The sequence below is a fragment of the Triticum dicoccoides genome, chromosome 7A (assembly GCF_002162155.2).
Source record: "Triticum dicoccoides isolate Atlit2015 ecotype Zavitan chromosome 7A, WEW_v2.0, whole genome shotgun sequence".
Lineage (NCBI taxonomy): Eukaryota > Viridiplantae > Streptophyta > Magnoliopsida > Poales > Poaceae > Triticum > Triticum dicoccoides.
In genome coordinates, this window is record NC_041392.1 from 584,824,828 (window position 1) to 584,896,916 (window position 72,089).

Genomic DNA, 72,089 nt, shown 5'->3' on the forward strand with positions numbered 1-72,089 from the left:
CATACTTCCCTAGCTCCAAAAATTATGAAAGAAAATTCACACTGTAGTAAATTTATCAGAGCTTAATATGCAAAAGGTTTCAACATTTTATCACATTCTGAATTTTCTAGGGAATATTGCAACAGCGGTAAACTTTCTGTTTTCAAACAACAACATGACGACTTATAAAATAGGCATAGTAAAGGCTATTGTTGGTGTCAAAACCGGCGGATCTCGGGTAGAGGGTCCCGAACTATGCGTCTAGGCCAGATGGTAACAGGAGGCAAGGGACACGAAGTTTTACCCAGGTTCGGGCCCTCTCGATGGAGGTAAAATCCTACGTCCTGCTTGATTAATATTAATGATATGGGTAGTACAAGAGTAGATCTACCACGAGATCGGAGAGGCTAAACCCTAGAAGCTAGCCTATGGTATGATTGTTGTTGTGTATGTTGTCCTACGGACAAAAACCCTCCAGTTTATGTAGACACCGGAGAGGGTTAGGGCTACACAAAGTCGGTTACAATGGTAGGAGATCTACATATCCGTATCGCCAAGCTTGCCTTCCACGCCAAGGAAAGTCCCTTCCGGACACGGGATGAAGTCTTCAATCTTGTATCTTCATAGTCCAGGAGTCCGGCTGAAGGTATAGTCCGGCTATCCGGACACCCCGTAATCCAGGACTCCCTCAGTAGCCCCTGAACCAGGCTTCAATGACGACGAGTCCAGCGCGCAGATTGTCTTCGGCATTGCAAGGCGGGTCCCTCCTCCAAGTACTTCATAGAAGATTTTGAACATAAAGATAGTGTCCGGCTCTGCAAAATATGTTCCCACATATTGCCATAGAGAGAATAATATTTACACAAATCTAATCTGCTGATGTATTCCGTAGTGTGAAACACCACGGCCAAGCCTTTATCCGAGTCGTTTAATTATCCCACCTCAGCATGTCATGCAAGGCGGTTTCCTTGGCACGTCTTGTTAAAGCAGAGATCGTGTCCCCTTATTTCGGGATTCTCATCAATACGGGCGTGGGTAACCCAACCGCTTCTAGGACTCCTAGATTATAGGCAAGTCCAAACGGACACGGAGAGGACGCTTGATATTCACCCTCTTTATAAAGGGGACAAGGCTCTTATTTTTCCCTCCCGTGCTCAATCGAACCCTTCCCCCACCTCAAGCTCAAACGCCTGAAGTTCAGGTCAGGTGCTCCGAACCTTCAGTCATGTCCGGATCTAGCCTTCAAGGCCGATGGGTGCCTTCCTCCGTCACGGAAGAAGACATCAAAAAGTTGAGGAAGGCCAGGTATCTGACCGCTGAGATTTTGCATCGGCTACCTCCTCGAGGGCAGGCCGTCCCCACCCCTGAACCCAACGAGAACATCGTGTTCGTCTCCCACTTCCTCCGAGGTCTAGGCCTTGCTCTGGATCCTTTCATTAGGGGTTTGATGTTTTATTACGGGCTAGACTTCCATGATCTAGCTCCGGACTCCTTTCTTCATATCACGACATTTATTGTCGTGTGCGAGGCCTTCCTCCGGGTTACCCCTCACTTTGGCCTATGGCTCAAGACCTTTGAAGTAAAGCCGAAGATGATCGAGGGGCAACATGCAGCGTGTGGAGGTGCCTCAATACGCAAGATGACGGGAGCTCCGTGGCCCAAAGGTTCCATCCCAGAGGTGTCTGAATTGTGGCCACGGGAGTGGTTCTACATCACAGCTCCTAGAAGTGCCAAGTGGGCGGCCGCCCCTGTTTTTCGCTCGGGCCCTCCACCACAACTGATTTCATGGATCAGCAGAGGTCTGAGCTGGGCTCTAGCCAAGGACGTGCCTATACTGCAAAGCCGCATTCGAGATCTCTTCAATGGAGATTTCAGTTTGGTTGCGGTAATACAAGTTATGCGGGTTCGTCAAGTCCAGCCTTGCAAATGCTGGCCTCTTCGCCTGTGGGAGTTCAATCCCGAGGGACCACGTGTCATTCAAAATTTTCTCGGTCTGACGCATGAGGAGATGTACAAGTCATTCTTCGGACCTCAGGTGGAGTGTCCGGAAATCACCGAGGACGTGGGCCTGAGTAGTAACCGCGCCGCCGAATAGGTAAGGCATCTTCCGGCCGAACATACTATCTCTCCTTTGTTACAAAGTTATTTTTGAGAGTTTGCTTTTTGACCAGGACTGGCTAACAAAGGCGAAGTTAATTCGGTGTTCGGCCCCCTCCCTGAGGGTTTGGAAAATCCATTATTGGAAAAGATGCTCCAGACCGCACCTTGCCCGGAGCCCTTGAAGGAAGATACTGTGGAGGATAATCCGGGCAGACACGGGCCCCCAATGCTGCCCATTCTAACCGAGGGAGCGAGCGTCTCCATGAAGGAAGACGACCAGAAGAGGAAAAGGACTGCGCGTGGGGATTCGGAAGCCGAAGCTTCCAAACGGGGGAAGAAGTCTCCCATAGAGGGTCCTACCTTGGGGGGCGCTGTTGCCGCACAAAGTCCGCGGGGGGATCAATTCTCCCGTGAGTCGTAAGTGACTCGAAATACTTTAATAGTACAGATATGCCATCTTTTTCTTCTGAGAGAATAACCACCGCATATATTTTTGCAGTTCGGGCCTTAGCCCCTCTCAAATGAGCTCGTCTTCGGGGGATCTTCTTCCAGAGATGATGGAGAGCGAAACGCCTCCTCCAGACTCCTCCGCTCCGGAAGCGGGCGACCCTGAAGTGTCGTCACGGAGGGCCTCTCCGAGTCCGGCGAGGCCAGAAGATAATCCCATTGACCCCCGAAGCTCCCAGTGTCCGGCTCCCGAAGAGAGCAGACAAAAGAGTCCGACACCGTCTAGTGTGCGATCGGATGTTCTGAGGGAACTGGTGGGGCGAGCGGCCATCTCATATGAACACCGTGTGTTGATGAATACGGTGATGGAGAGAATCTCGTCCACCGAAAGCGGATTGCATGAAGCTTTTATGAGTCTACTGACAGGCTTTGAGGTACGTAAAAGAATGTATGATAGTCCTGCACATGCTAGGTGTGCCCTGTGTAGATAGTAGCCCCTGAGACTCTGGTTGTCGTCAGAAACAACGACGAACAGAGGATCATATTCCTAGGTAATAACCATACTGCCTCTATGTGCAGGTGATGGAAGCTCTGGTGGCTAGCCGGACTAGCGAGTTTGCCCATTTAAAACGGCAGTTGGATGCGGCAGATGCCGACATCGAGCTTGTTAACAAAAGGCTTGACGAGGCACAGGGTAAGTGTTATTATCTGGTAAACGCCACATAGGAAGAGTAGCATGATGCTAGTATCTTTAATATGTTGTGACTGCAGATGGAGCTGCCACTGTTGAGGCCTTGCGGGCAGAACTTGCCTGAGCCAAGGAACAAGCGAGGTTGGGTAATGCGGCTGCTTTGAAGGCGGCCGAAGAGTTGCAAGCCGAGAAGGCCGCGCATGGCGAGAGCCGAGACAAGATGGCCAAGATGGCCATAGAATTAAAAGCCGCCGCCGACCGTTGCCGGGTTCTTAAAAAGGAAAACCAAGCGAAGGCATCGGACCTTGAGAGGGCTGCTGCGATGAGAAAAGACCTCCGCTCTGCTATGAGGGAAAAGAAGGAGGAGCTGCGGGAAGCCGGGGATATTGTGGCTGGGAAATCCTTTATGTTGCGGAGGAAGTTCAGAGATCCACGGTATGCCCCTCTGGATCGGCTGTGGAGTTCGGAGGATGTGTATATGGATTTGGCGGCGAGTGCTGCCGATGCGGCCAAGTACTTCCAGGGTCAGATGGACCGTGAAGCAGACCAGCTGTTTTGGAGACAATTCCATTCTCCCGAGTGTCCGCTTTCATTGAATGACCAATTAGCCGAATGGGCCGAACTAAATAGGTTGTTCGGACTCTCCATGAGGTCCGTTGTGGATCAGCTATGGCCGGAAAGGTCAAAACCGAACAGCTATTTCAGCTTGGTGCAGCAGTTCCTTGACGTGGTGCCGCACATTAATGCGATGAAGGGGTCGGTGTGCGTAGAGGGCGCACGGATGGCCTTTTCCCGTGTTAAAGCATACTGGGCGGAGATGGATGCTACCACTGTTGCAGCGCGGGATTCGGCCATAGGTCGAAGGGCTGCTGAGCACTACTTTGAAGTTCTTGAGGGTGCTCGTTTGATAGAGACCCAGTGCTCAAAAAATATTGTGTTTGAGTGATATGTAATTTCATTGTAAGCGAAATGCTTTTAATAGGCTATTTTTATACTTTTGCCTGAAAGTAATATGATGCCTCCTGGGCGGCCGTTTATGTATACATGTGTATAATCCTGAAAGATTGCAGTCGTTGGCTTCAACCCCCACACATATAACGCGGAGGTGCTCGCAAAAACACGCGTTCACACTTAACCCAACGTCTTGGTCCTATTAAGGAGGTGATAACGGAGCGAGCGAGGCAACCGGACTATAATGCTTTAGCACTTTCACTTAGCCATAGGAGTTTGACAGTGGGGCTACTAGATAGCCCCTGGTGGCTCCGCACTCTCCCGATCTCGGGGTGCGTACATGCCTGGCCAGAAAACGGCCCTTCGTTAAGGTGGAGGAATTCTAACATTCCCACAGGTCATCGAGTGGTTGACCAGTCTCACGCTAGATCATGACAGTTAGTTTTCGGCTTTCTCTACTAAGGTGCTCGTCCGGATGAACCAGGGCACAATCGCAGTAGTTCTCCTGGTACTACCTTAGCTGGTAAAGCGGAACGTAAGGCACCAAAACACAAGAGCCGGGCAAACCCAACATTTGACCAAAGACAATGATTCGGAGTTGATGCATATAGGGCCAAACTCGTGACGCCGAACACTCCCTAAGGTATTCGGTCTCTGTGGTATAAACTGGGCCTAAATAATGGCCTTTGTAAGAAGCCCCTTGTGTCCAGGTACGTGCATTGTTCTGGCGTGGCCACATGCCAAGACGTCAGCATCCTTCTCAACGGTGGATATGTATCAACAAGAGACAGTAAAAAAGGTTTACGCAGGGTCTTAATCTAAAAAGAATCCTTGGAGCGGGTCCCTGCTGCACGTCTGCGCCTGTGTCTCCGTTGTGCCGTATCCTGGACGGGTGTAGCACGATGATCGTCTGTAAAAGAGAGGAATTTAGGTGAAAAAGTTGTCGTGCAAAAAGATAGTTTGTTAAAGAAACCATGTATAATTCAAGATGAGAAGAAATTGCCACTTGTCTACACGTGTTGAGCCCCTTCTATTGACAAATAGGGGTGTGACCATTTATTCGGTATAAGTAGCGGCGCCGGACTCGATTAGTTGTGTCTGAGGTCTTGACGACCTATTGGATGCTTTAGCTGGTCCGGGCGCCTTTAGTGTGCGGCTGCCAAGGCAGCCTCACTCTCTTCAGCGCGCAGAGATCGCTTGATACTTCCGTGCACTATAATGATGCCACGTGAACCGGGCATCTTGAGTGTGAGGGAGGTGTAGTGTGGTATTGCATTAAAGCGAGCGAAAGCTTCGTGTCCGAGTAGTGCTTGATAGCCACTTTGAAATGGAGTGATGTGGAAAGTTAAATGCTCGTGGCGGAAGTTATCGGGGGAGCCGAATATAACTTGTAGTAGGAGGGAGCCCGTACAATGAGCCCCTGGGCCTAGCGTTACTCCTTTAAAGGTAGTATTGCTATGGCGAATTTGTGTTGGGTCTAACCCCATCCCGTGGATTGTATCCTGATATATTAGGTTTAGGCTACTGCCGCCGTCCATCAAGACTCGTGTGAAGTGATATCCGCCAATTACTGGGTCTAATACCAGGGCAGCCCATCCTGCGTGTCGGATACTTGCTGAGTAATCGCGATGGTCGAAAGTGATCGGTTGAGACGACCAGTGGCAGGACTTCGCGGTGAAAGGCACTTGGGTATATTTTCCTGGGAGTGCCGCATTGTTTTTTCCCTTGATCACGTGTAACACGTTTACTATTTTGACTTCTGGTGGAAATTTCTTTTGTTCCCCCGTGTCTTGCTTGGGGGGCTCGTCCTCGTCTTCACTTGGTGTATCCTCCCCCTTGTGTACGGCGTTGAGCTTGCCGGACTGCTTGAAGACCCAACATTCTCTGTTGGTATGATTAGCAGGTTTACCAGGGATACTATGGATCTAACATACTTGGTCCAGAATTTTGTTGAGGCTGGACAGTTCATCCCTGGTGCCTTTAGGGGCGGCTTTTGACCTGGTCGAGAGCTTTTGAATTCGGCATTTACTACCGTGCCCTTCGTGCTATCTTCTTTATTCCGGCGTTTCTTATTGCTGTTGCACCGTGATTTCCCGTTTCCATCTCTAACGATGTACTGGGGTCGCTGGTGCTGCATCTGGCTAGCCAGCTGTCCTCTCCCGTGCAAAAGCGGGTCATGAGGTTTGTTAATGAGGCCATCATTCTCGGCTTATTTTGGCCGAGGTATCTGGCGAGCCATTCGTCACGGACGCTATGCTTGAAAGCTACCAAGGCTTCGGCGTCCGGACAGTCGACAATCTGGTTCTTTTTAGTAGAAACCTGTTCCAAAGCTTTCGGGCTGACTCTCCGGGCTGTTGAGTTATATGACTTAAATCGTCTGCATCCAGAGGTCGCACATAAGTCCCTTGAAAATTTGCCGAAAGGCGTCTTCGAGCTCTTCCCAACTTCCAATGGAGCTTTCACGGAGGCCTTTGAGCCAGTGACGAGCTGGCCCTTTGAGCTTGAGGGATAAGTACTTGATGGCGTGGAGATCATCTCCTCGAGCCATATGGATATGAAGGATGTAGTCCTCAATCCAGACCCCAGGGTCTGTTGTTCCGTCGTATGCCTCTATGTTTACGGGCTTGAATCCCTCTGGAAATTCATGGTCCAACACCTCATCGGTGAAACATAGGGGGTGTGCGGCACCCCTGTAGCTGGGTGTACCGCGTTGTTTGGATGTTTGTTGTGTTGCATTGTATGATGGGGCGTGCTTGCGTGATCCATAGAAGGATCTTGTTGCGCCGTCCTTTGGGTGCGAGCCCTCGCATGGGTCGCGTATTGTATTGTGAGCGGCGTTGTATGCCGCTCTGTTTTGGTAGAGGGGTCGTCTATCCGACCAGGTGGCTGCTTTGATATTTGGTTGTGGGGGGTCTGAGGCCTCCTCATCGAATTCGGGTAGCAGCTTCCGCTTTGGGTAGCTCTTGGAGGGGCGATTGTCGCCGTACCTTGCTACAGTGTTGAGTATTTTACTCCATCTGATTTGGAGTGTGTCTTGCGCGGCCTTGAGCCTTTGCTTCTGCTTTTTCAGACTCCTCGCGGTGGCAACAAGCCTTTTATAGGTAGTCTGCTGCTCCGGGTGTCTGCCCGGCGTTATGTCATCCGGACCATTATCCTTGATAGGATTTGTTTGTTCGGTTTGATTATCCAGATTACCGTTGTCCGGCAGCGGTTCGCCCTGCTCCAGCGCTGGGTCTGTGTGATTGCTATTTCTGTCGAGGCGGGATTTGGGGCGGCGCTTGTGTTGCTTCTTTGACTGCTTTTCGAGGGAACAAGCCTTCGGTGCGTCCTTCCGCTCCTCGTCATCATCTTTTGGTGCGTCCACCATGTATACGTCATATGACGAGGTGGCGTTCCAGGGCCCAATAGGCGCTGGTTCTTTATCGTCTCCTTCATCGGCGTCTATATCATCGATGTCTTCGGAGTCGAAGTCGAGCATGTCGGTTAAATCATTGACAGTGGCTACAAAGTGGGTGGTGGGTGGGCTTTGAATTTCTTCATCGTCCGTATCCCAACCTTGCTGACCGTAGTTCAGCCAGGGCTCTCCTGATAAAGATAGAGACTTTAGTGTCTTCAGAATATTGCTGAAAGGCAAGTGTTGAAGGATGTCCGCGGCAGTGAACTCCATGATCGGCGCCCAATCGGATTCGATCGGCAGGGGCGCGGAGGGTTCGGAGTCCGGAGAGGAGTCCGGCTCCTTGGAGTCATGAGTCTCGCAGGATGCGGGGCTGGTGTTCGGCTCGATCACCGTTGGGATCGCAGCCCCCAAGGCGGCATCCAACCACCCATCCTCGATCGGCGCAGTTGGCTCCGAATTAAGGGTCGAAGCCGATGCGGGTGCGGCCTCCAGGGCACTGTTCAGCGGTAGAGCTAGATCATGCTCGTCGTGACAGTGCGGCGCGCTCGGCAGTGGCTTGAATCCGTCGAAGATCAAGTCCCCGCAGATGTCAGCCATGTAGTTTAAGCTTCCAAATCTCACCTGACGACCAGGGGCATAGCTTTCAATCGGCTCTAGATGGCCAAGTGAATTGGCCCGCAGTGCGAAGCCGCCGAAGACGAAGATCTGTCCAGGGAGGAAGGTCTCACCCTGGACTGCATCACCATTGATGATCGTAGGAGCCATCAAGCCTGACGGCGATGACACAGAGGAACACTCAATGAAAGCACCAATGTTGGTGTCAAAACCGGCGGATCTCGGGTAGGGGGTCCCGAACTGTGCGTCTAGGCCAGAAGGTAATAGGAGGCAAGGGACACGAAGTTTTACCCAGGTTCGGGCCCTCTCGATGGAGGTAAAACCCTACGTCCTGCTTGATTAATATTGATGATATGGGTAGTACAAGAGTAGATCTACCACGAGATCGAGGAGGCTAAACCCTAGAAGCTAGCCTATGGTATGATTGTTGATGTGTATGTTGTCCTATGGACTAAAACCCTCCGGTTTATATAGACACCGGATAGGGTTAGGGTTACATAGAGTCGGTTACAATGGTAGGAGATCTACATATCCGTATCGCCAAGCTTGCCTTCCACGCCAAGGAAAGTCCCTCCCGGACACGGGACGAAGTCTTCAATCTTGTATCTTCATAGTCCAGGAGTCTGGCTAAAGGTATAGTCCGGCTATCCGAACACCCCCTAATCCAGGACTCCCTCAGTCACGGATGACATGAATGTGGAACTTACAAAACCCTTTGCTGCGTCAGAGGTCAGGACAACTTTGTTCCAAATGGCTCCCTCCAAAGCACCGGGGGTGGATGGTTTTACTGTGGGGTTTTATCAGCAACATTGGGCTCTCCCGATAAAGAGAGAGACTTCAGTGACTTCAGGATATCGCCGAAAGGCGAGTGCTGAAAGATGTCCACGGCAGTGAACTCCATGATCGGCGCCCAATCGGATTCGATCGGCAGGGGCGCGGAGGGTTCGGAGTCCGGAGAGGAGTCCGGCTCCTTGGAGTCACGAGTCTCGCAGAGTACGGGGCTGGCGTTCGGCTCAATCGCCGTTGGGGTCGCAGCCCCTGAGGTGGCGTCCAACCGCCCATCCTCGATCAGCGCAGTTAGCTCCGAATTAAGGGTCGGAGCCGATGCGGGTGCGGCCTCCAGGGCACTGTTCGGCGGCAGAGCTAGATCATGCTCGTCGTGACAGTGCGGCGCGCTCGGTAGTGGCTCGAATCCGTCGAATATCAAGTCCCCGCGGATGTCAGCCGTGTAGTTTAAACTTCCAAATCTGACCTGACGGCCAGGAGCGTAGCTTTCGATCTGCTCCAGACGGCCAAGCGAATTGGCCTGCAGTGCGAAGCCGCCGAAGACGAAGATCTGTCCAGGGAGGAAGGTCTCACCCTGGACTGCATCGTTGTTGATGATCGTAGGAGCCATCGAGCCTGACGGCGACGACACAGAGGAACTCTCAATGAAAGCACCAATGTCGGTGTCAAAACCGGCGGATCTCGGGTAGGGGGTCCCGAACTGTGTGTCTAGGCCGGATGGTAACAGGAGGCAAGGGACATGAAGTTTTACCCAGGTTCGGGCCCTCTCGATGGAGGTAAAACCCTACGTCCTGCTTGATTAATATTGATGATATGGGTAGTACAAGAGTAGATCTACCACGAGATCGGAGAGGCTAAACCCTAGAAGCTAGCCTATGGTATGATTGTTGTTGTGTATGTTGTCCTACGGACTAAAACCCTCCGGTTTATATAGACACCGGAGAGGGTTAGGGTTACACAAAGTCGGTTACAATGGTAGGAGATCTACATATCCGTATTGCCAAGCTTGCCTTCCACGCCAAGGGAAGTCCCTTCCGGACACGGGACGAAGTCTTCAATCTTGTATCTTCATAGTCCAGGAGTCCGGCTGAAGGTATAGTCTGGCCATCCGGACACCCCCTAATCCAGGACTCCCTCAGCTATCAATGCCACTTTTATTGAAATAAAATATGCAAAACATTGTTCTAAATAACAGCAAGCAAATCCTAACAAAATAAATTGACGCTCCAAGCAAAACACATATCATGTGGTGAATAAAAATATAGCTCCAAGTAAAGTTGCCGATGAACGAAGACGAAAGAGGGGATGCCTTCCGGGGCATCCCGAAGCTTAGGCTTTTGGTTGTTCTTGAATATTACCTTGGGGTGCCTTGGGCATCCCCAAGCTTAGTCTCTTGCCACTCCTTATTCCATAGTCCATCGAATCCTTACCCAAAACTTGAAAACTTCACAACACAAAACTTAACAGAAACTCGTAAGCTCCGTTAGTATAAGAAAATAAATCACCACTTCAAGGTACTGTAATGAACTCATTATTTATTTATATTGGTGTTAAACCTACTTTATTCCAACTTCTCTATGGTTTATAACCTATTTTACTAGCCATACATTCATCAAAATAAGCAAACAACACATGGAAAATAGAATCTGTCAAAAACAGAACAGTCTGTAGTAATCTGGATCAAACGTATACTTATGGAACTCATAAAATTCTCAAATAAATTTATGGACCTGAGGAATTTATCTATTAATCATCTGCAAAAAGAATTAACTAAATATCACTTTCCATATAAAAATGGCAGCAATTCTCGTGAGCGCTAAAGTTTCTGTTTTTTACAGCATGATCAACAAGACTTTCCCCAAGTCTTCCCAAAGGTTCTACTTGGCACAAACACTAATTAAAAGAATAAAACCACATCTAAACAGAGGCTATATGAATTATTTATTACTAAACAGGAACAAAAAGCAAGGAACTAAAAAAAATTGGGTTGCCTCCCAACAAGCGCTATCGTTTAACGCCCCTAGCTAGGCATGATGATTTCAATTATGCTCACATAAAGGATAAGAATTGTAACATAAAGAGAGCATCATGAATAATATAACTAGCACCTTTAAGTCTAACCCACTTCCTATGCATAGGGATTTTGTGAGCAAACAACTTGTGGGAACAATAATCAACTAGCATAGGAGGGCAAAACAAGCATAACTTCAAAACTTTAAGCACATATGGAGGAAACTTGATATTATTGCAACTCCTATAAGCATATATTCCTCCTCATAATAATTTTCAGTAGCATCATGAATGAATTCAACAATATAACCAGCACATAAAGCATTCTTTTCATGATCTACAAGCATAGAAAGTTTACTACTCTCCACATAAGCAAAATTCTTCTCATGAATAATAGTGGGAGCAAACTCAACAAAGTAACTATCATGGGATTGAAAATTGAAATCAAGATGACAAGTTTCATCATTAATCTTTAAAGCATACATGTCATCACAATAATCATCATAGATATTCAAGGGATTCATACTAACAACATTGCAATCATGCTCATCACTCAAATATTTAGTGCCAAACATTCTAATGCATTCTTCATCTAGCACTTGAGCACAATTATCGGAATCCTTATTCTCACGAAAGACATTAAAAAGATGAAGCATATGAGGTAACCTTAATTCCATTTTTTTTTGTAATTTTCTTTTATAAACTAAACTAGTGATAAAACAAGAAATTAAAAGACTCGATTGCAAGATCTAAAGATATACCTTCAAGCGCTAACCTCCCCAGCAACGGCGCCAGAAATGAGCTTGATGTCTGCTACACAACCTTCTTCTTGTAGACGTTGTTGGGCCTCCAAGTGCAGAGGTTTGTAGGACAGTAGCAAATTTCCCTCAAGTGGATGACCTAAGGTTTATCAATCTGTAGGAGGTGTAGGATGAAGATGGTCTCTCTCAAGCAACCCTGCAACCAAATAACGAAGAGTCTATTGTGTCCCCAACACACCCAATACAATGGTAAATTGTATAGGTGCACTAGTTTAGTGAAGAGATGGTGATACAAGTGGTATATGGATGGTAGATAAAGGTATTTGTAATCTGAAAATATAAAAACAGCAAGGTAACTAATGATAAAAGTGAGTGTAAACGGTATTGAAATGCGTTGAAACAAGGCCTAGGGTTCATACTTTCGCTAGTGCAAGTTCCCTCAAAAATACTAACATAATTGGATCACATAACTATCCCTCAACATGCAAAAAAGAGTCACTCCAAAGTCACTAATAGCGGAGAAAAAACAAAGAGATTATGGTAGGGTACGAAACCACCTCAAAGTTATTCTTTCCAATCAATCCGTTGGGCTATTCCTATAAGTGTCACAAACATCCCTAGAGTTCATACTAGAATAACACCTTAAGACACAAATCAATCAAAACCCTAATGTCACCTAGATACTCCAATGTCACCTCAAGTATACGTGGGTATGATTATATGATGCATCACAATCTCAGATTCATCTATTCAACCAACACATAGGACCTCAAGGAGTGCCCCAAAGTTTCTACTGGAGAATCACGACGAAAATGTGTGCCAACCCATATGCATAGGTTCATGGGCGGAACCCGCAAGTTGATCACCAAAACATACATCAAGTGAATCACGTGGTATCCTATTGTCACCACAGATACGCACGGCAAGACATAAATCAAGTGTTCTCAAATCTTTAAAGACTCAATTTGATAAGATTACTTCAAAGGGGAAACTCAATCCATTACAATAGAGTAGAGGGGGAGGAGAAACATAAGATCCAACTATAATAGCAGTGCTCACGATACATCAAGATCGTATCACCTCAAGAACACGAGAGAGAGAGAGAGAGAGATCAAACACATAGCTACTGGTACATACCCTCAGCCCCGAGGGAGAACTACCCCCTCCTCGTCATGGAGAGCACCGGGATGATGAAGATGGCCACCAGAGAAGGATTGCCCCCTCCGGCAGGGTGCCGGAACGGGTCTAGATTGGTTTTCGGTGGCTACGGAGGCTTCTGGCGGCGGAACTCCCGATCTATTGTGCTCTCCGATGTTTTTAGGGTATATGGAGATATATAGGTGGAAGAAGTACGTCAAGGGGGCCACGAGGGGCCCACGAGGGTGGAGGGCGCGCCCTAGGGGAGTGGGCGCGCCCCTATCTCGTGGCTCCCTCGTTTCTTTCCTGATGTGCACTCCAAGTCCATCAGGTTCCTTTCCTTCCAAAAATAAGTTCCGTGAAGTTTTAGGTCAATTGGACTCCATTTGATTTTCCTTTTATGCGATACTCTAAAACAAGGGAAAAAACAGAAACTGGCTTGGGGCTCTTAGTTAATAGGTTAGTCCCAAAAATCATATAAAATGGCATATAAATGATATAAAACATCCAAGGTTGATAATATAATAGCATGGAACAATCAAAAATTATAGATACGTTGGAGACGTATCAGGCGTCACTAGGGTTCAACATGGAAATCGACTGGCGGCCGCGGATCTCATCGGTGGGCCGCCCCAAGGAGAAGGTCGGCGCGATGGCGACACCACCCGCAACGGAGGGAGCACGGGAGAACGCCTCCTCGAGCAACTCTACATCGGCAATGGAAAACTAGAGGAAGCTCTGGGGAAGCTGGACATATCCGAGGAAGAGGCGACTCCTCGCGTGATTGATGATCGTCTTGATGGTGCTCCAGTGAAGTGGTTGCTGGCGGGGAAGGTTCTGCACCGAAATCAGTATCACATAGACACCATTGGCAACGCCCTTCGACCGGCATGGGGAAACCCTCGAGGACTACAATTCCATTTAGTTGGAACGAACATGTTTGTTGCTGAGTTTGAAGCACAGCGAGACCGTGACAGAGTTTGGGCGGGATCGCCCTGGCACATCAACAAGATCGTGGTCATATTGGCTGAGTTCGAGGATTGCATGCGCCCAGACGAAGTCAAGTATGATCGTCTGCAGGTGTGGGCTAGGGTTCTTAACCTGCCCTACAACCTGAGAGATCATGCATGGGGCCTCCCAATCGCACAGATGATCGACAAAGAGGCCCAGATTGCAAGGTTTGATCACAATAGAGGCTATCTCCGAGCTAGGGTTTCAGTGGATGTCAACAAACTGCTCAGGAGATGGGTTCTTATTGATTCTGCAAGGAGAAAGAAGGTGGACTCCTATGACATACAATATGAACAGATCCCATACTTCTGCTTCTCCTATGGACGGCTGGGCCACTCGGATCTCTACTGCTCCAAACCTGCCTCTGATACCAACTTGTAACACCCACGATGCGGCTATATATCCCATGTGTCGAGGCACGACTTAGAGGCATAACCGCATGGTGGTTTAGTCGCAAGTGGGGTAATCTTCACACAATCTCATGTACTGAATAAGAAAGGGATAAAGAGTTGTCTTACAATCGCCACTTCACACAAATACAAGTTAAACATACATCATCCAGAGTACAATCAAAGGTCCGACTACGAAACCAAAATAAAAGAAGACAACCCCAAATGCTAGATCCCCGATCGTCCCAACTGGGTTCCACTACTGATCAACCGGGAAAGACATAAAACAACGATCAAGATCTTCATGAGCTCCCACTTGAGCTCAGTTGCCTCACCTGCACTGGTATCATCGGCACCTGCAACTGTTTGGAAGTATCTGTGAGTCACAAGGACTCAACAATCTCACACCCGCGAGATCAAGACTATTTAAGCTTATGGGTAGGGTAAGGTAAAGAGGTGGAGCTGCAGCAAGCACTAAGCATATATGGTGGCTAACATACGCAAATAAGAGCGAGAAGAGAAGCAACGCAATGGTCGTGAACTAGAAGTGATCAAGAAGTGATCCTGAAACTACTTACGTTCAAGCATAACACAAGACCGTGTTCTCTTCCCGGACTCCGCCGAAAAGAGACCATCACAGCTACACACGTGGTTGATGCATTTAATTTAAGTCAAGTGTCAAGTTCTCTACAACCGGACATTAACAAATTCCCATCTGCCACATAACCGCGGGCACGGCTCTCGAAAGTTTATACCCTGCAGGGGTGTCCCAACTTAGCCCATCACAAGCTCTCACGGTCAACGAAGGATATTCCTTCTCCCGGGAAGACCCGATCAGTCTCAGAATCCCAGCTACAAGACATTTTGACAATGGTAAAACAAGACCAGCAAGACCGCCCGAATGTGCCAACAAATACCGATAGGAGTTGCACATATCTCGTTCTCAGGGCACACCGGAGCAGCAAGACGTTAGGTTGGCATAGACCCTGGTTGCCCAGGGGGCGCCGGACATCGCCCAGTTCGGACCAACACTTAGAGAAGCACTGGCCCGGGGGGGTTAAAATAAAGATGACCCTCGGGCTCGCGAAAACCCAAGGGAAGGTTATAGGTTGTTAGGCAAATGTAAAACCAAGGTTGGGCCTTGCTGGAGGAGTTTTATTCAAAGCGACCTGTCAAGGGGTTCCCATGGCACCCAACCGCGTAAGGAACGCAAAATCAAGAAACATAACACCGGTATGACAGAAACCAGGGCGGCAAGAGTGAAACAAAACACCAGGCATAAGGCCGAGCCTTCCACCCTTTACCAAGTATATAGATGCATTAAATAAAATAAGAGATATTGTGATATCCCAACATATCCATGTTCCAACATGGAACAAACTTCAACTTCACCTACAACTAACAACGCTATAAGAGGGGCTGAGGAAAAGCGGTAACATAGCCAAACAATGGTTTGCTAGGGAGGTGGGTTAGAGGCTTGACATGGCAATATGGGAGGCATGATAAACAAGTTGTAGGTAGCGCGACATAGCGATAGAGCGAACAACTAGCAAGCAAAGACAGAAGTGATTTCGAGGGTATGGTCATCTTGCCTGAAATCCCGCAAGGAAGAAGAACGAGCCCATGAAGAAGACAAACGGACGTAGTCGAACGAATCCTCACAAACGCGACGTTATCGGAACTAACTCGAAGAAGCAACACCGGAAAGAAGCAAAGAACATGGTAAACAACCATCACATAAACATGGCATGATGCACAACCAAGTATGATGCATGTTCGGTTTAATGAGGCATGGCATGGCAACATGCACAAACAATACTACAAATTAAGTGGAGCTCAATATGCAACGAGTTGCATATTGACGAAACACCACATTCCATTATTTAGTTCACTCCCGTTTATGTACCCAACAATATTAAATGTTGTTAAACATGGCAAGAGGTGAAGCATAATAGAACTACCTATCTAGGTGATACGTCTCAAACGTATCTATAATTTTTTATTGCTCCATGCTATATTATCTACTATTTTAGACATTATTGGGCTTTATTCTACACTTTTATATTAATTTTGGGACTAACCTATTAACCGGAGGCCCAGCCCAGAATTGTTGTTTTTTTGCCTGTTTTAGGGTTTCGAAGAAAAGGAATATCAAACGGAGTCCAAATGGAATGAAACCTTCAGAAATGTGATTTTCTCATCAGATAAGATCTAGGAGACTTGGACCCTCCGTCAAGACGAGGTGGTCACGAGGGTGAAGGGCGCCCCCCTCCTAGGGCGCCCCCTGCCTTGTGGGCCCCTCGAAGCTCCACCGACGTACTTCTTCCTCCCATATATATCCACGTATCCCCAAATGATCAGAAGGGGAGCCAAAAACCTAATTCCACCGCCGCAACTTTCTGTATCCACGAGATCCCATCTTGGGGCCTGTTCCGGAGCTCCGCCGGAGGAGGCATCGATCACGGAGGGCTTCTACATCATCATCCAAGCCCCTCCGATGAAGTGTGAGTAGTTTACTTCAGACCTACGGGTCCATAGCTGGCTTCTTCTCTCTTTTTGGATCTCAATACAATGTTCTCCCCGTCTCTTGTGGAGATCTATTCGATGTAATCTTCTTTTTGTGATGTGTTTGTTGAGACCGATGAATTGTGGGTTTATGATCCAGTCTATCTATGAATAATATTTGAATCTTCTCTGAATTCTTTTATGTATGATTGGTTATCTTTGCAAGTCTGTTCGAATTATCAGTTTGGTTTGGCCTACTAGATTGGTTGGTCTTGCCATGGGAGAAGTGCTTAGCTTTGGGTTCAATCTTGCGGTGTCCTTTCCCAGTGACAGAAGGGGCGGCAAGGCACGTATTGTATTGTTGCCATCAAGGATAACAAGATGGGGTTTTTATCATATTGCATGAAACTATCGCTCTACATAATGTCATCTAGCTTAAGGTGTTACTCTGTTTTTAATGTAATACTCTAGATGCATGCTGGATAGCGGTCGATGAGTGGAGTAATAGTAGTAGATGCAGAATCGTTTCGGTCTACTTGTCTCGGACGTGATGCCTATATACATGATCATACCTAGATATTCTCATAACTATGCTCAATTCTGTCAATTGCTCAACAGTAATTTGTTCACCCACCGTGGAATACTTATGCTCTTGAGAGAAGCCACTAGTGAAACCTATGGCCCTCGGGTCTCTTTCTCATCATATCAATCTCCATCACTTTATTATTGCTTTGCTTTTACTTTTTACTTTGCATCTCTATACCAAAAATACCAAAAATATTATTTATCATCTCTATCAGATCTCACTTTCGTAAGTGACCGTGAAGGGATTGACAACCCCTAAGCGCGTTGGTTGCATTGAGCTATTATTTTTGTGTAGGTACGAGGGACTCGAGCGTAGCCTCCTACTGGATTGATACCTTGGTTCTCAAAAACTGAGGGAAATACTTACGCTACTTTGCTGCATCATCCCTTCCTCTTCGGGGAAATCCAACGCAGTGCTCAAGAGGTAGCAAGAAGAAATTCTAGCGCTGTTGCCGGGGAGTCTGCGCAAAAGTCAACATACCAAGTACCCATCACAATCCCTATCTCCCGCATTACATTATTTGCCATTTGCCTCTCGTTTTGCTCTCCCCCACTTCACCCTTGCCATTTTATTCGCCCTCTCTCTCTCTCTCTATCCTCCCTCTCTTTCTCTATTTGCCTCTTTTTGCCCGTTTATTTTTTGTTTACTCGTGTGTTGGATTGCTTGTTTGTCGCGATGGCTCAAGATAATACTAAATTTTGTGACTTCACCAATACCAACAATAATGATTTCCTTAGCACTCCGATTGCTCCTCTTATCGATGCTGAATCATGTGAAATTAATACTGCCTTGTTGAATCTTGTCATGAAAGATCCGTTCTCCGGCCTTCCTAGTGAAGATGCCGCTACCCATCTTAATAGCTTCGTTGATTTGTGTGACATGCAAAAGAAGAAAGATGTCGATAATGATATTGTTAAATTGAAGCTATTTCCTTTTTCGCTTAGAGATCGTGCTAAAGCTTGGTTTTCGTCTTTGCCTAAAAATAGTATTGATTCTTGGAACAAGTGCAAAGATGCTTTTATCTCTAAGTATTTTCCTCCCGCTAAGATCATCTCTCTTAGAAACGATATTATGAATTTTAAACAACTTGATCACGAACATGTTGCACAAGCTTGGGAGAGAATGAAATTAATGATACGTAATTGCCCTACTCATGGATTAAATTTGTGGATGATTGTTCAGAATTTTTATGTCGGATTGAATTTTGCTTCTAGAAATCTTTTAGATTCGGCCGCGGGAGGCACTTTTATGGAAATCACTTTAGGAGAAGCTACTAAACTCCTAGATAATATTATGGTTAATTATTCTCAATGGCATACTGAAAGATCTACTAAAAAGGTGCATGCGATAGAAGAAATTAATGTTTTGAGTGGAAAGATGGATGAACTTATGAAATTATTTGCTAATAAGAGTGTTTCTTCTGATCCTAATGATGTGCCCTTGTCTACTTTGATTGAGAATAATAGTGAATCTATGGATGTGAATTCTGTTGGTAGGAACAATTTTGGTAACAACGCGTATAGAGGAAATTTCAACCCTAGGCCTTATCCTAGTAATCCCTCTAATAATTATGGTAATTCCTACAACAATTCTTATGGAAATTATAATAAGATTCCCTCTGATTTTTAATCTAATATTAAAGAATTTATTTCTTCGCAAAAGAATTTTAATGCTATGATTGAAGAAAAATTGCTTAAGATTGATGATTTGGCTAGGAACGTTGATAGAATTGCTCTTGATGTTGATTCTTTGAAACTTAGATCTATTCCACCTAAGCATGATATCAATGAGTCTTTCAAAGCCATGAGAATTTCCATTGATGAGTGCAAAGAAAGAACCGCTAGGATGCGTGCTAAGAAAGATGCCTTTATAAAAGCGTGTTCTTCTAGTTCCTATGAAAATAATGATGAAGATCTAAAAGTTATTAATGTGTCCCCTATTAAATATTTGTTTTGCAATATGAATCTTTATAATGATGGCACTGAATATGATCCACCTTTACCTAGAAGGCGTTCTAAGAATTTGGAATTTGTTGATCTTGATGCTAAATTTGATCAAAGTGGGATTGAAGAAATTAAAACCCTAGATGTTGCTAAACCCACTATATTGGATTTCAAGGAATTTAATTATGAAAATTTCTCTTTAATTCATAGTATTTCCTTGTTGCAATCCATGCTAAAATCTCCTCACGCTTATAGTCAAAATAAAGCGTTTACTAAACATATCGTTGATGCCTTGATGCAATCTTGTGAAGAAAAACTTGAATTGGAAGTTTCTATCCCTAGAAAACTTTATGATGAGTGGTAACCTACTATTAAAATTAAAATTAAAAATTATGAGTTTTATGCTTTGTGTGATTTGGGTGCTAGTGTCTCTACTATTCCCAAAAGTTTGTGTGATTTGCAAGATTTCCGTGATTTTGATGATTGCTCTCTAAACTTGCATCTTGCGGATTCCACTATTAAGAACCTATGGGAAGAATTAATGATTTCTTATTGTTGCAAATAGGAATTATGTGCCCGTAGATTTTATCGTTCTTGATATAGATTGCAATCCTTCTTGCCCTATTATTCTTGGTAGACCTTTCCTTAGAACGGTTGGTGCAATTATTGATATGAAGGAAGGGAATATTAGATTTAAATTTCCATTAAAAAAAGGGCATGTAACACTTCCCTAGAAATAAAATAATATTACCATATGAATCTATCATGAGAGCCACTTATGGATTTCCTACCAAAGATGGCAATACCTAGATCTATTCTTGCTTGTTATGCCTAGCTAGGGACGTTAAACGATAGCGCTTGTTGGGAGGCAACCCAATTTTATTTTTATTCCTTGATTTTTGCTCATGTTTAGTAATAAATAAATTGTTTAGCCTCTGTTTTGGTTGTGTTTTTTGTGTTTAATTAGTGTTTGTGCCAAGTAGAACCGTTGGGAAGACTTGGGGAAAGTCTTGTTGAACTTGCTGTAAAAAACAGAAACTTTAGCGCTCACAAGAACTGCTGTAATTTTTATTTGGAAAGTGATATTTAGTTAATTATTTTTGAAGATGATTAATATATAAATTCCTCACGTCCATAAATTTATTTTAGAATTTTTGGGGTTCCAGATATTGCGCTAGCTACAGATTACTACAGACTGTTCTGTTTTTGACAGATTCTGTTTTTCATGTGCTGTTTGCTTATTTTGATGAATATATGGCTAGTAAAATAGTTTATAATTCATAGATAAGTTGGAATACAGTAGGTTTAACACCAATATAAATAAATAATAAGTTCATTACAGTACCTTGAAGTGGTCTTTTGTTTTCTTTCTCTAACGGAGCTCGCGAGTTTTCTACTTTAAGTTTTGTGTTGTGAAGTTTTCAAGTTTTGGGTAAAGATTTGATGGATTATGGAACAAGGAGTGGCAAGAGCCTAATCTTGGGAATGCCCATGGCACCCCCAAGATAATATAAGGACACCTAAAAGCCAAAGCTTGGGGATTCCCCGGAAGGTATCCCCTCTTTCGTCTACTTCTATCGGTAACTTTACTTGGAGCTATATTTTTATTCACCACATGATATGTGTTTTGCTTGGAGTGTCTTTTATGATTTGAGTCTTTGCTTTTTAGTCTACCACAATTATCCTTGCTGTACACACCTTTTTAGAGAGACATACATGATTTGGAATCTAATAGAATACTCTATGTGCTTCACTTATATCTTTTGAGCTTTATAGTTTTGCTCTAGTGCTTCACTTATATCTTTTAGAGCACGGTGCTGGATTTGTTTTATAGAAACTATTGTTCTCTCATGCTTCACTTAGATTATTTTGAGAGTCTTAATAGCATGGTAATTTTATTTAAATCCTAATATGCTTGGTATGCAAGATTAATAATAAAACTTTCGTATGAGTGTGTTGAATAATAAGAAAAGTTTGATGCTTGATGATTGTTTTGAGATATGGAGGTAATAATATCAAAGTCATGCTAGTTGAGTAGTTGTGAAATTGAGAAATACTTGTGTTGAGGTTTGCAAGTCCCGTAGCATGCACGTATGGTAAACGTTACGCAACAAATTTGAAACATGAGGTGTTATTTGATTGTCTTCCTTATGAGTGGCGGTCGGGGACGAGCGATGGTCTTTTCCTACCAATCTATCCCCCTAGGAGCATGCGCGTAGTGCCGAGGTTTTTGATGACTTTTAGATTTTTGCAATAAGTATGTGAGTTCTTTATGACTAATGTTGAGTCCATGGATTATACGCACTCTCACCCTTCCATCCTTGCTAGCCTCTTCGGTACCGTGCATTGCCCTTTCTCACATTGAGAGTCGGTGCAAACTTCGCCGGTGCATCCAAACCCCGTGATATGATACGCTCTTTCACACATAAACCTCCTTATATATTCCTCAAAACAGCCACCATACCTACCTATTATGGCATTTCCATAGCCATTCCGAGATATATTGCCATGCAACTCTCACCATTCTGTTCATCATGACACATTCATCATTGTTATATTGCTTAGCATGATCATATAGTTGACATAGTATTTGTGGCAAAGCCACCGTTCATAATTCCTTCATACATGTCACTCTTGGATCATTGCATATCCCGGTACACCGCCGGAGGCATTCATATAGAGTCATCTTTGTTCTAGTATCGAGTTGTAATCATTGAGTTGTAAATAAATAGAAGTGTGATGATCATCATTATTAGAGCATTGTCCCAAGTGAGGAATATAAAAAAAAGAGAAAGGCCATAAAAAGAGAAGGCCCAAAAAAAGATAAAGGCCATAAAAAAGAAAAGACCCAAAAAAATGAGAGAAAAAAGAGAGAAGGGACAATGTTACTATCCTTTTACCACACTTGTGCTTCAAAGTAGCACCATGATCTTCATAGTAGAGAGTCTCTCATGTTATCACTTTCATATACTAGTGGGATTTTTTCATTATAGAACTTGGCTTGTATATTCCAACAATGGGCCTCCTCAAGTGCCCTAGGTCTTCGTGAGCAAGCAAGTTGGATGCACACCCACTAGTTTCTTTTGTTGAGCTTTCATACATTTATAGCTCTAGTGCATCCGTTGCATGGCAATCCCTACTCCTTGCATTAACATAATCGGTGGGCATCTCCATAGCCCATTGATTAGCCTCGTTGATGTGAGACTTTCTCCTTTTTTGTCTTCTCCACATAAACCCCCTTCATTATATTCTATTCCACCCATAGTGCTATGTCCATGGCTCGCGCTCATATATTGCGTGAAAGTTTATAGGTTTGAGATTACTAAAGTATGAAACAATTGCTTGGCTTGTCATCGGGGTTGTGCATGATTTAAATACATTGTGTGGTGAATTGTTGTTTTTTGCCTGTTTTAGGGTTCCGAAGAAAAGGAATATCAAACGGAGTCCAAACAGAATGAAACCTTCGGAAACGTGATTTTCTCATCAGATAAGATCCAGGAGACTTGGACCCTCCGTCAAGAAACCCACGAGGTGGTCACGAGGGTGGAGGGCGCCCCCCCCCCCTAGGGCGCGCCCCCTGCCTCGTGGGGCCCTCGAAGCTCCACCGACGTACTTCTTCCTCCCATATATATCCACGTATCCCCAAATGATAAGAAGGGGAGCCAAAAACCTAATTCCACCGCCGCAACTTTTTGTATCCACGAGATCCCATCTTGGGGCCTGTTCCGGAGCTCCGCCGGAGGAGGCATCGATCACGAAGGGCTTCTACATCATCATCCAAGCCCCTCCGATGAAGTGTGAGTAGTTTACTTCAGACCTACGGGTCCATAGCTAGTAGCTAGATGGCTTCTTCTCTCTTTTTGGATCTTAATACAATGTTCTCCCCCTCTCTTATGGAGATCTATTCGATGTAATCTTATTTTTGCGGTGTGTTTATTGAGACCGATGAATTGTGGTTTTGTGATCCAGTCTATCTATGAATAATATTTGAATCTTCTCTGAATTCTTTTATGTATGATTGGTTATCTTTGCAAGTCTCTTCGAATTATAAGTTTGGTTTGGCCTACTAGATTGGTTGTTCTTGCCATGGGAGAAGTGCTTAGCTTTGGGTTCAATCTTGCGGTGTCCTTTCCCAGTGACAGAAGGGGCAGCAAGGCACATATTGTATTGTTTCCATCGAGGATAACAAGATGGGTTTTTTATCATATTGCATGAAACTATCCCTCTACATCATGTCATCTTGCTTAAGGCATTATTCTATTTTTAACTTAATACTCTAGATGCATGCTGGATAGCGGTCGATGAGTGGAGTAATAGTAGTAGATGCAGAATCATTTTGGTCTACTTGTCTCGGACGTGATGCCTATATACATGATCATGCCTAGATATTCTCATAACTATGCTCAAATCTGTCAATTGCTCAACGGTAATTTGTTCAACCACCATGGAATACTTATGCTCTTGAGAGAAGCCACTAGTGAAACCTATGGCCCCCGGGTCTCTTTCTCATCATATCAATCTCCATCACTTTATTATTGCTTTGCTTTTACTTTTTACTTTGCATCTCTATACCAAAAATACCAAAAATATTATTTATCATCTCTATCAAATCTCACTTTCGTAAGTGACCATGAAGGGATTGACAACCCCTAAGCGCGTTGGTTGCATTAAGCTATTGTTTTTGTGTAGGTATGAGGGACTCGAGCGTAGCCTCCTACTGGATTGATACCTTGGTTCTCAAAAACTAAGGGAAATACTTACGCTACTTTGTTGCATCATCCCTTCCTCTTCGGGGAAATCCAACGCAGTGCTCAAGAGGTAGCACTAGGCAAGTTTAAATGAGGCCGGAACAACAAGCAACAAGTCCAGAAAATCCCCATGTGCATTAAGCAATTTAATGCAACAACAATTTTAAACATTTTAAACGTTATTATCATGATGCGGATGACATGTGCAAGTTTTAAGCAATGTTATGAAAATGTTGACATGAAGTTGATATGGGGCATTTGGCCGCCACGACGGAAAGAAAGGGGTGTCATGGCGGCGAAAACGGAAACGGTGGCACGGCAACGTTCCGATGATCCGACAACTAGTTGAGATGCTGGTGCAAGAAACAAATGTGAGATGTGCGGAATGTGCAAGAGGTACGGGGAGTGATCCCGGATATCGGGTGTCCCACGAATCGGTGGCAAGGAAACGAGTGACAAAACGGACACCGTGCGAACACGGCCAAACAGGAGCATTTCATACAACACATCACAAGCATTTGTCCACGGGCATCGTTCCGGCGGTTATACCTTCCAAGGGAGCATTCTCAGAGCGGTTCGAATTCGTAGAGGAAGTAGTTGTTCTCGCGACATTAGTGGAAGTAGGGGTACATCACGAAGGTAGAGGTACTCGCGATACTGGCGACGGTGGTGGTACACGTTTCTTGTCAAAATCACAGCAACGGTAGTTGTACACGGTTCGTAGATGTTCGAGTCACCGGTAGAGGTACTTGGCATAGCGTTACAAGGTCGGTCTTGCCGGTCTCGGTCTCGGCAGCGTACTTGTACAAGCGCGACATCGGGCTTGTAGAATCCGAACTCTTCGCGGGAGCGTCGTGGTACTTGGTGAATCCGCGTAGTCGTGCACGTTCCAACATCAAACTTGGAGGGACACAGATGGCGTGGTACTTGGCGAATCCTTGACGGTCTTGGCGGTCTCCGGTGGAGGTGTTTGTTCGTTTGACCGAGGAAAATAGCGGCAGCAGCAGGCATCGTAGGAGCCAATGGGCGCGGTCGCCTATGGATGACGGGGACGGCCGGAGATGCAGCAGCCGAAGCAGAACATCAGTAGCAGCGAAGAAGTCGGCGGCGGCTGGAGCAGATCGGGCGCCATGGTGCTACGCTCCATGGAGAGCACAAGTGAGCCAGAGGGAATCCAGGGGTCATCGGTGTCGACCGATGGTCCGGGAAGGCCAAGGAGGTAGGGCGCGTAGACGGGGCTTGCTGGAGGACGACCGGCGATGAAAGGAGTAGCAAGGCGGAGCTGGAGGGAGCAGAGGACGAGCAGAAGCGCCACATCTACTGGGGCTCCGGTGAGGCTGGTTGTTTTCGCCGGCAGTGACCAGACACGGCGGCGGGGCTTGCCGTGGCGCACTGGTGGTTGGGGCCGGGCCGCATTGCCATGGGAGCATCTCGGGCGAGCTCGAGCTCAGGACGGGAGGAGGAGCACGAGACGCAGGTGGAGACGAAGGGAAGGTAGAGGGCGGCCGACGACGAACTTCACGCCGGTTGCCGGCGGCAGGAGACGGAGCGCTGGCGCGAGGAGGTTCGGCGCTCGACTGCGCTCTCTCTCTCTAGCGGCAGAACGAGGAAGAGTGGGATCAGGACAAGAGAGAGATCGAGAGAAGGAGTGGGGTCGACCGAGGCAGCAGCGCTCACTGTCTCTGGCGGCGCGAGGGAGAGAGATGGGGATCGGGAGGTGGAGCGATGGTGTGGGCTAGGGTTAGAGGTTGTGGCGGTCGGCTGGGCCTTGGAGGCCGGCCCAGTACAGAGGGAGGGCTGCGCCAAGGGAGGCCGGCGGCTGGGCGTTAGGCCAATTTGGTGGGCTGGTTTCTCTCCTCTCTACACTCTTTTTCCATTTTAAAACAAAACAGAAAAAGAGAAAGAAAAGAAAGACAAGGTAGGGGTGGAATCTGGGCATGGGGATAATTTTCACGGACTCGTAAAAATGTGCATGGTCCACGAAAAATAGGAGAGGCATGATTGAAAGATGTAATTCAAACTCATTTGAATTTAATTCAAATGGGTTTGAACTAGGACTTGGTTTTAGAAGTGTCCAAAAATGTTCAGATTTTTGGAGGAACCTCGGTAAATGGTAAGAGAATAGTGGGCAAGGTTTGAAGGTCAAACTCGAAGAGGCATAGACATGGGAAATATTTTGCACGTGTGTTATGGTTAATTCCAAAAGAATGGAATATTTATTATAGCTCCCTAATATTGGGAGGCTGTGTTATAAAGAGAATCACCATGTGAATTCCCTCGGTTTAAATGGACCGAAGATCCATGCAATTTATTTAGTTGAGTTTTAGCTAGTTGAGAAAAAGATGGCATGGTGACATGATGCAATGCACATGATGCAAATATGAAAGCAACAAGCAAAACAAATCACACGACGAAACTCAGAAAACATGGAAGGCATCTGGAGCGCCGGTCTTGGGGCGTCACAACACTCCACCACTACAAGAGGATCTCGTCCCGAGATCAAGGATGGCACCGGAGAGAAGCGTAAGAGGAAGAGAAGAGGTAAAACTAAGTTGCTTCTTTGACAAACGAGTGAAACCAAAGAGCCTTGAGAGGTTAAACAAATTGAAAGAAAGAATACAACAAAGATGAACAAAGTTGAAAACACTCTGTTAGAAAAGAGGAACAAGGAACATTACTAGAACCTTGTAGGTTGAAAGACATAAGAAAAGGGTTGCAATGGACAAGAAGTACATGCAAGCACTCCGATTGAAATGAGATGTACAAGGAATGATAAACATCAATTATGACAACACTCCGGTTGGAAATGGAAGGTAAAGAATATAAGCTTGGCAAAATGAAAGCACTTGGATGAGAGTCTGGTTAGAAGAGGAATGATAAACACAACACTCCGGTTAAAACGAGATAGAGAAGGAATAAGAATGATATAATTTGGGCAACACTCCGACTGTAAATGGAAGGAATTGAACATGAACTTGACAAGATGAGAGGATACTTGAAAAAAAGGACAGGACACTCCGGTTGAATGGATAAGCAAAGGAAAGAACATGATCTTTGACAAAAAAATGGGATGATCGATCGAAGAGTGCAACATCACAATGCCTCTGGAACAAAAGATAGAACGGACTGAAAGTAACGAAGAAGAAAACAACATCTTCTACCTCGAATGAGTTTGAAAACATCCTTCCATAGAGGATTGGATGGGGTTGTTGGGAAATGAACAATAGCGGTAAGAATAAGCTTGTAGTTGGCTTATGGAGAACATCTCAAAACTATGAAGTGAAATTCTACCACTAGCGGAAACAATAGATTGGATTGATATCAACAAGGAGACGAGAAACTTATTTCACCAGGAGGATAAATGAAGAACTTGGGTCATATATAAGCACCATAAATAGCAACAATCCTTAGGGAAATCTTTAGGTGAGATATAACCCAAGATAATTTCAATAAAGAGATTGATGGGTTGCAAAGGATCTCATGAACGAATTGAAAATGATGGGTTTAAAATATGTCATTCCGGACAACTTGTGAATGATGAAACACAAAGGGAAATTGTCAAGAGTGACATAACACCACCTCAAAAGATAAGAAAGAAAGAATTGCACTTCGGAATGCAAGATGAAGAATGCTTGAACTCCTCAAAACAAAACATGTGTTGAGCACCCTGTTTATTTTGAAAGGTGAGCCTCCTTTTGGGCCGAGTTTGAGGGCTCCTGATGAGAATAGATACTTGGCGAACAGTGACAATACTTCTAGGGGATAGAATTCTGATTAGAGTAGCAAAGGGGGGACAAAGCAATCTAGCACTAGAGCTAAATCAGTTGGAGGGGAAGAGGTGGTCTCGCCCCTCGGGAACAAAGAGAAGGCAAGTTTCAAGAGGTAGGAAGTCCCTACCGCGGTGTACAAGCCAAAGCAGTTGCTACTGACGGCAGCCGTGCAATCTGAAGGTGATGATCCGAGCAAGAGCGCAGATGTGAGGGATGATGAGGAGAACTTGGTACATGAACCAAAGAAGAAGATGCCCATGCGTGACAATTCGGCAGAGACCGGTGATCGGTCCTACCCGGCCCAATGAGTTTCTTATTGTGGAACTGCCGGGGGCTAGGGAACCCCGAGGTGGTTCGAGAGCTTCGCAGCATTGTGAAGCTAGAAGGGCCCACTCTTCTCTTCATCATGGAAACAAAAATAAAAGGGAAGAGAGTTGAGGACTTGCAGAGACACCTAGGCTTCAGCAGGTGTTTTGCAGTGGATAGTGTAGGCCTAAGTGGAGGTATTGGACTTTTTTGGACACATGATGTTATTGTCAAGCTAAAGAATTTTAGTTCAGGACATATTGATGCAATGGTTAAATATAAGTACCAAAACTCTTTTGAGTGGAGGTTCACTGGTTTCTATGGAGCGCCTCGAGCTGAAGATTGACATCACAGTTGGCGTTTTCTGCGTACTTTGTATGCCATACCGCATGCGGCATGGATTTGTTTGGCTGATTTTAATGAGACTCTCAACGCCAATGAACACTTCAGTCGGGCTGCTAGGCCAGAGAGGCAAATGAGAGCGTTCAGAGAAGTCGCCGATGAAGTGGCCCTCCAAGATTTGGGGTGGTCAGGCATAGCGTACACTTGGGATAATCGGCAATCAGGTGACGCTATTGTCAAGGCGAGGCTTGATAGAGTTTTTGCCAACGAACAGTTCCGGCAACATTTCCATCATATCAGAATCAGACACCTACTGTCCGTAGAGTCTGATCATTGTTTTGTTGTAGCGGAGATAAAGGAAAATCTGAGGAACACATCACGAGAAAAAAGACAGTTCAGATATGAGAACGTGTGGGCATCGCATGTGGATTATGACCGCATCGTTGCTGCTGCTTGGCAAGAGACAAATAGAGGACCGGGCCTCCAGGGTATAGCGGATTCACTGACACATCTGAAGGCTACGCTAGAACCTTGGGGGCGTGAATTTGGCTGCTTAACACGGCGGGTTAGATAGCTGCAGAAAAGGCTTGACAGCTTAAGGTGTCGATCGATGGGCCGAGGACCAACTAACAAAGAGAGAGCAGTGGTTCGCCAGTTGCGTGAGGCTCTCCAGCAGGAGGAGATCTAGCTGCGACAATGGTCCCGCGTCCCCTGGCTCAGAGAGGGAGACCGTAACACGGCATATTTTCAAGCACAGGCGACGCAGCGGAAGCGTATTAATAAAATTTAGGGTCTATGCCGATCCGATGGTTCGGTTTGTGCCACTGAAGAGGAACATAAGAGCAAGGTTCAGGCATTCTATCAAAATCTGTACGAGTCCCAGGGATTCATGGATGCAGCCGAGCTTCTTAACCATGTGCCAGGTAAGGTCACTGTCGGTGTCAAAACCGGCGGATCTCGGGTAGGGGGTCCCGAACTGTGCGTCTAGGCCGGATGGTAACAGGAGGCAAGGGACACGAAGTTTTACCCAGGTTCGGGCCCTCTCGATGGAGGTAAAATCCTACGTCCTGCTTGATTAATATTGATGATATGGGTAGTACAAGAGTAGATCTACCACGAGATCGAGGAGGCTAAACCCTAGAAGCTAGCCTATGGTATGATTGTTGATGTGTATGTTGTCCTACGGACTAAAACCCTCCGGGTTATATAGACACCAGATAGGGTTAGGGTTACATAGAGTCGGTTACAATGGTAGGAGATCTACATATCCGTATCGCCAAGCTTGCCTTCCATGCCAAGGAAAGTCCCTCCCGGACACAGGACGAAGTCTTCAATCTTGTATCTTCATAGTCCAGGAGTCTGGCTGAAGGTATAGTACGGCTATCCGAACACCCCCTAATTCAGGACTCCCTCAGTAGCCCCTGAACCAGGCTTCAATGACGACGAGTCCGGCTCACAGATTGTCTTCGGCATTGCAAGGCGGGTTCCTCCTCCAAGTACTTCATAGAAGATTTTGAACACAAAGATAGTGTCCGGCTCTGCAAAATAAGTTTCCACATATTGCCGTAGAGAGAATAATATTTACACCAATCTAATCTGCTGACGTATTCTGTAGCATGACACACCACGGACAAGCCTTTATCTGAGTCGTTTCATTATCCCACCTCAGCGCGTTATGCGAGGTGGTTTCCTTGGCACGTCTTGTTAAAGCAGAGATCGTGTCCCCTTATCCCGGGATTCTCATCAATACGGACGTGGGTAACCCAACCGCGCCATTGATTACGGTGCTTGGAGATAAGCGAGTTTTACCAGGCTGGTGGGGACATGTAGTTGCGTCCTCCCATATAAGGGGATAAGGATCCACCTTTTCACCTACGCCTTCTTCCTCCTTCGCCTATCCATTCTTGCGCACTCGAGCTCCAACGCCCAAGTCCGCACTCCCCACCTCAACCTTCTCCAGCCATGTCCGGAGCGGGAGGCAAGTGGATGGTCTCCTCCGTCACGGAGGGACATATCAAAAAGCTGAGGAAGGTCGGATACCTGTCTAACGACATCGCGTACCGGCTCCCCGAAAAGGGGCAGCTCATCCCCACCCCTAGGCCCCATGAGAGGGTGGTGCTCCTCCCCCATTTCCTCCGCTGACTGGGCTTCCCTCTCCACCCATTTGTCCGGGGGCCCATGTTCTACTATGGCCTGGATTTCCACGATGTGGCCTCGAACTTCATCCTCAACATCTCGGTGTTTATCGTCGTGTGCGAGGCCTTCCTCCGCATCCGCCCCCATTTCGGCCTATGGCTCAAGACTTTCAACATCAAGCCGAAGGTGGTGCGCAGCAACCAGGCGGAGTGCGGAGGCGCCATGGTGGGCAAGATGGCCAACGTCCTATGGCTCGAGGGATCCTTTGTGGAGACCCTGAAGGGGTGGCAATCGGGGTGGTTTTACATCACCGAGCCGCGTGACGCCGAATGGGTCGCTCCCCTCGAGTTCCGATCTGGACCCCCTACGCGGCTCACCTCCTGGAAGGAGATGGGCCTGTCCTGGGGTCAAAAAGGAGAGCTGACCGGACTCCAAACATGCATCCAAACCCTGGCGGACAAGAAGCTCAAACTTGTCAATGTAGTCCAGGTTATGCTCACCCGCCTGATCCTCCCGTGTCAACAACGGGCTTTCAACCTGTGGGAGTTTGACCCGGCGCGGCACCAAACTCTGAGCAGGCTCTTCGACACGACGTATGAAGATGCCTGGAAGGTGCTTTTCAAAGGTGCCGAGGCTCCCGCATCCGCTACCGAGGATCGCGGATTCAGTGCGTAGTGTCATGCTCTCGCGGTAAGCTGTTTTCTTCCTTTTACAGGGTATCAGTTTTTCATAGTTTGACTCCATGCAGAATCTAAGCTCCCTTGCCTTTGACAGGATTGGCAGGTGACGTCCGGACAGATCAACTGTCCGGCTCCTTTGCCCGAAGGCCCAGCGGACGCTCGCTTGGCGAAGCTGCTGGTTCCGGCACCACCGGCGCCAGGAAGTGCCGGATCCATCATCCGATGGTTCCGAGGTGCATTCCTCCCGTGAAGACGAGGAGGAAGAAGAGGAGAGATCTCCCCCTCCAGCGGGAGGAGAGAAGAAAAGGAAGGCCGCCCTCTCTGGGGAGGCCGGAGGGTCCAATAAGGGGAAAACCCTTCCTCCGGACTACTCCATTGACGCCGACAGCGGAGAGGAGTGGCAGCCTAGGGCAAAGCCCCTGGAAAAATCATAAGTATCCGGATACCAGAGTAATTCATAGTATTCATTTATTGCACAGCTTTCCCTTACGTCAAATATGTTTATCCAGCCCACCCAAAGACCAGCTCGACGCGTCGTCGAGCGGCTCACTGGAATCATCGGATGTGAACTTGCTTCCGACGGCTTCCTCCCCCCGCCCTACGGACGACACCGAAGTGTTGTCCCAACAGGTTCCAAGCCGTGAGGAGGTGGTCCTGGAGGCGTCGCAAGGCGACCTCCCGGACCCCAGGAGTAAAGGGGATGAAACCCCTCAGGGCTCCAAGTCCGGCTCTAGGCCGGACACCGCTCCGGAACCTTCAAAGGTTCCAGAGTCTGGTGGGGGACCTCCTTCCAAGAGGAGCAAGTCCATCGTGCCAGCGGCCCCCGTCCAACCGGAGGCGCCGGACAATATGTTGGAGGCGCTCCAAGGAGCCTCCATCGACGAGGAGCACCGCGCTATTATGAGTTTGGTGGTCCAGAAGGTTCAGTCCGCCAAGAGCGGACTGACTGAAGCTTGTACTAGCGTTTTGACAGGCTTTGAGGTAAGTAAAGAATGTGTAAATAATAGTACCGCATAGACAGTAGCCCCTGATGCTCTGTTCGGCGTTCGGGAAGAGAAGCCGAATAGAGGATCAAATAGAATTCGCAGGAGTCTAACAAAAATGAGTCAATATGCATATGCAGGCTTCCCTGCTTGCGTCTGCCGACATGCTAAAGCATAACCTCGAGCGGTCCGAGCAAGAGCTCGGGCGTGCCAAGAAGCAGCTCGAGGACAATGAAGGTAAGAAATACCATGTTTTTAAATATATATAAAAAGGTGCAATTGCAAAGAATGACAGGATTATCGTGGCTATTTTAGGGGCCACGTCTGAAGTGGCGACCCTTAAGCAGGCGCTGGTCGAGGCCGAGAGGAGGGTGGCCTCGGAGCGCACCGAGCGGGAGAAGTATGAGGCCGAGGTTGGCAAGGTGCGGCAAGAGCTCCAGGCTCTCATGGAAAAACATGAGAGTTTGGAGCTTGATTCAAAGACGCGAGCGTCCGAGCTCGCAGTGGCTATTGAAAACGCCAAGTCTTCCAAGGCCGAATCCCAGAAGACCCTCCAGGAGTTGGATGAGGTGAAGAAGATAGCGGCGGGTAAGGCATTCTTTACGCAAAGCAAACACATAAGCGTGAGTTACTTGTTACTTACCCGAATCCAGAGCTCTCCAGGAGCGTTCGCAGATCTTCCCCGGAGTGTATCCGATGCCACCGCATTCTACCGAGCCGAGGAGGACAGCTCGACAGAGAAGGTGTTCTGGTCTCAGTATACTGAGGCCGGACACCCCGTGCCCCTGAGCGACCAGCTGAAGTAACTGGTCGAGCTCCACAAGGCGGCCGAACAGGCCATGAAGGGCCTCATTGTTCGGCTGCGGCCTGGAGGGGCTCTGCCTGGGAGCTATTTCAGGCTGGTGCGGCGGTTGGTGGAGGCCTGTCCAAGGCTCGAAGTCATCAAGCACTCCGTCTGCATTGAAGGTGCCCGTAGGGCCCTTGCCCGTGCTAAGGTGCACTGGGGCGAGCTCGATGCTGAGAAGCTGGTGAAGGACGGACCACCGCCGGGGAAAGAGCATTGCAAGCCCGAGAATTACTATAAGGATGTTCTGAAGGGTGCCCGCCTTGTGGCGGATGAATGTTCTAGGGATGTAATTTTTGAGTGAAACTTACTCGTTTTGTCCTGTGTGCTGAAAACTTGTTTATATGCGCTAAGCAATGCTGTTGGAATTTAAAATATTACCTTCTGTGCGGCTGTTTATCAATTCTGGGAGATGGCGAGTCGTCGGCTTCTGCCCCCGTGCCGCTAGTGCTGGGGTGTTCGGGGATAAACCTGAGCGCTCTTTTCCCCATGTTTGGGTCCTTCGAGGGAGGCGCTCAGCCCAATGAACAAGGAAATCGGACTATAATGCGTGAACACTCTCACCTAGCCATAGAATTCTATAATTTTAAATTTCGGTGAAGCCCCTGGTATTCGGAAGACCGAGTTCGGGGCGCTATCCACGCCTTGGCCGGACAGAGCTGGCATCTCGCCCTAAGCGGCATAAGTCTTTAGGGACTCGAAAAACCTCTCGAACAGCGACCAGCTCTCGCTTCATCATGACAGTCAGTTTTAGCTTTCTCCACTGAGGTGCTCGACCCAGCTCAACTGGCGCATAATCGTAGTGGTTCTCCTAGTGCTACCTTAGCCGATATAGCGGAACGTAAGGCACCAAGACATAGGAGCCAGGCAAACCCAACTATTGACCCAAGACATGATTCGGAGCCGATGCATATAATGCTATAAGTTCGGGGTGCCGCACTTGTTAAAGTGTTCGGACTTCTCACACCATATTGAGGGGTACTAAAGCCCCTGGCGTATTTTGGACGTACCAACGTGTACGGGTGCAACATGTCGTTAAGGAACATACATAAAACGAAAAAGGGTAATGCAAAAATAGACGAAAGCTATGCATTGTTTATTAAAAAGGGCTGCAATCAAAGCAGAATTATACAAATAATGCGATAAGTGGAAGGTTGGACTAGTTAACATGTCCGTTCCAAGGGCAAGCTGCGGAATAGTATGCGGAACAGGTATACTGCTCGTGATAGAGACCACCTGGGAGTTCCGTACTGCGGCGTGGCTTGTCTGATTCCCTAGTTCTTGCATCGTTTGTGCGGCAATTGAAATGCCGAACAGGACTTCCGAAGGATGGAGTCCTGAAAGTAAGAGAAAAATAAAAATAAATAAAAAATCGACAGCCCCTGTATGGTTTAAACCGTATTTTTGGGCGTGCCGTGATGGTGCCCCTCCCCCTGTACCCATGGTATCTCTAGGGCGTAGTTATGGACGCGAAGTACTGGCGTCGCCTTTTTGCGGGGGTTGGGGTTGGGGACGCATTGCTACGCCTGCTCAGATCGTGCCAGGCGATCTTGTTGTAGGTTACGCCGGGCGCGCTTGACGGTGTCCGGTCGTTTAGTGGCCGGACTGGAGAACTTCCTGGAGAGGTTGCTTTGTACTTCCGCTGCAAGGGCCGCCATGTGCTCCTCCGTTCGGAGAGAGCGTTCGGTGTTTCCATTGACCGTAATTACTCCTCAAGGGCCTGGCATCTTGAGCTTAAGGTATGCATAGTGTGGTACCGCGTTGAACTTAGCGAATGCGGTTCGCCCGAGCAGTGCGTGATAACCACTGCGAAACGGGACTATGTCGAAGATTAACTCCTCGCTTCGGAAATTATCCGGAGATCTGAAGACCACTTCAAGTGTGACTGAGCCTGTACAGTTGGCCTCTACACCTGGTATTACGCCTTTAAAGGTCATTTTGGTGGGCTTAATCCTCGAGGGATCTATGCCCATTTTCCGCACTGTATCCTGGTAAAGCAGGTTCAGGCTGCTACCGCCATCCATAAGGACTCTAGTGAGATGAAATCCGTCAATGAGTGGGTCTAGGACCAATGCGGCGAATCCGCCATGATGGATGCTAGTGGGATGGTCCCTTCGATCAAAGGTGATCGGGCAGGAGGACTGAGGGAGTCCTGGATTAGGGGGTGTCCGGATGGCCGGACTATACCTTCAGCCGGACTCCTGGACTATGAAGATACAAGATTGAAGACTCCGTCCCGTGTCCGGAAGGGACTTTCCTTGGCGTGGAAGGCAAGCTTGGCGATACGGATATGAAGATCTCCTACCATTGTAACCGACTCTATGTAACCCTAACCCTATCCGGTGTCTATATAAATCGGAGGGTTTTAGTCCGTAGGACAACATACACATCAACAATCATACCATAGGCTAGCTTCTAGGGTTTAGCCTCCTCAATCTCGTGGTAGATCTACTCTTGTACTACCCATATCATCAATATTAATCAAGCAGGACGAAGGGTTTTACCTCCATCGAGAGGGCCCGAACCTGGGTAAAACTTCGTGTCCCTTGCCTCCTGTCACCATCCGGCCTAGACGCACAGCTCGGGACCCCCTACCCGAGATCCGCCGGTTTTGACACCGACAAGGACCATGGGTTGAACTTTGGGGGGACTGGCTCTACCGCATATACGTCCCTTAACGCGCGCTTCCGCTCCCTTTTGGGGACGTGGGTTGCGTATATCATGTTCACCGTCCGCACTTGTGGGGGAAAACCCTTCTGTCCACTGTTGTTCGGCGGCCGGGGCTCCTCCTCGTCATCGCTATGCAGCCCCTTGTCTTCATTTTCGGTGTTTAACTTGCCTGCCTGCTTGAACACCCAACAATCCCTGTTGGTGTGATTGGCCGGCTTTTCGGGTGTGCCATGTATCTGGCACAAGCGGTTGAGTATTCGGTCCAAACTGGACGGGCCCCTACGATTCCTTTTGAATGGCTTTTTCCACTGACTGGATTTAGAGCCTCTGAATCCGGCATTAACTGTCATATCCTCAGCATTGTCGCCATTAATGCGGCGCTTCTGCTTGTTGCGACGTGACCTGCCACTACTGTCCCTGGTGTCCGAATTACCAGGGTTTTTGGTCATATTGTTTCTACGAGCAAGCCAGTTGTCTTCTCCCACCGAAGATTCCAGTTGGTCATGAGTGTCGTGAGTGCTGCCATAGATTTCGGCTTTTCTTGTCCAAGGTGCCGGGCCAGCCATTCGTCACGGATATTGTGCTTGAAGGCTGCTAGGGCCTCAGCGTCCGGACAGTCGACTATTTGATTTTTCTTTGTTAGGAACCGTGTCCAGAATTGCCTGGCCGATTCCTCTGGCTGCTGAATTACGTGACTTAGGTCATCGGTGTCTGGGGGTCGCACATAAATGCCCTGGAAATTGTCGAGGAATGCGGCTTCCAGGTCCTCCCAACAACTGATTGATCCTGTTGGCAAGCTGTTAAGCCAATGCCGAGCTGGTCCTTTAAGCTTGAGTGGGAGGTATTTGATGGCGTGGAAATCATCGCCGCGGGCCATGTGGATATGAAGGAGATAATCCTCGACCATACCGCAGGATCTGTTGTGCCATCATATGATTCGATGTTTACGGGTTTGAAACCCTCGGGGATTTGATGATCCATTATTTCGTCTGTAAAGCATAGTGGGTGTGCGGCGCCTCTGTACTGGGCGATATCATGACGTAGCTCCAATGAGCTGTGTTCGGCCCTGCCGAATTTGTGGCCGGCGTGACGGTTACCGTCTCGAGCCGTGGGGCGCCCACGCGATCTGTAGATCGAGCGTGTTTGCCTTGCCTTGTCCTCCAACATGTCTCGTAAGTGCGGCGCATATTCCCGTGCCTTGGTACGGGGTGCGGCTTGAGTAGAGGGCCGGGAGGCCTCTCTGTCGCGGCCACGAGGTGGCCGGTCATCCGCATCAAGTGCTTCCTCCTCTAATCGGGGTAGCAACCTGCGCTTTGGGTAGCTCTTGGAGGGGCGTTCGAGTTTATGCTCTTTGGCCGCAAGGACTTCGGTCCATCTGTCGACCAGCAAATCTTGATCAGCTCTAAGCTGTTGCTATTTTTTCTTGAGGCTTCTTGCCGTGGCCATAAGCCTGCGTTGAAAACGCTCTTGCTCGACGGGATCCTCTGGCACGACGAATTCATCATCGTCGAGGCTTGCCTCGTCTTCGGAGGGAGGCATATAATTATCGTCCTTGACCTCTCTGTCTGCCACTCTCTCATGACGGCTGGTTTCTCCATCCTCCTGGGCTAAATCTTGCTGGAGGGGGTTTTCTTTGGTGCTTTCCGGAGTATTATTATCTCCCGTACTGGAATCATCGTGTTTGTTTTGGCGGGATTTTGAGCGGCGCCGCTGATGCCGGCGCTTAGGCTGTTTCTTGGAGGGGTCATCCTCTGCTGTTCCATCGCCATCTCCCTCTTTTGGGGTGTCCACCATGTATATGTCATATGACGAGGTGGCTTTCCAGGGCCTAGTAGGCGCTGGTTCTTCATCATCTCCTTCATCGGCATCCATACCGTCGATGTCTTCGGAGTTGAAGTCGAGCATGTCGGTTAAGTCGTCGACAGTGGCTATAAAGTGGGTGGTGGGTGGGCTTCGAATTTCTTCATCGTCCGTACCCCAACCTTGCTGACTGTAGTTCGGCCAGGGCTCTCCCGATAAAGAGAGAGACTTCAGTGACTTCAGGATATCGCCGAAAGGCGAGTGCTGAAAGATGTCCGCGGCAGTGAACTCCATGATCGGCGCCCAATCGGATTCGATCGGCAGGGGCGCGGAGGGTTTGGAGTCCGGAGAGGAGTCCGGCTCCTTGGAGTCATGAGTCTCGTAGAGTACGGGGCTGGCGTTCGGCTCAATCGCCGTTGGGGTCGCAGCCCCCGGGGTGGCGTCCAACCACCCATCCTCGATCGGCGCAGTTGGCTCCGAATTAAGGGTCGGAGCCGATGTGGGTGCGGCCTCCAAGGCATTGTTCGGCAGCAGAGCTAGATCATGCTCGTCGTGACAGTGCGGCGCGCTCGGCAGTGGCTCGAATCCGTCGAAGATCAAGTCCCCGCGGATGTCAGCCGTGTAGTTTAAACTTCCAAATCTGACCTGACGGCCAGGGGCGTAGCTTTCGATCTGCTCCAGACGGCCAAGCGAATTGGCCTGCAGTGCGAAGCCGCTGAAGACAAAGATCTGTCTGGGGAGGAAGGTCTCACCCTGGACTGCATCGCTATTGATGATCGTAGGAGCCATCGAGCCTGACGGCGACGACACAGAGGAACTCTCAATGAAAGCACCAATGTCGGTGTCAAAACTGGCGGATCTCGGGTAGGGGGTCCCGAACTGTGCGTCTAGGCCGGATGGTAACAGGAGGCAAGGGACACGAAGTTTTACCCAGGTTCGGGCCCTCTCGATGTAGGTAAAACCCTATGTCCTGCTTGATTAATATTGATGATATGGGTAGTACAAGAGTAGATCTACCACGAGATCGAGGAGGCTAAACCCTAGAGGCTAGCCTATGGTATGATTGTTGATGTGTATGTTGTCCTACGGACTAAAACCCTCCGGTTTATATAGACATCGGATAGGGTTAGGGTTACATAGAGTCGGTTACAATGGTAGGAGCTCTACATATCCGTATCGCCAAGCTTGCCTTCCACGCCAAGGAAAGTCCCTCCCGGACACGGGACGAAGTCTTCAATCTTGTATCTTCATAGTCCAGGAGTCCGGCTGAAGGTATAGTCCGGCTATCCGAACACCCCCTAATCCAGGACTCCCTCAGTCACGGATGACATGAACGTGGAACTTACAAAACCCTTTACTGCGGCAGAGGTCAGGACAGCTTTGTTCCAAATGGCTCCCTCCAAAGCACCGGGGTGGATGATTTTACTGCGGGGTTTTATCAGCATCATTGGAGTTTATTGGGTGATGCTGTAACCGCGGCGGTTCTGGACTTTTTGAATGGAGGAGAACTACTAGTGGGCTTGAATGATAGCTCCATCACTTTGATTCCCAAGGTACGACACCCTCAGTCTATCTCACAATATAGACCTATTGCATTGTGTTTGGTTCTGTACAAGATTGCTTCAAAATGTGTGACTAACCGAATGAGGGCATTCATGGATGAGATCATCAGTGGAGAGCAAAGCGCTTTTGTTCTTGGACGTCTGGTAACTGATAATTTCTTAGTGGCATATGAAAGTGTGCACACAATGAGGAGGCGGAAGAAAGGAAAAAACTATGCTTGTGCAATTAAACTAGACATGATGAAAGCTTACGACCGAGTCGAGTGGCACTTTCTTGAGGCTATTCTAAAAAAGCTGGGTTTTAACATTGTCTTTGTTCGATTAATTATGAAGTGTGTATCTTCAGTACGGTTCTCTGTCCGTGTTAACGGAGAGCTACTGCCCTTTTTCACTCCCTCGCGAGGTTTGAGGCAAGGTGACCCGGCGTCGCCGTTCCTTTTTTTGCTCTGTGCGGACGGCATGTCTTCTTTGTTGAAGTATTACATTCTCGGGTACATTGACAGAGGCATAAGAGTCAGCTATAGGTCACCTTGGGTGATACACTTTCTATTCGCATATGACAGCTTGATCTTCAACAGTGCAAACACCTAGAGTGCCGAGAGACTTAATGAGATTTTGAGAATTTATGGTGAAGCATCGGGACAGTGTGTTAATCGCGCTAAGAGCGCCATCTACTTCAGTTCTAATACACTGGCCCAGCTCAAGCATCAATTGAAAGGCGTCCTCAACATCGACGTTGAGGCGTTCAGTGAGCGCTACTTGGGACTACCCACGGCGGTCGGTCGCATCACGAGCAGGACCTTCGATCATATTGGGGAGAGAGCTCATGGGAGGATACAGGGATGGTTTGAAAAATTACTTGCATGCGCAAGTCGTGAAACTTTGTTGAAATCAGTGGTTCAGGCTATTCCCACGTATTCGATGAGCACATTCTTACTATCAAAAAAGGTATGCAAGAGTTTGACTTCACCAATGGTGAAATATTTTTGGAGCAGCTCTATTGACAAGAATGCATTGCATTGGGTTTCCAGGGATACTCTGGCAGCACCAAAGTGCAAAGGAGGAAAAGGTTTTCGGGAGCCTCATCAGTTTAATCTTGCGCTGCTCGGGAAGCACGGTTGGCGATTTATGACTAACCCTAATTCTCTGTGTGCAAGGGTTCTTAAGGGTCGCTACTTCCCTGATACAGATTTTGTGCATGCCACGGTGCCTAAGTCGGCATCAGCTACATGGCGAGCTATCATTGCAGGAAGGGAAGCTTTTCGTGTGGGACTCATTAAGAGAGTAGGAGACGGGAACTCCATCAATGTGTGGGCTGGTAAATGGATTCCCGGGACCATCTCGATGACATCGCTGCTGAAGCCACCGAACACCATTGTTCGGACAGTCTCAGATCTTATAGATCCCGAGAACTGGTCATGGAGGCAGGAGTTGATTCGAACCACCTTCATTGCCCCTGATGCTGATGCCATTCTAAACATCCCAATCAGGAGGGGAGGAGGTGAGGATTTCTATGCTTGGGCCTTTGAAAGATCAGGCAACTACACTGTTAAGTCGGCATACGGTGCTCTAGTGACTCAGAACGAGCGCAATGCTCTAGAGGAAGGGGCGGCTACCGGTGCTTCAAGAGATGACAAACAGATGTGGTCTGCTCTGTGGAAACTCAAAGTGATCCCAAAGGTACGAGTGTTCTGGTGGAGGGTACTACGAGGGATTCTACCGGATGAATGCACTCTCAAATACCGTCATATTGCAGTTCTAGACACTTGCAAGGTATGTCTGGCTAAGGAGGAGGATCCTATGCATGCCCTAATTCAATGCTCGCATGCACGCCGCTTTTGGGATGAAGCGCGTGTGTGGTTCGGTCTTCGGCTTCCTCGCTTACACCCACGTTCTTGGGCCAGAGACATCCTATGATGGAGACCGAGTCAAGGATGAAGATCGAGCAAAGGTTATCACCATCATGTGGACGATTTGGCATTCTCGAAATCGGATCAAACATGGTGAAGAGGGAAGGGACCCAACAGCCGCCATCAGGGCGACGAGGGAGGCTCTTGCACTGTTGGAACTGCCTCGGACCGCTCCCATTCTGTTACCAGGACATGGCTGGCGACCGCTCGACTCAGGTATGGTGAAGATCACGACGGATGGTGCACTTAATGTCGCGGAAGGTAGAGGAGGGGTGGGTGGCATAGCCCGGTCCGCATCCGCGTTGTTGGGAGCATGGTGCAAGCCGTTCGGTGAGATCTCAGATCCATTATTAATGGAAGCTATATCGATGCGGGAAGGAGCTCTATTTGCAAAACTTCGAGGCCTCTCGCATGTGATAATGGAGACCGATTGCCAGGAGTTAGTGCAACTCTAGAACACTCGCCACAATTTGCGTTCGATTGTGGCTCCTATCTTAGATGAAATAGGAGAGCTAGCTTTTGATTTTTCAATTTTCGAGATTCAGCATGTAATCAGGTCAGCAAACTTGCCGGCGCATCTCTGTGCAAAACGTGCATGCACTTTGAGTGTGACCGACTGTGGGCTTGACGAGACTCCTAGTTTCTTGGTAAGCAGCCTTCTCGCTGACTGCCGGGACAACTCCTTTGTTGAATAAAAGCTCTCTGTTTTGCCCGCAAAAAAATAGATTCGTAGCTCTATACTACCTATGCATCACCGCGATTCGTAACCCTCATCTTTCTATTGCCTTTTTTTTGTTCTCGGAAGGTAGTTGTCACCGACGCCATGCGTAGATCGCAAAGTAAGGATCAGCGGAGGAGATCGAAGATGGCTAGCTTCCATGTCGCAGACGCATCGGAGTACCTGGCCATCATGGGCTGGGGCATCGACGGCGTCAAGCTCGCCAAGAAGGCGTGGGTTTTCGTGGGGCAGCAGTGCAAGAAGTTCAGCATCTCGCCGGTGAGCTACGAGTTTGAGGTGCACGCATGAGTGCCGAGAAGCTGCCCTTCATAGTCTCCACCGTCTGCGCCATCGGCCCCAAGATCACGGCCACAGGGGCTGAGGAGTCGGACGGGAAGGACCTCGAGGCGCAGCTCCTCCTCTACACCAAGCTCATCGCGCCGCTGGACAGTTCGAGGAAGATCCACGTCCGGGAGCTCGTCAAGGGGATCGTCGAGGGCGAGACCCGCGTGCTCGCCGCGGAGCTCACCATGGAGGAGATCCTCAAGGGCACCAAGACCTTCAAGGAGAAGGTGTTCAACAGGGTGCAGCTTGAGCTCAACCAGTTCGGCCTGGTCGTCGACAACGCCGACGTGAAGCAGCTGGTGGAGGTGCCACGACACGACTTCTTCTCCTACCTCGGCCAGAAGACGCAGCAGGACACGTCGAACCAGGCCATGGTGGACGTGGCGGAGTTCCGGATTGTAAGATAATAGGCTTTGGGGGGAACCGGCACAACCCTCTAGGGGTGGCCTATCACATATATATATATAATGAGGTGGTATACAACGTTACAATATACACATGTAAATACAGTCTAACACCCTCCCTCAATCTTAGCCACTTTCTAATGAATCTAGAAGGGTAAGATTGCGCCTGCAAGTCTCAAACTGTGGCAAAGGCAATGGCTTGGTGAAGATGTCAGCAAGTTGATCCTTGGAAGAAATAAACTTGATCTGTAGTTGCTTCTGAGAGACACGTTCACGCACAAAGTGATAGTCAACTTCAATGTGTTTCGTTCGGGCATGGAATACCGGATTTGCAGAAAGGTATGTAGCACCGATGTTATCACACCAAAGAACAGGAGGCTGTGATTGGGGTATACTTAACTCCTGAAGCAAGGACTGTACCCAGATAATCTCTGATGTGGCATTGGCCACAGCCTTATACTCAGCCTCAGTACTGCTAGGCGAGACAGTAGCCTGTTTCCGAGCACTCCAGGCAATCAGGTTAGAGCCAAAGAAGACAGCATAACCCCCCGTGGATCGCCTGTCATCCGGATTGCCAGCCCAGTCTGCATCAGAATATGCTGAAAGACAACCAGAGTCAGACGGCCGAATATGCAAACCATGAGCCACCGTGAAACGAATATAGCGCAAAATCCGCTTAACAGCAGACCAATGAGTGTCACGGGGTGACTGCAGATACTGGCAGACTCGGTTAACAGCATAGGAAATGTCTGGTCGCGTGATCGTCAAGTACTGGAGCCCACCAACAATACTCCGGTACTCGGTCGCATCAGAAGAAGAAAGAAGCACACCATCAACAGCATTGAGCTTATCAGTGGTAGACATGGGTGTAGTCGTCGGTTTGCACTTAAGCATCCCAGCTCGCTGCAACAAATCCAGAGAGTACTTCTTCTGCGTCATAACAAGGCCAGCAGCACGAGAAGTAACCTCCACACCAAGAAAGTAATGAAGCTTCCCAAGGTCCTTGACCGCAAAATCAGCACCAAGTGAGCGAACAAGCGCAGTAGCAGCCGACTGAGAGGAGCTGACCAAAATGATATCATCTACATAGACCAACAAGTACATAGTAACCTCATCCCTTTGAAGAAGAAACAATGAGGAGTCGGCAGTTGATGATGCAAAACCATGAGCACGAAGAGCCATTGCAAGACGAGCATGCCAAGCACGAGGAGCCTGCTTCAGACCATAAATTGCCTTGGACAGACAACAGAGATGATCAGGGCGATCCGGATCAGAGAAACCTGGAGGCTGGCGCATGTAAACCTCCTCCGCCAAGACACCATGAAGAAAAGCATTTTGAACATCAAGCTGACGAAGAAACCAACCTCGAGTAACAGCCAGAGAGAGAAGAAGTCTGATGGTAGTAGGCTTGACCACTGGACTGAAGGTGTCTTCATAGTCAAGTCCAAAACGCTGTCGAAAACCACGAGCAACCAGACGAGCCTTATAGCGCTCAATGGACCCATCAGAATGCTTCTTCACTTTGAAAACCCATTTGGAATCAATGACATTTACCCGTGATTGTGGAGGAACAAGAGTCCATGTCTGATTGCGAAGAAGCGCTTGATACTCCTGCTCCATGGCCTCTCTCCAATGAGGAATGCGCATAGCAGCTTGATACGTGCGTGGCTCAGAGGATGGATCTGCGAGAGCAGCAGACATGCACGCCGCTAACCAAGCAACTGTGCCATCGTGACGTTGCTTAGGCTGAAAAATGCCACTCCGACTGCGCGTATGTGGACGTAGAGCAGCAGCAGGAGCCGGCGGAGGCGAAGGTGACGGAGACGTGACGGTCGCCGGAGATGCAGGAATCACCTCAGGCGAGCTCGGGACAGACGACTCCGGGCTGCATGGCGAAGACTGGCCCGACGACAGGGGCTCAGAGGCCATGGGCGAACCGAGGGTGGGCGAGGCCAGCTCCGGTGACACCGGCCCAGACGGCCTTGGCGAGGCGAGAGCAAGCGAGGCCGGCCCTGGTGAGAAGGGCCCAGACACCCTGGGCGAGGCAGGGGCGGGCGAGGCCAGGCCTGGTGATGACTGCCCCGACGCCCTGGGCAAGACGGGGACCGAGGAGGTCGGCCCAGTCGGCGGGGTTGCAGGGCGCGACGATGGCGAAGGCAGCCCAGAAGCCAGAGGCGACCGGGCCAGGACGTCGATCGGCCGTGCATGAGCACGGAAACCGAGGCCATGCAGGGGCGCCATGTGCTCCTCATGCACAACAGAAGGTGCCGAGGATGAAGGCGATGGCAACGAAGAGGAAGATGGCGCTTCCAGAATCTCCAAACGAGCCCCACGACCAGTGCCTGCACCATGGTTAGGCAACAATAGAGGAGAATATGCAACATCATCAAATTGGTCAGAAGCAACAGAGGATGAATGCATGACAGGTGGCTCGGTAGTGGACACAGGGAGTTTGGCAAAGGGAAAAACATGCTCATCAAACACAACATCCCGAGAGATGTAGACACGATTAGTGGGAACATGAAGACATTTGTATCCTTTATGAAGAGAGCTATAACCAAGAAAAACACACTTCTTGGAACGAAACTCGAGCTTACGCTTGTTATATGGACGGAGATGGGGCCAGCAAGCACACCCAAACACCTTGAGAAAGGTGTAGTCCGGTTGTTCATTAAGGAGAACTTCAATGGGAGTCTTCATATTCAAAACACGAGTGGGAGTACGATTGATGAGAAAACATGCAGTGGTGAAAGCATCACTCCAAAAACGAAACGGAACAGATGCATGGGCCAAAAGAGTCAGACCAGCTTCAACAATGTGACGATGCTTACGTTCTACTGAACCATTCTGCTGATGTGCATGTGGACATGCTAAACGGTGAGTGATCCCAAGCGACTGAAAAAAGGAGTTGAGGTTGCGATACTCGCCACCCCAGTCCGACTGAACATGAACAATTTTGTGCTTGAGAAGGCGTTCAACATGTTTTTGGAACTGAACAAAAATGTCAAACACATCAGATTTACGTTTGATAAGATAAAGCCAGGTAAAGCGGCTGTAAGCATCAACAAAACTGATATAATAATTATGACCACTAACAGAAGTCTGAGCAGGACCCCATACATCTGAAAACACAAGTTCTAAAGGATGTTTCACCTCACGACTGGACTCCGAAAAAGGAAGTTGATGACTCTTCCCCTGCTGACAAGCATCACACACTGCTACATCTTTATTACTAGACACACTAGGAAGCTCATGACGACGCAAAACATGCCGGACAATAGGTGTGGCCGGGTGACCAAGACGAGCATGCCACTGTGACGGAGATACCCGAACTCCACTAAAGACGCGAGCGACGCCAGGATGCTCCAGACGATAGAGACCTTGGCAGAGCCGCCCACTAAGAAGAATGTCCCTCGTGCCCCGATCCTTAATAAAAAGATCAAAGGGATGAAATTCACAAAGCACATTATTATCACGAGTGAGTTTAGGAACTGAAAGAAGATTACGTGTCACAGATGGAACTCGAAGAACATTGCGAAGTTGAAGACTCCTATTGGCATGTCTAGTGAGAAGTGATGCTTTACCAATATGAGAGATGTGCATACCTGCTCCATGGCGGTGTGGATCTTGTCGGAGCCATGGTAGGGTTCACGAGTGTGAAGCTTCCCCATCTCACTGGTCAGGTGCTCTGTCGCTCCAGAGTCCATGTACCAGTGGGGATCAATGGAGTAGGACTGAGTGTGTCCCTGTGGCTTCTGCGGCGGCGGATGATCAGCCATGGCGACCTGGCGAGCAAAGTTGCGTGTATCCTTCCCGTCATTGCCAAGACCAAGAAAACCCCGCTGGAAGCGCTTGTGACACTTCGAGGCCCAGTGCCCATCGCGACCACAAAGCTGGCACACACGGGGACCGCCAGCCCCTGGTAGCGTCGCAGTAGGAGGAGGGGCCGAGGCGGGTGGTGGTGACTGCCCCGAAGGAGCCCTGGATGAAGCAGAGGAGCGACCACCCTTGGTGGCGGCGTTTGCCGAGAGGGCGCCATTGCCCCTGGATCGGCGCGTCTCGACTCGTTGCTCAGTAAGCAGGAGGCGTGAAAAGACCTCGTGTGCTGGCATGGGCGTGGAGTTGCCCCTCTCATTGATGATCTCGACTAGGGCGTCATACTCCTCATCAAGACCATTGACAATAAACGAGTTGAACTCGGAGTCGGTGAGGGGCTGTCCAATGGAGGCCAGCGTGTCGGCGAGACTCTTGACTTTGTTGTAGAACTCAGTGGCGGTGGAGTCAAGCTTCTGACACTCCCCAAGTTGGCGACGGAGCCCAGATACACGAGCCTGCGACTATGCCGCAAACGAGCGCTCAAGAATAGTCCATGCCTCGTGGGACGTCTTGGCGAAGACAACAAGCCCAGCAACGGCCGGAGAGAGCGACCCCTGGATGGAGGAGAGGTTCGCCTGATCCTGCCCTGTCCAGACACGGTGAGCCGGATTATAGACCGGACCATGCACGCTGTCAACCAGCGCAGGAGGGCAAGGGAGAGAGCCGTCGACATAGCCAAGCAGGTAGTGACTCCCAAGAAGCGGAAGAACCGGCGCGCGCCAGAAGATGTAATTGTCCGACGACAACTTGATGGTGATGAGATGGCCGAAGTGAAACGGCGGCGGCGGCTGCGATCCCATCGAGGAGACTAGCTGAGGTGAGAACACCGTGGAGACAGTCGGAGGGGCAGCCGGCGCGGTGACAGAGGGCGCGATGGCCGCGGTTGACGCCGTGAAGCCTGCCAGCGCGACGTCCTCCGCCACCAGCGGCGCAGTGGCCGAGGGCGCGACAGCCGCGGTTGACGGGGCGGCGGTGGTGTGAGCCACAAGCGCCTGCCCGGGCGAAGTAGCAGCCGGCGGGAGCGCGAAGAGGGAGCCGACGCTCCGTGTCCCGATCGGCGCCTGAAGGGAGGCGGCATCCAGCGGCCTCGAGAGAAGTGCCGCGAGGGAGGCCGGCAGAAAACCGGTGGCGGTGGAGCCGGACGTAGCGGCGGACGTCATAGCAGTCGGGCGGCGGCGGCGGCGGGCGCGGCGGCGGCGGCGGTGGCGGCGCCGGCGGCGGCGGTTTAGGGTTTTTAGGCGGAAGCGGACGTAACCTAGCGTGATACCATGTAAGACAATAGGCTTTGGGGGGAACCGGCACAACCCTCTAGGGGTGGCCTATCACATATATATATATATAATGAGGTGGTATACAACGTTACAATATACACATGTAAATACAGTCTAACACGGATGAAGGGAGAGGTTGGAGCCATGGAGACGGAGGGGCAGACGGGTCAGAACGCGGCAAAGGTGGACGCCGAGACCAATATGTCGTCGGTGCCGCAGCACGACCAAGCGCTAAGGAGGAGGCCAAGGTGAAGGCTGAGGTGCAGGTGCTCGAGAACGGAAGGGCGGCGGAAATCGCCGCGGCCAAGGCCGAGCTCGCCATGAAGAAGGCCGAGTGGGACAAGCAGGCCAAGGTGGCCGAGGACCCGAGGTCGAGGCGGCGAAGGCCGTCGACATCCACCATGCAGAGCTCTAGACGGATTTTGTGACTTCCGTTGAATCTCACGCATGTAATTTGCTTGTTCTTTGGCTGGTTATTGATGCAATAGTTGTTTTTTTTGGTGAATCAAAGTGTTTCATATGCATATACACAAACCAAAAAGGCGAGTGATAGGCCCCGCAGCCCTAGGATTCGGTCCTCCTCTTCCACGTCACATTCTTCCCCACGCCGATCACGAAAAAAACCACGCGCTCGCCGCAGGTCACGTCTGCTCGTTGTGGTAGCCGTGGCCGACGAGCACAGGCGAGAGGCCCCCCGCTGCCGGGATTGCAACACGGCTGCCGATGGATCCCATCACCATGGATGTAGCTCTGATGCCTATCGGTTCCATCTCGCGGGTGCCATGATTGCAGCAAATCTCACATCACCGGCTCTGGCTCGGCGCCGTCGTCAACACGTGTGCCCAGCGAAAAATCTGAGCAAACAAAAAAATCTTAGTGGTCAGGCTTTTTTTCTTTTTTCTTTTTTTTTTTTGCGAATACTCAGTGGTCAGTTGAAGCCAAAAAATTGCCCGGTTCCAGCTAGAACACACAAAGGTTGAAGCAAAAAAGGACACAACACCAACTCCAACAAATGTTTGACATAGAAAGTGAAATAGCCTATTCCAGCAAAAAATGCATTGGTTCCAGCAGCAAAAAATGTCGCCCTCGTGTTCCCATCGAAAAATGTAGTGAGCAACAATCTCAGCGGTCAGTTGAAGCAAAGACATTGGCCGGTTCCAACCAGAATTTACCAAGGTTACAACAAAAAAGATATAGCAGCAAAACTCAAACAAAACTAATGTAGCAAATGAACTAGTCGGTTCCAGCGGTTCCAGCAAAAATGAAGTCGTCGGTGAAGGAACGATCAGGTTCCAGTAAAATTGGAAGCTGGTTCCATCATGTAGCCTTGCTCGTTGCGGCAAACCCCGATGTCGGTTCTAGCAAAGTGTTGACCGGTTCTCCAGCGTCGCCGCACGCCTCCACCGCAACATCTCTGTCGCGCCGTCACGATGGTTTGCCTCCAAAGCATCTTTGTCACGCCGACGTCGGTGGTTGCTGCAAACACGAGCCGGTGGTTGGCATCTATGTCGCGCCGCCGCCGGTAGTTCTCCACAAAAGCTGCAATGCCTCGTTGTGTTGGTCATCACCGTGCTGCAGTAAGGATCAAAGGTGGTTGGCGAAAAAAGAAAGGGGAACGAGTGGTCGAGAATGGAGGAGCAAGACATGAATGAAAGGATAAGGTTGTGTCCAAAGCGGTGCGTGGACCCCGCCAGCACATGGACACGTGCGAGTATGAGTCAGGAGGAAATGTGAGCGTCCGATCTGGATACATCAGACGACCCGCATGAGACCGGCCCAACACATTGGCCGGCCAGCCGGTGGCAGACGTTTCCCAACCAGAAAAGAACATACAAAGACAGAAACAGCAAATACAAGCTCTGGGATCAACCCAAGAAATCTGAAACTAGAAAAATCGATTGTGCACCATATATAGGACTGTGTTTTAGGAAGTGTAAACAAAACTGACATGTTCTATGACAGCTTTCACCGTTGACTAGAAGGGTTGAGCGTGCTTTGCTGCGCCGTTGGTATTATTGCGTTTCTTTAAAAAATAATCACTCTGTTTCAAAATATATTGTGTGTTACTTTTTTTGAAAAGTTAAACCTTTTAAATTCAATAAAATTTGTAGAAAAATATATAGAAATCCATAATATCAAATGGGTATTTTTAAATTCATCATGAAATTAATTTCCACACTTTTTTGTTTAATATTGTGGATATTGATATTTTTGCTCTTGACTTGGTCAAAGATGAAGAAATTGGACTTGCTACAGAATTAATACCCCTTATATTTTGGAACTGAAGGAATACTTAGTTTGGCGGGTGGTGGAGATTACATTTTTTAAAATCAAACCTTTTAAGTTCAATAAAATTTGAAGAGAAATATATAAAAATCCAAAATATCAAGTCAGTATTTTCAAATTCATCGTGGAATGAATTTTTCATACTTTTTTGTTTAATATTGTGGATGTTGATATTTTTGCTCTTGACTCGGTCGAAGTAGAAGAAATTTGACTTTGTACAAAACTAATACTCCCTCCACTCCCTTATACAAGGCCACATCATATTTTTATGTCTAACTTTGGCCATTTATTTTACTAGGAAACATGCCCATACATTGCAACGGGAGAAAAAAAAATACATGCAAATACCTAACGAGAGCAAACGAGAGGGGAGACAAGGGAAAGGCAAGAGGAGATCATGGCGGTGTCAATGGTGCCCTAGGCGAAGACATGGGAGCTCGGGGCGGCGCGGATCGAACGGCAATGTCGCGGTGGCCCAAGGTTGAGGAAGACGGCAGCGACATCGATGCGGGGGTGCTGGACTTGATCTCGTTGGCGTAGATGAAGTAGCGAAGGCATTCAGAGCTCCTTGACAAGCTCCTAGCCCGCAGGGAGGGCAGTGGCCATGTGGACGGGGTCGGTCATGGTGGCCGTGGCGTCTGACTTCCTCCAGATCGACGGGATCGAGCGAGCGAGGAGGAGAAGTGGATTTGGGAGGGGCGTCAAGGAGGAGTGAGTCCATGGGGTAGGGAAGGCAGGGCGTCACCCTTATCCATTCCCCTTCGATGCCAGCGAGGTGGTCGGGCGGGAGCCCGTCTCTGTAGCGACGCGGCTCGGGGAACAGGAGAAGACGACCGCGCGGGGACTGGACCGCTGAGCCGGTTCGGTGGCAAGGCCCAGGGGGCAGGGCGAATCCCCTTTTACATCGTCCTTTTGGTTTTTCAATGTATTCTAATCTGTTTTTCCTTTTTAACACCGTTTTCTATTTATTCTTATCAACTAAATGATCTCTACTCCTAATGTATCAGTTGGTAGTCTCCGTTTCGGGTTTATTTTCGTCCCACCTCCCGAGTGAGGGAGAGGGGGAGAGAGAGTGAGGAAGAGGGAGGGAGAGGGTGTGTGTGTGTGAGAATTTGATGGTAAAAAAGGTCGTCCATGTCACTTAATATGTATGAGAATATTCTATGTAATATTAACATAATTGATAGTGAACTTTTAAAGTTAATGTGGCCCCGTTGCAACGCACGGGCGTTCTTCTAGTTCTATTTGGACATGGCATCCCATTCGTGTCATTGCTTATCCACCTTCCGCCCCTCGCCAATGATGGTTGTAGTGTTCACCTAATCACAACGCATCCGAACATGGTCAATCTCAAAGCGGTGAACTCGACCACCGCATCACACACATGCCATTGCAGCGCGCTAGCATAATGAAATGTTTAAAACTTAATGAACAATCTCGTCGAGCAGGACGTGAGACCCGCAGCCCGCTATCCCTGCGTACTTGGACGCGGCGTCAACTTTGCGAGTGGGATGCTGTAACACCCTCCGCCTAATATGCTAATAGACCATAAAAAATTATATGTACATAATTCTATCAACGATGCATCTCGTGAGTGAAATATACCATTAGTTCCATCTGCCCATAACACAAAATAATATTTGAGAACAATGATCATACACCCGGATTACATTCAGCTTGGAAAAGCTCTCTGAACACCTTATCTACTGGCCCAATCGGCAAGACAGTGAGCAAACTTGCTTTGGTCCCTACAGACCCAATTAATCTGGTGGGATTTGAAGTGCTTCAAAGCCTCCTTGATGTCACAAGTAACAGAGAACAGCCTGGACTTGTTAACCGTTTGAGGTTCAAGTGCCTGCACCAGCGACAAGCAGTCCAACTCCACAATGATATCACCATTAAACAACTTTGCCAGTTCCTTCAGCCCAACCAGTAGCGTTGTCGTGTTGTTGCCCACAATACAAATTTTGATCATAGATCAGAATATACAACAAATAATATTGGACAGTTGCTCTTAATATCAGCTATAACATACATTTCGATACATGGACATTCGGTCATATGTTGCCATTGTAACTGAAGCTCGCATTGATAGTACTCCTATGCCAGCAATATGAAAACACCACTCTACGTCGAGTACACTGCACATCAGTACCATTGTGCAGAAATCAGTTTATCAAAGTAACCTGAAGTTATGACAGTCAATACTTGATGGTCGACTGCATAGCTGAAAAGGCTGAATGTCTCGTCCACCACCGGCCACCGCCGTGCCTTGCTGAGCATAGACAATTCTCACATCAGTAAATCCAATATCTCATCAATTCCCAAAACCATACAAATCAACAATTTGCTAGAATGAGCCGGCACTGAGACGATTAAAGCTAATTGATAATGTAGTGGTACCAGAATTAAACGAATAGGCACCACAATTTCCATCTTGTCTTGGTTGGGAGGTTGGTGAGAGTGGCATTTCGTAAGTTCCAATTTAGTAGTCTGCTACTGTTCTGAATTTTTGACAAGTGCAGTTGGAGTTGAACGATTTGGAAGTACTTGTATCCTAACGGGACTGAATAACCAAAGTGTTGTATTATTATTCAATTTTAGAGACGAAGGTTGCAGCCAATTGCCAGCTGATTCTGAACATCTAACAGATGAGGAGTCAAATTCAGGCTGCTTGATCAAGCTGACGATAAGTTTAAAATTATTCAGTACATAGATTTTGAGCAGTTAAAATGAACTTTCCTACAATTTGAAGCTCCCTATGACTGTGCTTATATCAAACATACTTAGCACATGGTTGCATGTGACATCTTATTCTGCATTATTTGTTACATGTGTGCTCGCAGTTGCATCGTGCTTTCATTAGCTAGTTCTTCTTTTCTCCTCTTTGTCCATCTGTTCATTTGGTGTATCTACCAAACAGAGGTGCATCACAGATCGTCATACTACCCATGGAGAGCATGTTCAGAGATCTATTTTGAGAGGGGAGGCCTGCTGGGAGTGTGCCTGAAACTGAAAACACTTAAAATATGGCCTGTCATCAGAAACTGCCATGGAGGCCCTCGTCGTCTCCTCCTCCAGCTGCTACCCCGACCAGAGAGCCTCCTATTCTTGGCAGGGCCACCCTCCTTTCGTTGCTGGACTGCGACCCCGACCTCAGCTTGCTGCTACCCGATGTCTAGACCGGGGCAGAGGAGGTTGATGCGGAGCACCAGTTGTCAGTCAAAGTTGGGGCAGAGCCGATCGAAACGGAGGACGGAGGCGGCTGAGGGAGGGTCGGCGTACAGCCCAGCACCGCCGCCTGGCTCTGGCGTCATCTTCCTCACGGTGGGAGGGGGCGGCGGGTGACCTGCCCATCTCGTCTAGCCGACGTCAAGGGGACATATGGAAGGTGAGGCAGCATCGTCCTGGCGGTGCGAGGTGGAGGAGGGGGAGGAAGAGAGAGCTTGAGAGGCCACTGACCTGTCCCGCCATCGAGATGAAAGGGGATCAAGGGAGAGGCGCGCGCGTCAGCAGCCATCCGGCACGGATCCCCTCCTGGTGGCTCGTCTGCCTAGGTCACGATGCATGCGTGCCTCCATCCCTCCGCAACGACTTCAATTCCGATCTAAGGGCGAGGTGAGGAGTAGCAGCAACAGCGTGGCGTCTTCGTGCGTGCCGAGGACAAAGGAATCGTGTGCGTGATGTTTCCATTTGCTCGTGTATAATAAAAAATTTCTATCAGGACAGGAGGAGACGTGTCCATGCTCTCCTCGGTCTATTTTCTTTTTCTATCTGGACTGAAGGACATAAGAGGACAGAAAGATCGCTCAATTAATCTCAGCCGTCAATCTTTATAATTAATATAAAATCAACGGATATAGAAATATGACGTATAAAGAACTATGAAAGTTTTCTCCCTTTAATATTAGGTAAAGATAAAGATAAACAAAAAGTGAGTTGTATGCCAAAAAAATTAATTGGATGCACATTTCAAAGAACTTTTCGATAATATATTTTTATCACATATAATCCATATTTTGTTGACCAAAATTATAAGTCAAAGTTTGACAAAAAAACAAAGTGGCCTCGTATAAGGGAATGGAGGGAGTACCCCTTATATTTTGGAACTGATGGAGTATTTAGTTTGGCGGGTGGTGAAGATTATGAAGTGTGTTTTATTTTTATTGTAATATGGTGATTTGGTGGATCTTTCATGGTGTGATTCTAAGTTATCCGTTAACCAACCTATATCTATGTGAGGAAATTTCGGTGTCGGTGGTCGCATGTTTGGTGCTAGAATATGACATGGTGACACTTCTTTTTTTCCAAGTGATGTAAAGGTGCGCGGGATTAATATATTTTAATAGGCCGGTTGCTGCTAATTAATTTAAAAAGTCGTTGGCCCCGTCAAAATCATAAACGAAATCCAGAATTGAATACCTCAATTGAATGAAAAAGCTTTAGAATTAGAAAACATAGTGAATTAAAAGAATTGGATGAGAGAGCCCTAGAAAGTGTTGACCTGGTCAAAATCAGTTGACTCAATCCTAAATTGAATACTGTGAGGCCTGAAAAATTAGGAAATATAATGTATAGTACTTCCTCCATTCCAAATTACTCGTCGCAGAAATGGATGTATCTAGAACTAAAATACATCTGAATACATTCAAACTTGCGACAAGTAATTCAGAACGGAGGGAGTATAAAATAATTGAATGACTTAGCGTTGAGAAATTGTTGACCTTGTCAAAATTGAATGCCCTAATTTTAATTGAAGATCTCAATTAAATATGGGCTCTTTAATTAAATTAAGGAGCTGGATTCCATACTTTTTTTTAAGATCAACTTGACTCGTACGACTAGTTTAAACTTTCTGGGACGGCCGGGTGATAGGTACTATGCACCGAAGATAAGCATAGACATCCAGGAGTCCCTCTCGGGCCACGGTATAGAGTACGGGCAGAGGAGCGATATGGACCCGGCCGGCGCGGGGAAGGCGACGGCGGCGGCGGCGGCTGTGTGCGTGACGGGCGCGGGAGGCTTCATCGCCTCGTGGCTCGTGGAGCGCCTCCTCGCCGGAGGAGACTACGCGGTGCATGGCACCGTTCATGATCCTGGTAAGATTTTCTTTTCTTGAGATGGTCATGTCAGTAAGATGCGGATTCGTCCGTACGTTCAGGCAACCCCAAGAATGACCACCTGAGGACGCTGGACGGCGCCGGCGAGCAGCTGCGGCTGTTCAACGTCGACGTGCTGGACTACGCGAGTGTGGCGTCCGCCGTGGCCGGCTGTGCCGGCGTCTTCCACGTCGCCAGCCCATGCCCCGCCACCAAATCCATGAACCCCGAGGTAACACCCCAACTGTCAAATCTGTAACACACCAGGGCTGGCTGCTGTGCCTGTATTTACAACTCCCTCCATTCCTAAATACTCCCTCCGTAAACTAATATAAAAATATTTAGATTACTATTCTAATAATCTAAATGCTCTTATATTAGTTTACAGAAGGAGTACTTGTCTTTCAAGACGCTGGCCGAACGCGAGGCCTGGGCTTACGCAGAGAAGACCGGGCTAGACGTGGTGACCGTGTGCCCACCGCTGGTGTTCGGGCCTCTGCTGCAGCCCACGGTGAACACCAGCAGCTTGTTCCTCATCAGATACCTGAAATGTAGGCTACATCTCGTGCCCTTTCACATTCAGATAAATAAATACACACTGCAATTATAAGCTGCTGCGTTTGAATTGATTTTGATATAGAGAAAATTTCTTATTTGACACTGTTTTAAAATCTGGTTTCTTATTTGACATTGGAAAAGGTTTTCTTCCCTGTTTGACACTAGTATGACGCTTTCGTCCATTTTGAGACTAAATGACATCTGAAAAGACAATTTTGCCCCTCATGCGGTATTTTGTGCGCGCGTGTGTGTGCTGTTGCGTGTGTGGGTGCACGCGCACATATGTGCTGCTGCTGCATGTGTGTGTGCACGTGTGTTGCTGCATGTGTACGTGCGCGCGCGTGTGTGTGCTGTTGCGTGACTATGTGCTGCATGCGTGTGTGCTGCTGCTGCTGCCGCGTGTGTGTTGCTGCGTGTGTGTGTGCGTGTGCATGTGTGTTGCCGCGTGTGTGTGCGCGCGCGCACGCACGCCTACATGTTGTTGCGTGTGTGTGCGCGTGCGTGTGTTTTGGTGCATGTGTATGTGTTGCTGCGTGTGTGCTCCTGCCCTCACACTGATGCTGCGTGTGTGCGCTATTGCCTCCCACACACATACCAGATGAGGGGCAAAAAAGTCTTTTCAGATGCCATTTAGGCTTAAAATGGACGAAAATGTCATATAAGGAATAAAATTTTAAACTTATGTCAATTAAAAAAAAAACTTTTTCAGTGTCAAGTAAAGAAGCAGATTTTAAGATAGTATCAAATAAGGAATTTTCTTTTTAATATATCTGCAGGCGACGGCGTGGACGCCATGGACGACAGGGTGAGGAACATGGTGGACGTCAGGGACGTCGCCGACGCCCTTGTGCTAGCGTACGAGAGCCCAGAGGCGGCCGGCCGCTACATCTGCAGCGCGCACGCCAGGAAGGTGTCCGAAATGGTTTCCATCGTCAGGAGCCTGCATCCCAACCTGAACTGCGCAAACAGGTAAGACGCCATCACTTAATCTGTACTACGTACATCGATGCATGCACAGTGTAAGTCGGTGTAAACTGTCGGGGTTCTGACGACGGTGTAAATGAGTTGGCAGGTTCGTTCGGCTGGTGGGAGATGAGAAGGTGTTCAGCACAGAGAAGCTGCAGAGGCTGGGGTGGAAGTTCAGGACGCTGGAGGAGACGCTCAAGGACAGCGTCGAGTCCTACATGTCTGCAGGCATACTCAACTGAGTATGCCCCAAGGTTGCGCGCGGAGCGTAGCAAGGTGGGCATTTTGTTTCCTAAAGAGCACTGCAGATGTGGCGCTAGTTTCAGTTCAAGGACAGCACGGTAGCTAATGCAATGATCAAACGGTAGTGTGAAATTGTATTGATCAAACTAGTGTAACAAATACCACAATTTCTATATGTAAGTTGACTGAATTTGTAATTTACGTAAGTCGGTTTTATGGGAAAAGGAGCTGTTGAAGGAGGAAGAAAGTTGCAGGAAGAAAAGAAAAAGAATGGTCGTTGAATCTTAATCTAATAACGCAAAAGATTGACTTATCCAAAAACAATTGTCAGACAACTTACGTATACCCGGTCCCAAAAATATCAATGTTTCATAAGCCGTTCTCAATGCAGATATGATACGCAAGATACAAAGTTACATGACCATTTGTATCTTTTTTGTAAATGATGTTTCCTATTGACTCGCAATGTTTTTGAGGAAGCGCGGGAGAACTACGTTTGCATTATGAGAAGGAACAGCGGCACAGCGCTAACTGTACAGGCGGTGGCAAAGGCCAGGAACAGAAGAAAAAACAAAAGCTGAAGGGGATTGCCGCATGGCGCTACTCTCGCCGCATCAGATGATTACCCCCAGCTAGCGCCCAGGTGGCGAGCTCGTCGCTGACTAGTTGAAGAACTGTCCTAACAGGGCGATCCACCTCCCTGAAGATGCGTCTGTTACGCTCTAGCCAAATAAACCAGGAGATCAGCAAGGCAATCGAACGCGCCCGCTTCGGGCAAGCGCTGCCATTGCTGAGCGCGGTAAGCCAGTCTACCATGGACGCACCACACCGCCAGTCACTAGGATGGAACCCAGGGATGTGGAAGCGAGCAGCAGCCTCCCCCCAGAGTTGACGCGACCAGGGACATTCTGAGAAAAGATGCTTGGTAGTCTCGAGGTTTCTCCTGCAGAGCTGACAAAAGTAGGAGTTCGGCCATTGTCTGGCCAGCAACCTGTCCGCAGTGAGTAGGCGATTTATTGAGAGGAGCCAGGAGAATAGCTTGATCTTGGTGGGCGCCCATGCACGCCAGACAACTTGCATGATTGACGAGTATGTTGAACCGACGAACTGCATGCGGTAGGCAGACGCGGCGGAGTGGACGCCAGACGGCTCAAGCTTCCAGGTGAACTCATCCGGCCCAATATCTTGGAGGTTGACGCCGCTGATCCGAACCCACAGTGCCACAAAGTCCTGGAGCAGCTCGCTTGTGACACGGCCTTGTAGATCGGCTATCCATCTACCCTGTGTAGTGCGTCCCGGACTGTTCTGTGTTTGCGCCTGACTCGCAATGTTACATTAAAAGAATACAAGCATCATAAGCATACACTAGCCTCGGCAAAATTAGTACGCACACTGACCCGGTAAAATCAAGGGGCATTACTTGAATGCCGCTGCAAGTACATGTGAAAAAAAAAATCAAAAAACGATTGTATTTTTCGAGAGAATGACAACACCAATGCACACACAGGGAATATAGAAATGACAGCCAAAAGTCTCATCGAAACAAATTAGCATGCAACAGCAACCATCAACATCATCCACTAATGATGCCATGCCATCACTCAATTATTTCAACAACGATGCCTCCACGATGGGATGACACGTGATCATCGTTGTTGCCAGGTCCAACCACGAAGGTAGGTCTTGGGTTTTCACCCTAAGAGGAAGTTCAAGCAAATTTCAGACAATTATTAAACCCATTAAGCGTCGCGTGAAGGGCGACCAACTAGATATGCCACATGGCACAATTTGGTTGGCCGCAGTGAGAAATCTTTTGAAAAAAAATTAGATGAAGGTGAGGATTATTTTTTAATATATTTTTCTTTTTAGATAGAGGTCAAGACCTCTGGTATTTTGTCAAAATGAAGGTGTCCCAAATGGTTTCCGTCGTCAGGAGACTGCATCCGAGCCTAAACTGCACAAAGAAGTAAGACGTTGTCACTTAATCTGTACGTACATCGATGTGTCATGTGTGCACCGTGTAAACTCTCGGGATTCTGACGACGGTAACGATGAGTCGGCAGGTTCGTTCAGCTGGTAGAGATGAGAAGGTGTTCAGCTCCGAGAAGCTGCAGAGGCTGTGGTGGAAGTTCAGGACGTTGGAGGGGACGCTCAGGACAACGTCGAGTCCTACATGTCTGCAGGCATACTAAGCTGAGCTTGACCATGGTAGGCAATGCGATGATCAAACTGTAGAGCAAAATACTCTCGAAAAACCGATAGTGTGAAATTGTATTGATCAAACTAGTTTGACAAATACCAATGTTTCGGCAGCCGTTATCATTGCAGATATGATACGCAAGATACAAAGTTTTGGAAGTGGATGGCTACCTTATTGCTTTGGAAGTGGATGGCATGAGCCGTTGCCCAGATGCACAAAACAGTCCCGACCATACATGGCTAGTCTTGAAACGATGGGTCAAAACAAGGGTGTTGGTACCTTGATCAACGACGCCATCGCGTTGATAAATGCCCAACCCAACTGCTCGTTGCCATCCTCGGCCACCACCTGTCCACCTGGACACACTCCTCTAGACCCAGGCGTTCCGAACGACATTCTCCCCGCTTCCCCAGCGCGATGGCCGGCTATCGTAACTTCTCTAGAGCGAATCCTTCCAAAGGCGCTGCCGACAACGTCGTCCCTGTGGCGCTGCTCCTTCCTTCTCGTGCCTTTTGCTCGATTGACCTTCTTCCTATGAAATTTTAGTAACAAGGTTTCAGTAACCAGTAAAAAAATGCAGATTTTAGTACAAGAAAAATGAGCCTCTTGACAAAGTTTTAGTAGAAATTAGATTTCTGTACAACAAGATATTTTAGTACCTACTAAAAGGAATAGTAGCATCATAAGTATGAAACTGAATCTTTAGTCACAGCAGGTGACTACCCTTGTCATCTCAATATCATCATATGTTTTTTGAAGAAAATCATAAGCATCAGCACCACTACATGAAAGACAAATCTCCTAGCTTCTTTATGATTCAGAATTTAACCGCATTCAGGCCAATATGAATAGCATCTCAAGGATCTAGATAAATACCTAGAACAAAACTCAATGAAGAACCATAACATTAGTCGAAACTAAACATGAAAATTTTAAAGTCACTAACTTTATATCAGTCCAGTAGTAATAGTAGTACAAGCGTTGGTAGAAAATGCAATTCTCAAGGTGCATATAGATATGCTATTATCTTGCTGCTAGAAAATGTAGCGCTCAAGGTACATATTGATATGCCATTGTCTTGATGTGAAATAGAATGCTTGGTTTGTTAGCTAGATCAGGAAACCTAAGCTTTCCAACAATTACAATCTGGAAGCACAATCAGACCTCATAGCCTATAAAGATAAATGAAAGGCAATCAAACCATTGGCTAGAACTTCTAATTGCAGCTCTGAGAGATCTGTAATCCATTTGTAATTTGCCTAGTAATAAAATCAATCAAACTGGAAAACAATCAAACTGTAATTTGCCTAGTAACAAGACCTCAATGGCATGCATACCATCACCTTTCATATCCTTTTATCACATTAAATGTTTGTTGCATTGTCTACGGACGAGCCAAAATTGCTATGCCCCCGGTTGTACAAATTAGATGCACAATAGATTCCCCATTCAGTCCAATACTGCTGCAAATGAACAACATACATCCACATTAGTAAATACATCACGTACCCTGGTTAAGTACTTAATTTCAAGTCCAAAAAATCAACACACTCCTGGCCAATGTGCACGGTTAACCATGAGCTGCCTCGTCCTTGCCAAGTGTCCTCGTCCCACTATTATGCTTGGCGCGAGGCTTCAACAAGACCTGCACGATCTATCCATCAACACATTGACAGGACTGTTACCAAAATTCTTGTTCCTGCGATCAAGCGGGAGGAGTACCGTGTAAATTTCCGGCATCCCGCTGTTGTGAGAAGAATGCATCCTATAACAAAAATGTATCTGACATCCTCAATCTCAAGCTAGAAAAGTCTCTTACTTACTATGACAAAGTTACCAATATTTTTATCATTAACTTAAGACACAAAGCCTCTGGATTGACATGAGTAACATGAAAGACCTTGGGAAATATGAAGAAATTAGACACATTTTTTTGTGCATGACGTGAATAGAAGTAAAAAAATCAAAATGTATCATCTGGTATTCAGTTCTGCATACCAAGATTGCAGTTATACAGGTACAATAATTATTCAGACAAGATCAGCAAGGACATGAGAGGATGCCCTCACAATTATTCTGAAAATCGGTAGTTGGAGTCAACTTGCTTAATTCTATATGCATGCATATTCAAAACAACATGGAGAATCGTTGTAGGTTGGCTTGGGAGTTGAGGGAGTCCTGGATTATGGGGTCCTCGGGTGTCCGGGCTATGTGATATGGGCCGGATTGATGGACCATGAAGATACAAGGCAGAAGACCTTCCATCGTGTCCGGATAGGACTCTCCTATGCGTGGATGGCAAGATTTGTGTCCGGATATGTAATTTCCTTCCTTTGGGAACCGACTCTGTACAACCCTAGGCCCCTCCGGTGTGTATATAAACCAGAGGGTTTAGTCCATAGAGGCCATCATAATTCACATGGGCTAGACAGCTAGGGTTTAGCCATTACGATCTCGAGGTAGATCAACTCTTGTAACCCCTACACTCGTCAAAGACAATCAAGCGGGAAGTAGGGTTTTACCTCCATCAAGAGGGCTGTACCTGGGTAAAACATCGTGTCCCCTTTGTCTCATGTTACCTTCGATCCTCAGACGCACAGTTCGGGACCCCCTACCAGATATCGGCTGGTTTTGACACCGGCATTGGTGCTTTCATTGAGAGTTCCACCGTGTCGTCGGCAGAAGGTTCAATGGCTCGTTCGATCATCAACAACGATGCTGTTTCCAGGGAAACTTTCCTCCCTGGTCAACTTTTTGTGTTTGGCGGCTTCGCTCTGCGTGCCAATTCAATTGGTCACCTCGAACAGATCGACAGCTAGGCCCCTAGTCATCAGATCAGGTTTGGAAGTTTGAACTACGTCGCCGATATCCGAGGAGACTTGATCTTCGAAGGGTTCTCAGCCCCGACCGCTCCTCATCCACAAGAGAGAAGCCTATTGGATCCACCATCGGGCTCTGTTCAAGAACCGAGTATCGTTCCTGCCCTGGCCTTAGATCCAGAGCAGACCGCCTTATCCGAAGATGGGAGTCTGAAACCCACCGGACTCTCTCCTACTACGGAGCTCCCTGCTATAGACCCAGAAGCGACTATATTATCGGGAAACCTGGAATCAAACAGGTTTCTCCCTATCATCGGGGAGTCGAATTCACCCCTAGATGCTAACTCTGAACTCTCGAGGTCTGTGTCTAGTGAACACGGCCAGGGGGCATTTACCATGCCCAGCGCCGTAGGTCCTCGGTTCCCCGTCCAGCCTTTGCTCCTAAACGAGGCCCTGGACTTAATGAGATCTCTCGCCATTACGGAAGTATCACCTCCGAACTATGCCCAGCCCGGACTAGGGTCTGAGAGCGGGGAATTTTGCGTCCCACCCTCCACCCACTTAATAGCCACTGTCGAGGACTTGACCGACATGCTAGATTACGCCTCCGAATACACCGACGGTATGGACAATGATGCCGGAGATGAACCAGGCCAGAACCCGCCTATCACCAGGTGTTGGACGACCACCTCTACATACAATGTGTATATGGTAGATTCACCTAAAAAGGACGACGACGACGATGGTAGGCAGGACCCGATTGAGGACAAGCTTGTCGAGGCACCATCAAAACATCGACATCAGCGGCTCCTCTCAAAATCACGCCGCAAAAAGGAAAGCAATACCGGCACCGGAGACAACAACACTTCGGATGATGCCGAAGACCTCGCCGAGCCTGCGTCCGAGTAGGATGAATGGGAGGAAGGACAAGTTAACCCCGATGATCCTGTCGGGAATGAGGATTCGGAGGATAGTAACTATCTACCAGTCTCCGAAGAGGATGTCAACCTCGGCAACGAAGACTTCATCATGCCAGAGGAACCCCTAAAGCAAGAGCGCTTCAAGCGACAGCTAATCGCAACTGCGAGGAGCCTAAACAAGAAACAACAACAACTTCAAGCCGAACAGGATACACTCAATGACAGATGGACCCAGGTCCTAGCTGCCGAGGAATAGGGCCTCGAGCGCACAACAAAGAGTTATCCGAAGCATCGGCTACTGCCACAATTCGATGACGAGGCCCTTGAGACAATACCGTCAAGATATAATCACACTGATGAACCAGACTGACCACCATGTGGACGAGACAAAGCGGCTGCTTATGCCGAACACCAGTCCACGCCACCTCACCGTCGAGGCAAAGAGGTAGTGGCTCTGGGCTACACCTACGACTTACGCCAGGACCTGGACAATAGAACCGGTCAGACTAGATCAATCTATGGATCAAGGGGGCGCGCTCCAACGCGAGATGACGACCATCAAGCTTGACGCGATAAGCATAACCTCACTCGGGCTGAAAACCGAACACGGATGTCATCCGAACTTCGTCGTGACATCGCCCGATACAGAGGCGCCGCACACCCCTTGTGCTTTACTGATGAGGTAATGCAACACCAGTTTCTAGAAGGGTTTGAACCCGTAAACATCGAAGCATACGATGGAATGACAGATCCTGCCGTCTAGATTGAAGACTTTCTTCTCCACATTCACAGGGCTCGCGGTGATGATCTCCACGCCATCAAATACCTCCCCCTAAAGCTAAAGGGACCAGCACACCATTGGTTAAACAGCCTCCCAGAGAACTCTATTGGTAGCTGGGAAGATTTGGAGGACACCTTTCGAGATAACTTCCAAGGTACTTATGTCTGGCCACCAGACGCCGATGACCTTAGTCACATAGTCCGGCAACTCGGAGAGTCAGCCCGTAAACTTTGGACTCAATTCTTGATTAAAAAGAATCAAATCATCAAATGTCCAGATGCCGAAGCGCTAGCGGCCTTTAAACATAGCGTCCGCAACGAATGGCTTGCCCGACACCTCGGCCAGGAGAAGCCAAAGTCTATGGCAGCTCTTACCGCACTCATGACCCACTGCTGTGTGGGAGAAGACAGCTGGTTAGCTCGTAGAAGCAACAGTACCAGCGACCCTGGCACCTTTGAAACCGGGGATGGCAATGGAAGGCCACGACATAACAAACACAAGCGTCGAAACAACAATGAAGAAACTGAAGGAACAGCGGTCAACGCCGGATTCAATGGATCTAAACCCGATTAGCGGAAGAAGCCATTCAAAGGAAACAGGGACGACCCATCAAATTTTGACAAAATACTCGATCAACCCTGCCAGATTCATGGCACCTTCGACAAGCCTGCAAATCATTCCAACAGAAACTGTTGGGTCTTCAAACAGGCCGGTAAGTTAAATACCGAAAACACGGGGAAAGGGCTGCCAAGCGAGGACGATGGCGAGCCCCGCCCACCGAACACAAGGGGACAAAAGAAATTCCCCCTGAGGTAAAAACAGTGAATAAGATATATGTCACTCATATCCCCAAGAGGGAGCACAAGCGCGCATTAAGGGACGTCTACGCCATCGATCCTGTCGCCCCAAAATTCAACCCATGGCCGGTTTGTCCGATCACCTTCGATCGCAGAGACCACCCGACCAGTATCCATCATGGAGGTTCGGCAGCCCTGGTCCTCGATCCAATTATTGATGGATACCATCTGACTCGAGTCCTTATGGACGGCAGCAACAATCTTAACCTGATTTATCAAGACACTGTCCGTAAAATGGGTATTGACCCATCAAGAATCAAGCCTAGTAGCACCACCTTTAAAGGAGTGATACCCGGCGTAGAGGCCCGCTGCACCAGTTCATTAACATTGGAAGTAGTCTTCGGTTCACCAGACAACTTCCAGTGAAGACTTGATCTTCGACATTGTCCCCTTTCATGGTGGTTGTCACACACTACTTGGACGAACTACCTTCGCCCGCTTCAATGCAGTCCCGCACTATGCCTATCTAAAGCTCAAAATGCCCGGACCGCATGATGTTATCATAGTCAATGGCAACATGGAGCGCTTCCTTCGTACTGAGGAGCACACTGCGGCCCTTGCAACCAAGATACAGAGCGGACTCATCACGCCGAACAAATCATGGGCCATCAAACCCCTAGACACTGCTAAGCAAGTCCGGCCTACCCTGCAGAACGATAGCTCGGTGGATCCAGAGCTGGACTAGCAGTTCCGCCTCTGTCGATCACCCCATCTAACCGCGGCATATGTACCAGCACTAGTACGTGTTGGTCCTAAACAAACGGTTTTTAACCCCTTTCCGCGACAACATTCAGAACTGTCGCCAAGTGAGTGTGGGCGATAGGGAGGTCCTTCCCACACGACCCAGAAACCATTGGGATATGCCCTCCTAGCACACACGCTCGGCAAAATGACGTCGTGTGCGACCGGCGAGCACTCAAATACAGAAATACGTATAGTAGTGCTAAAAAATACAATTATACAGGCGAAATCATTTCCGATCGTAAGTACATCCCACACAGTCAGTCACCAATAAACGCTTCCGTTCGTATATACATCCCACACAGTCACTATAAGGAAAACGTTTGCGCAAGGTGGCGTAACACAAACAATTTTGAAGAGAATGTCATGTGTGATTGTTCAATGATCCAACACGGTTTATTCCTAGAAACTGTGTGCGTTGCCTGAGGTCGTCGCCCACGGTGTTTTCTCATTAACCGTTTGCAATAGGAAAGCCAATTAGCAAGCTAATTGGCCAATTAGCAGGCTAATTACCCTATTATTAATAATCCATTTACTAATCTAATTGACATTCATATTAAGCACATAATATATTCCATTTCCATATTAAGGAAGCAGGATTTCATAATTGAAATACATCAGAGTACAACATGATATAGCTTCAGCACTCAGCTACCCCATTACACAACTACACCAGCAGCAAGTTTCACATGCAACATCTAGAACCTTTCGAAATTAGCATCATAGAAGGTACATAGAGAGATGCATCTCATTTGGAAAACTGCTGATGCGGAAGGTGAATATTGAGCCTTCATTCATGTTGAAGGTCTTTGCAACTTTAGGCCAGTGCCTGTGGATGATTGACCATCCATCCTTCGACCTCTTTAGGAACACTTCAATATTGAACCGTGGGTGGTGTATGAAAACTTTCCTCGCCTCCTGACCACAGAGGTGGTTTGAGAGGTAATCACTAGTGAACACTGAAAATAAGGATGTGCATAAATCTTCTCTATATTGGAAACAGGGCAAAGGAATAAAAAAAGGCAAGGTATAATAGTTAGTACCATCTTGTAAACCTCAGTGCTTCTCATTGTTTCCCTGCAACACATATAAGGTAGTTAGTCATCATGTTAAGTAAGGGCTCGCATGCTATCAGTAAAATATGTTGATGAAAAATAAGCACATTGCAGATTCATCAGATTAATTCAAGCCACATGGAAAACCCATTTATCCAAACCAAGCATGATTAAGAACTATGAAATATAGCACTTGTATATGTTTCTCATGTATTAAGTGCAGCCAAATTTGATTTATTCCTGACATGGTATACAATAACAGAATGCAGCCACAACAATTGAACATCACATTGCAGAATTGAACCAAGCAGTTAACTAAACACCACAACAAATGAACCAAACGTTAACCGAGCACCACATTGCACAATATAACATACTCCTAATAGAAGATCAGACAGTTAACCAAACCAAGCATGCTTAACAACTTGGAAATATAGCAATTGTATTTGTTTCTCATGTATCTAGTACAACCAAATTCGATTTATTCCTCACATGGTATACAATAATAGAATGCAGCCACAACAATTGAACATTGCATTGCAGAATTGAACCAAGCAGTTAACTAAACACAACAACAAGTGAACCAAGCCACAACAAATGAACCAAGCAGTTAACTAAACACCAATTTAACAATATAACATACTCCTAATAGAAGATTAGATAGTTAACCAAAGCAAGCATGCTTAACAACTTGGAAATATTGCACCCTGAAGAATTGAAAATCACATTTGCAGAATTGTACCAAGTAGTTAATTGAACACCACATTGCACGACATACAGAACATATACACTATAGCAGAAGATTGCATGGTAAAAGTAGATAGCACAATTCACTAGAATTTGTTAAGGAAAGGCAGTAGCTAGCAAACTGAACATGGGTCCTTATAGTGAGCTAATAAGACAAGCTAGTCCTCATTGTCGGAGATATCGATGACGATTGGCTCCTTGGACATGGAAGAGGGCGAGGCCTCCGCATCATGGGTTGCCTCGTTGTAGTGGTGAGTTGCCTGAGCTGCTCCAGGCACCAACCTGCTGGCTCTCGAGATGAGGTAAGCACATGCACGCTGAGAAAACACATCGTAGTCTTCATCGAAGGCACCAACGATGGCCTCGAGAAAACGCCACGAACTGTTGTTTAAAGCAGCCAACCACGTTGTGGCGTCGGTGCGCAAGGCGTCAACGGTGGCCTCGATGGCGAGGTGCTACTCCAAGATCTAGGGGTCGGCACGAATGGCAGCCATCGTGACCTCATCTACGCGTGCGGCCGCGATTTGCTTCTCCTCTGCCAAATGCGCCTTGAGGTCCTGGCTATACTGCGTGCACCATGGCTTAGGCCGGCACTTATTTGGTGGAGGGGTCGGTGATTTGGGTGGAAGGTGTCGCGCTCACGCCGGCGGTCGGGGCATGTGGGATGTGGAAGGACGAGGAGGATGGGGTCGGGTGTGGATTACCTGCCTAGATAGGCGAGGCCGACTAGCGTGAAGGAGGGTCGTCGGCGAGGAGGCAGTGGTGTTGCAAGCAAAGAGTGAAGGTTTCAACTTGGAAAGGAAGGCGGAAACAGGGGAGATGTGGTGGTAATGGGAAGGGGGCGGGGAGGTAGATATTTCCGCGGAAGCTTAAAATTTGGAATCGCTTCAGCCAAAAAACTGGCGCGCAAAGTGTCATCAGACATGGTCCCTTATTCAGAGTGGGTTGTGGATTGTTGTCGGTGTCAAAACCGGCAGATCTCGGGTAGGGGGTCCCGAACTGTGCATCTAAGGATTGATGGTAACAGGAGACAAGGGACACGATGTTTTACCCAGGTTCGGGCCCTCTTAATGGAGGTAATACCCTACGTCCTACTTGATTGACTTTTATGAGTATAGGGGTTACAAGAGTTGATCTACCACGAGATCATAATGGCTAAACCCTAATTGTCTAGCCTGTATGATTATGATTGTGATTGCCTCTATGGACTAAACCCTCCGGTTTATATAGACACTGGAGGGGGCTAGGGTTGTACAAAGTCGGTCTACAGAGAAAGGAATATTCATATCCGCACGCTAAGCTTGCCTTCCACGCCAAGGAGAGTCCCATCCGGACACGGGGGGAAATCTTCTATCTTGTATCTTCACGGCCCATTAGTCCGGCCCATGTTGCATAGCACGGACGCCCGAGGACCCCGTAATCTAGGACTCCCTCAGTAGCCCCCGAACCAGTCTTCAACGACGATGCGTCTGGCGCGTGAATTATCTTCAGCATTACAAGGCGGGTTCCTCCTCCACAGATCTCCAAGCATCTGAACCAAAGGACTACATTATTTACACATAACACCCGGGCCATGTAAGGAAGGCGTCTATTTAAGGAGATTGAATCTCAGACGCCATTCCACACCAGGCAGAAAATCCTTAGAGCTTGTCACAAGAAACCATGCAAACATGGCCAGCGCTCCCAGTTCTTCTGCCCGCCCCCACGGTCCGCAAAAAGGCGATTGGGAGAGCTGTTCTGTATCGCACGCCCGGCGGACCAAGCTCCAGATGCAGGGATATCTCCCCCCTGCGGATCTAGTCCCCGTTCGGGCGGGATTAACCTCCTTTACTGGAGAATCCCTGGCGGAAAATTTCCCTAATCCTTCAGAAGGGGAGCGAGTGTGCTTTGACTCCTTTTTATTAAGAGGCGTCATGTTTCCAATCCATCCTTTCCTCCGAGGTCTCCTGTGAAGGAAATATGCCCTAGAGGAAATAATAAAGTTGTTATTTATATTTCCTTATATCATGATAAATGTTTATTATTCATTCTAGAATTGTATTAACCGGAAACTTAGTACATGTGTGAATACATAGACAAACAGAATGTCACTAGTGTGCCTCTACTTGACTAGCTCTTTGAATCAATGATGGTTATGTTTCCTAACCATAGACATGAGTTGTTATTTGATTAATGAGATTACATCATTAGAGAATGATGTGATTGACTTGACCCAACCATTATCTTAGCACAATGATCGTTTAGTTTCTTGCTATTACTTTTCTCCATAACTTATACATGTTCCTGTGACTATGAGATCATGCAACTCCCGAATGCCGGAGGAACACCTTGTGTGCTATCAAACGTCACAATGTAACTGAGTGATTATAAAGATACTCTACATGTGTCTCCGATTGTGTTTGTTGAGTTGGCATAGATCAAGATTAGGATTTTTCACCCAGTGTATCGGAGAGGTATCTCTGGGCCCTCACGGTAATGCACATCACTATAAGCCTTGCAAGCAATGTGACTAATGAGTTAGGTACATGATGTTGCATTATGGAACGAGTAAACAGACTTGCCGGTAATGAGATTGAACTAGGTATTGAGATATCGACGATCGAATCTTGGGCAAGTAACATACCGATGACAAAGGGAACAACGTATGTTGTTATGTGGTTTGACCGATAAAGATCTTCGTAGAATATGTAGGAGCCAATATGAGCATCCAGGTTTCGCTATTGGTTATTGACCAGAGATGTGTCTCGGTCATGTCTACATAGTTCTCGAACCCGTAGGGTCCGCACGCTTAACATTCTATGACAATTTGTATTATGACTTATGTGATTTGATGACCGAAGTTTGTTCGGAGTCCCGGATGAGATCGGGGACATAACGAGGAGTCTCGAAATGGTTGAAACGTAAAGATCGATATATTGGAAGGCTATATTCGGACATCGGAAAGGTTCCGAGTGTTTCGGGTATTTTTCAGAGTACCGGAGAGTTACGGGAATTTGTATTGGGCCTTAATGGGCCATATGGGAAAGGAGAGAAAGGCCTCAAGGGTGGCCGCACCCCTTCCCCATGGACTGGTCAGAATTGGACTAGGGAAAGGGGGCGCCCCCTTCCTTCCTTCTCCTTATCCCTTCCCTTTTTTCTATTCCATGTAGGAGGTGGAATCCTACTAGGACTAGGGAGTCCTAGTAGGACTCCACACTTTGGGCACGCCCTATGAGGACGGGCCTCCTCCTCCCTCCATCCTTTATATACGTGGCCAGGGGGCACCCCATAGACATGCAAGTTGATCATTAATCTCTAAGCCGTGTGCGGTGCCCCCCTCCACCATAATCCACCTCGGTCATATCGTAGCGGTGCTTAGGCGAAGCCTTGTTCTGGTAGCATCATCATCACCGTCATCACGCCGTCGTACTGACGAAGCTCTCCCTCGACACTCTGCTGGATCGTGAGTTCGTGGGACGTCACCGAGCCGAACGTGTGCAGATCGCGGAGGTGCCGTACTCTCGGTACTAGGATCGGTCGATCGTGAAGATGTACGACTATATCAACTGCGTTGTCATAACACTTCCTCTTATGGTCTACAAGGGTACATAGACAATACTCTCCCTCTCGTTGCTATGCATCACCATGATAGATCTTGCGTGTGCGTAGGGATTTTTTTTAAAATTACTATGTTCCCTAGCATTGGCATCCGAGCCAGGTCTATGCACAGATGTTATATGCATGAGTAGAACACAAAGGAGTTGTGGGCGTGCGTATATACATATTGCTTGCCGTCACGAGTTGATTCTTGATTCAGCGGTATTGTTGGATGAAGCGGCTCAGACCGACATTACGCGTACGCTTACATGAGACTGGTTCTACTGACGTGCTTCGCACACAGGTGGCTGGTGGGTGTCAGTCTCTCCAACTTTAGTTGAATCGGATTCAATGAACAGGGTTCTTTCCGAAGATCAAAAAGCAATCACTATACCACGTTGTGGTTTTTTGATGCGTAGGTAAGAGCGGTTCTTGCTTAGCCCGTAGCAGCCACGTAAAACTTGCAACAACAAAGTAGAGGACGTCTAACTTGTTTTTGCAGAGCATGTTGTGATGTGATATGGTCAAGACATGATGCTAAATTTTGTTGTATGAGATGATCATGTTTTGTAACACAATTATCGGCAACTGGCAGGAGCCATATGGTTGTCTCTTTATTGTATGAAATGCAATCGCCATGTAATTTCTTTACTTTATCACTAAGCGGTAGCGATAGTCATAGAAGCAATAGTTGGTGAGACTACAACGATGCTTCGAAGGAGATGAAGGTGTCAAGCCGGTGACGATGGTGATCATGACGGTACTTTGGAGATGGAGATCAAAGGCACAAGATGATGATGGCCATATCATGTCACATATTTTGATTACATGTGATGTTTATCTTTTATGCATCTTATTTTGCTCAATACGACGGTAGCTTTATAAGATGGTCCCTTACTAAAATTTCAAGGTATAAGTGTTCTCCCTAAGTATGGACCGTTGCGACAGTTCTTCATGCTGAGACACCATGTGATGATCAGGTGTGATAAGCTCTACGTCCACATACAACGGGTGCAACCAGTTTTGCACATGCAGAATACTCAGATTAAACTTGATGCGCCTAGCATATGCAGATATGGCCTCGGAACACTGAGACCGAAAGATCGAACGTGAATCATATAGTAGATATGATCAACATAGAGATGTTCACCATTGAAAACTACTCCATCTCACGTGATGATCGGACATGGTTTAGTTGATATGGATCACGTGATCACTTAGATGATTAGAGGGATGTCTATCTAAGTGGGAGTTCTTAAGTAATATGGTTAATTGAACTTAATTTATCATGAACTTAGTCCTGATAGTATTTGCATATCTATGTTGTAGATCAATAGCTTGCGATTTAACTCCCCATTTATTTTTTGGTATGTTCCTAGAGAAAAATAAGTTGAAAGATGATAGTAGCAATGATGCGGACTGGGTCCGTGATCTGAGGATTATCCTCATTTCTGCACAGAAGAATAATGTCCTTGATGCACCGCTAGGTGACAGATCTATTGTAGGAGCAGATACAGACGTTATGAAACATTTGGTAAAGCTCGGTATGATGACTACTTGATAGTTTA

At 47.8% G+C, this 72,089-nt stretch overlaps 1 protein-coding gene, 1 long non-coding RNA gene and 1 pseudogene across 3 annotated transcripts; 2 read left to right on the forward strand and 1 right to left on the reverse strand.

Moving 5' to 3' along the window:
• Positions 1-41,924: 41,924 nt before the first annotated feature.
• On the forward strand, positions 41,925-48,088 carry LOC119329239 (annotated as a pseudogene).
• Positions 48,089-51,570: 3,482 nt separating this feature from the next.
• Positions 51,571-53,618, reverse strand: LOC119328044. The gene is made up of 2 exons (XR_005158817.1): positions 53,422-53,618; positions 51,571-52,234 (listed from the first exon to the last, which is right to left on the reverse strand). It is a non-coding gene; the product is annotated as an uncharacterized LOC119328044 (long non-coding RNA).
• Positions 53,619-54,829: 1,211 nt separating this feature from the next.
• On the forward strand, positions 54,830-57,049 carry LOC119327418 (tetraketide alpha-pyrone reductase 1-like). Of its 2 annotated transcripts, none has more exons than XM_037600523.1 (5): positions 54,830-55,058; positions 55,121-55,290; positions 55,440-55,609; positions 56,393-56,585; positions 56,689-57,049. In XM_037600523.1, exons 1-5 carry the CDS (start codon positions 54,914-54,916, stop codon positions 56,710-56,712), a joined length of 702 nt encoding a protein of 233 aa, XP_037456420.1. In that variant the 5' UTR covers positions 54,830-54,913; the 3' UTR covers positions 56,713-57,049. The 2 variants fall into 2 exon arrangements, with proteins under 2 accessions (XP_037456420.1, XP_037456419.1); XM_037600522.1 differs by having other exon boundaries at positions 55,447-55,609.
• Positions 57,050-72,089: the final 15,040 nt, after the last annotated feature.

Excerpts from the sequence above, each read along its gene's own strand:
- LOC119327418 (XM_037600522.1), top strand. The coding sequence starts at position 54,914 with ATGGACCCGGCCGGCGCGGGGAAGGCGACGGCGGCGGCGGCGGCTGTG. Across the intron at positions 55,291-55,446 it reads CCAAATCCATGAACCCCGAG|AAGGAGTACTTGTCTTTCAA; the intron begins GTAACACCCCAA and ends ATTAGTTTACAG. Across the intron at positions 56,586-56,688 it reads AACCTGAACTGCGCAAACAG|GTTCGTTCGGCTGGTGGGAG; the intron begins GTAAGACGCCAT and ends ATGAGTTGGCAG.